This window comes from Panicum virgatum, chromosome 2N (genome assembly GCF_016808335.1).
Source record: "Panicum virgatum strain AP13 chromosome 2N, P.virgatum_v5, whole genome shotgun sequence".
Classification (NCBI taxonomy): domain Eukaryota; kingdom Viridiplantae; phylum Streptophyta; class Magnoliopsida; order Poales; family Poaceae; genus Panicum; species Panicum virgatum.
Genome location: NC_053146.1, coordinates 1,947,599 through 2,019,145, shown reverse-complemented (window position 1 = coordinate 2,019,145; position 71,547 = coordinate 1,947,599). Strand labels below are relative to the sequence as shown.

Here is a 71,547-nt window from a genome sequence, read left to right as displayed (position 1 = left end):
CAAACAGCTTATTATATTCTGTGCCTAAGGAAATTGACGATTATTTTGAGGCCTTTGCGTATAGGTAGTTGGCTGAACGCATGTGGAAGCACCTTATTATCCTTGTTTAAAGGGTAAAGTCTATTTTTCAGTCCTGAACTATCAGGATTATCTGATTTTAGCCTCTTGTGTACGAAACCCGACATTCTACACCTGCCAACTGACAAAACCGTGCAAATTACCCCTAACCTGAACCACCCAATTTCGGGCCACAACAGCCGTCCGTTGTAGCACCACCTGCCCAGTCACAAAGCCTCACTCTCCTCCTCCAAGAGATTGTTTGTGCTAGCTACTACTCCGAGCGAGCCTCCTGGCGCCGCTCAACCGCAGGGAGGTCTTAGTAGCATCAATGCGTGCTCCAGTTCAACCCTTCACTTCAAGCGCCACTGGCAGCAGTAGGGCCCACGAGCTCAAGTGCCGCACTGCTGGTAATATGAGTAATATGCATGTGTGCGGTCCATAGGACTCGAACTCACGACCGCCAGCCTCCCGCGAACCTTCCCTACCATCCCACCAACACGGCACTTGTGATTGGATCACTTCACGGGGTGTTCGTATCGGACCAGTCTGAACTACATTGTTCCAGAACAGTCTTCACAAAAATGGCCATAGCTCTCTCCATACAGCTTCAATTGATGTGCCGTTTATGGCATATAAGAGTATACTTGATAAGCTTTTAATCCATGTATAATACTTCCCAACAGACTGATACAAAATTCACCGTGAAATTGGAATCAGATCGGACCGGTCCGAACTACGCGGTTCTGGAACAGTCTTCACCAAATTCTGCATAACTCTCTGTAAACAGCCTTAATAGATGTTCCATTTGTTCCATATGAAAGTAAACTTCAAGATGCTTCCAACGGTATAGGATACTCATGGTGAAACCTTCTGGACTAAAATAGTTCTTGCCTTGAACTTCTGTTAGAGAATCTGGTGCCATCACAGGGACTGCAACTTGCTCTCTATCACTTGGACATATTTTTCTTGGCCTCCTCTTGAAACCTAAGGACAAGAAATGCACTTCCATTAGTTAGTAAACAATTCTTAGTAGATGCATGTTCATATTCATTAAGTACTAGATTCACCTCATCTTGTTGTAGTTGTGCTCTTGCTCGAGTCAACGACCCCTTGTAGACATCATTGCCTTGTACATCATGTGGGCTGTCTTATACATCGTTTGGGATGTCCTCATCACTATAATACTGACTGGTGTCATTGATCGGTACTAAATGACTGCCAAATTTTCGTACTGGGCAAAACACCAACTGGGACTAAAAGTTGATATTCAGTATCGGTCGGTGTTTTGCCCTGGTACTAAAATGGCTCCAAGGGCTTTTAAATTTTGACTCAGTACTAAAATGGCCTCCTAGCCCATTTAGAACCTGTTTTAAATGTGACTGGTACTAATTTCCACCGACGAATGCCCAGTTTTCTAGTAGTGCCCTGTTGCACTTGGTCTATATTTTGAGCAATGTTTGGTCGTGACACTACTATTTAATTAAGTAGTACATTAGTTATTTTGGGTATCGAAATGGATCTATGGTACTGTTTGGATCCCAGGGATATTTTTTATCCCTCCCTCAAGTAGCCCAAATAGCCTAATAGCGAGCCAAACAGGTGGGATCTGTTGATTCATGACGAATTTTTGATGACGTTTATGAATAGCGTCATAAACAGACATGATCTATGACGATTTATAATTTTTTGTCACAGATTTGCAAATAGCCCATACGGGCCCTAATTAGGGCCCAGTTTTTGTGACAAACGTCTAAAAACGTCATAGAATGAAAATAAAAATCGTCATAAATTTAATATTATGCTTAAACCACAATGGTGATAAAGAAAAATGCGTCATAGTTAACATGAGCCCACAAATCAATATAACAAACCGAGTTCATGTATGCATCTATGTTGCTACATAATATTTTGTACAAGCTTAAATTCAATTTTTTTAGTTTTTTAAATATCTATAGCATAAGAAAATTGCTCATTATTTTATCCTAAAAAGACCATTCTAGCCCAACTCAACATTTTCTTAGCTGTAGTGAAAATTTTGGAACAAAACAAGGGCCGAGCTCGTTTTTGCCCTTCAGGCCTCCTCTCTCTCTCTCTCCCTTCTGTTTTTTGACGGGTCGGGTTCGCTATAAGAAATGTGGTGATCTATGACGAAAATTTTATGACATTTTTAAACAGCGTCACAATTGCACAGAATCCATGACAATTTTCAGATTTTCGTCATGAATTTAAAAATATGGGCCCTAGGCCCGAAACTTAGTGACGTTTTATTGAATTCGTCATAATTGAGCCCACAAAACATGACGTTTTAACATTACTGTCATAGAAATTGTCATAATTATTTTGACATTCATCATTTTTTTTCAAGTTTTTGCTTCTCTTATTTGATGCTTATTCAAGCTGTGTTCTCATTCATGGTATGCTACGTGTTATTTTTTTAGTTAAATTATCAGTATGGCTAAAAAAGAAAATAAATAAGCTATGCTCTTATTCATGGGATGCTAGGCGTTATTTTTTTAGTTAGTATTGCTTGAAAAAGAGTTAAATTATCTGTATGGCTTAAAAAATAAATGAGCTATGCTCTCATTCATGAGATGCTAGGCGTTATTTTTTTAGCTAGTATGGCTTAAAAAAGAAAAAAAAAAGAAGCACAAGGGGTGGAGGGGTTCGAACCCTGGTCATCAGGATAAGAGGCACCCACCTTTCCATTACGCTACAACAATGTTTGCATTTACATGTTAGGTATTAAGTATTTATACACATGTATCTCATGTTTTAATTCGAAGGCGCAATTGGGGATTCGAACCATAGACTGCAAATGCGTTTGACCATAGACGGCATTTTATTTACTTATTAACATTTGCAGCTCACACGAGCTCCACGTGTATCACGGACCCACCTATCAGGAGGTTGTTTTAAATCGAGAAAAAAACAACGTCCCTAGCGGGAGTGGGAATCGAAGGTTCAATGAATCATATTTCCTTAGTTCTTTGTATTAATTCTGAAAAAATAGAGATGAGAATCGAACCTAGAACCTCGCCAAACGAAGAGCTAGCCTCACCAATACACTACTCTTCAAGTTGTGACTCTTATTGCTTTGACACTAAACTGAACTCTCATGACCAACATATATTTTGAAATATATTATATAAACAGTTTGTAAATTGAAAAAAAAATGGTGAGCCGAGAATTGTGAGCCATGAAGGTCTTATAAAAAACTGAAAAAAAAAATAAAAAACGAACCTTACATGGGCAACGAATTGTGAGCTACAGGCACAAGAGCCTTACCACTGCATCATGCGTGGCTTTGTGATTGTCTACAGATTAAAATATTATATAAAGGAAATAAAAAAGTGACAAAACAGTAAAAATAGCAAGAGTCGGAACTCGAACGTGAGAGCTTGACCCATCGGCTTGAGGGTGTCTCAACACTGGACTACTAGCCCTACTTCAATAAATTTTGGCTATCAATGTTTATTCCCTACCTACACAGGCAGCACGTAACCGGCTGTAGCTATCCACGTCATGCGGCAACTCTCGGCCACAAAAACAACCGAAAAATTAGGTGGTGACAGAGCTTCGAACCCTGCCCTTGAGAATCAGAGCGAGCATACCTACCACTACCTAGTACCTACCACTAGGCCACCAATTGATTTGCGTCGAGGGCTGTTAGTTAGTTTTAATAATAATCATCCGCACTTCCCAACTTCTCATCGACTCCTTGCAGTCTGCTATTGAAGAGCGCGGTATCCGCCCACATGGATAGTCCATTTTTTCTTTTTAATCCATAGTCAAAATTTTTAACTAGTATTTCTCCCTCACACGAACTCCAAATTTGATAGTTCTTTTTTCTATATTTTTATAAAATTATAATATTTTATTTGGTAGATTTTTTTATATGTTAATTGATATGTCTTGATTTTTTCCTTATGACATGTTTTATACAAACTTAATAAAGAACATAAAAATATATTTTTGAATAATAATTGCTAATATAACTTGATATTTTCCAATGTTATGGTCAACATAAGGTGATGGTCAAAATTGAGCTGCATATGAATTCGATCATGTTATGAGGTGTTCAAATCTTAAAGTTTGACTTCAATTACAAGAAACTATTTGAGAGATGTACCATTTTATGAATAATGTATTATCTCACTTTATGGAAACCATTTAAGTTTTTTATTGCAAGATTATGGGCCAAAACTATATCGCCATGTCAATTTGTAGAATTTTTTGACCAAATTTGGATGTTTTTATAATTATTATGTTGTCATTTGGAGATAGAAGTTTGAATTGTCACTAGAAGACCATTGAATTTTTCATCCATCTCCAAAGACATGGGATATAATGGAACATGCGAGTTTAAATATAATTTTTCTATGATTTTTTGAATCTTTTTGGAGGTACACATAGTTCAACATGAAATTACTTCGAAAAGCACATAGAAATTCATTTAACTAACAATATATATATCAAATCTGTTCAAAAATTCTTGAAACTCCTACGTGACAACTTATATGTGGTCTATTATATGTAAAAAAATATATTTGGATATATAAGATAATTATTTTAATATTTATTTTACAATAGTGCTATAAAATGAAAAAAAAAAGTTAAGCAGATAAGGAATGAAAGAAGGCCCGTCTCAGCCTCCTATTACTTCAGACTGTCCATCGCCGATCCAATGGCTCCAATCACACTCCAATGATATAAAATTGTGCTCGGCACAAACCCTAGCTCCTTCCTTCCCCCACACCCCCGCCTGGCCGCCTCCTTTCGTCCACCGCTCGAGCCGCGGCTCAGATCCCCTCCCCTCCGATCCCCCCCTGGTGGTTCCTTCTCCTCCACCGCTAGTGCCCAACGCCGGCCTGTGGAGGCATCCGCGAATGGAGGATGGGTCAGGCGACAGCCTCCTCTCCCTCCTCTCCCTCACAGACTCGCGTCAGGGCACCCTCGTCGCCTCCCTCTCCTTCCCCTCCCCGAAGCCACAGCAGCGGCAGGCGCTGGCCATAGGGGGCTAGCTTGCACAAGATCCGGTTGTCGCGGGCCTGTGTCTGGCCGCCGCAGACCCAGATCCATGGCCGCCGAACCACGGGCGCAGCAGCATCACCTCCATTGCCGCCAGGACAACGTCGCTGCGAATGCCCCCTCGCTCTCCTCTACCGCATTCGCCTGTCGCCGGCGGCCACGCTTAGCACCCGCTCCACCTTCTCCGCCAAGCTGGCCCGTGCCTCCCGCACCGAAGTCAACCCAGCTTGAGTTCCGTACTTAATATCCCGTAATTTTTTCAGCTGGTTTGTGCCTAAATGTGCGCGACATGCTGGGCGCACTGCGGTAGGAGGACTAGGCGCTCATGGATCCAGGCATCCAGCCACGACGTAGTCCCTGTGAGCGCCTCAGTGCCGTCATGCTGCTTCGATTCGTGCACTCTGTATCAATCTTGTCCCCAACCTTGTGCTCCTCCCGACGCTTGTGCTCCTGTGGCAGCAGCATGGTAATCCCGCGACACTAGTGGGTCCTAGCGGTGCTTATCAGGCTTCCTACATATGCCTCCTTAGCTCTAGATAACTAGATCCCCATGGTTCTGTTTGTATTTTCTCCAAATCTGAGTCAATTAAATTGACTCTGATTGATATGCATGCAAGTCATTTGTAATATTGACCCTATGGTACTCTGCTTACATGTTTAGTGCACCTTGACTGAAATTAAAGCGCAATAGACCCCCTGAACTGTTAACTCCATCTCTTAATTATATTGTGAACATGCTCCTAATTATAACTTCTCTTACATGTTTAGCTTCTCTAGCTAGTTGATAACAATGGAACTGTTTGCTTTGTTGAAAAAATACAGTCCAAACTGTTAAAATTTAAAACCCCTGTGCATATTAGATTATGGTAATGATTAAAGATATAACTAGGTGGATTTGCTCCTTAAAAAGCTACATGTTTAGTTCATGCAACTTACACAATCTTCTTCTATCCCATCAAAATCCCTGGTTATCACTAGTATCAATTGTCGAGCATAGTATTTTAGTTAAGTCTACAACATTAATTCCACTGTTATAATAGAACCAGTTCATGCTGCTGATCCATTATTTTCTTTCTTGTTTTTTTCCCAAGATGTGGATTCTGGTAGGAACAATTGGCGAAACTTGGATGAGCATGAAAAAGCCAAAGTTGTCATGTAGTCCTAGTGCTGCCACCAAGTTAGGTATTCCAATCTTTCTAGTCATTTTCTGGTCTGCTTGTAGCTCATTCACCTATGTTACTTGCCTTACTTTATTTTCAGAAGTAAACTACCTGCAACTAGCACTTCAGATGGAACTAGTTAGCAAGGCTAGCTACATAAACTTTGTCTAATTAACTGTAATGTTTTTCCTTGCGTTACTTTCAGAGACTAACTGTGATCACTTGTTGGTATTATTATTTCAGGGGCAGCTCGGCTTAGTGATGCAAAGGTGTTTGCTCCTCACCAAGTATGGGCCAAAAAGGAACTCATTTGCTGCTGGAATTTAGGGTCGTGCTTTCTTTCAAAGTCCTAGCTGTTGAAAAAATTGAATATAGATGGTAAGTGGCCATGACTATGTGAAGTGAGGCTAGTTATGCAATATTGTGAGATTTTCTACTAGATTAAAACCAAATTTAGAATGTGATTCCATGCTGAAAGATTAAGTTTGTTGCATGCTTGCAGTTTTCAGGGAGAGAAGTACAAAGATCAAGAATCAAGTGCATCGAATTTGTTTGAGTAAATGATACACCTTATGTATAGATTGCCATTGCATGTTAGCTTTCAAATACTGCTCATTGCAATTCTGGATGAAAAACTTTTAGGTGATTTGATGTTGTATGTGATGAAATGCTCAATCAAACATTTATGTGATGAAATGTTAATTTCTTGTTGCATCTTGGGTTGGGCTGAAATGATCATGCTGTTTATATGGGATGTGTAGATGAGGCCCAAATTGGCTCAATGTGCCTGCTGCCACATCGAGGTCCATGTGGCGCCATGTCACTGCCATATCATCAGCTATGTCATTGACTATGTCAAATTACATGCCATCATTGCCATCCACGTCATCTCTATGTCAACAGCCATGTCATCCTCCATGTCATTGATGTGTGACATGACAATTGAATTTGTGACGAAAATTATACTGATTGTGATGTTTATTTTCGTCATAGAAAACGGGCTTGGGTTGGGCTTCGGGGGCCCTGGGACATTTTATGACGCTTTCAAAATGTCATTGATCAAGCAATTTGTGACGAAATTTTAAGAAACGTCACGAGGTGTAATCTATGACGTTCAATACATGACGCAATTTGAGATCGTCATAAATACTATTTTAAATACTGTTTTATGACGGTTTTTTAGTGATCTGTGACGAAATTTAATCGTCATGGATCAACAGATTTTTTGTAGTACTTGCGTCAGTTTTTCATGTACACACCCATGCAAATAATTCTAATTACGTAATGCTACCACACCATCCCCGTGTATATCTTTGAGTCTGCAGCCCCTACCGATTGTTTTTGCCGATTACTCCCAATGCTCCTTCTACCGATTACTTCTCCTTTTCTTTATGGGAAAACTACATATATGTCCGTGACAAGATAAGGCATATAAACGATATCCACGAACTGTAAATATATACTAAAAATGTCATTAATGTAAAGATGGTGAGTTTAGAAAAATTTAGAAAAAAATCATCAAATTTGGACTAAGTATGACGGAGAAATACATGTTACAAAATTTGATTGCAGATTAAAAGGAGAAATGCAAACTGTTCCAATAGAACTGGGCCAATCAGATGCAGCCATGTGGTGCACCGGCAATCGTGGACCCATGGGGCCCTGATGTCAGAGACTCATTCGTCGTGGACTGGCTGTGGGCCTGTGGACTGCATCGCCCTCGTGTGCATTGAAATAGGTAACAGGCATTTAGGAAAGCCCGTTACTGAAACTTTCTGCAACGGTCTTTTAGTAATGCCCGTGACAAGATAAACAGGAAACCGTTGCTCCCAAAACTTCCCTGCTTGTTCCATAAGCTCTCATCATTTCTTTCGCTTCTTCTTCCCCCTCAATCATCATCTCACAATCTCCGGTCACCGAGAGATCACCAAGGAGAAGCATGGCATCGAGTGACCCGTCGACGAAGCGGGGACGAAGGGAGGAGGACGACGACGAAAGCCGCCGTCGGAGGAAGTTGATCAAGGAGAAAGGGAAGGAACCAGCGCCCAAGGAGGAGGAAAAGAAGGAGGCCGATGATGAACCGTTCGCCAACGACACCAGCTTCGCCGTCGAACTGCTCCAGGCCTCGTTCAAGAAGCTTCGAAATGTGGGCGCTGCGTTCAACATCAAGGCGCCTCATGTAGATCTCAAGGACCCGAGCGTCAAGGGTCTCTCCTTCAGGATCCATGGGTTGGCTCAAGAGCTTGAGAACCTCCCCATCGTCAGGGGGGCCGCCTGCTGTCGACGACGACGGCACCGACGGCGACGACGGCAGCCACGATGACGACGACTCCGATGGCTCCGACGGTGGGACTCCGACGGCGGCGACCGACTAATCGATCAACTCCTCTACCTTAGCAATAATGTGTACAGTGTGCATGTTTCTCAGTTTGTTCCTCTGCTTGTTGAACTACTTAGTTTGTTTGTCATGAATTGGATTTCGTATGTCATGAACTCGATCTAAGAGACGCAGATAACTCCATCAGCGTCTCCTATAACGCAATATGGATGATTGATGTTTATATGCTGGTGTTCTTGTGATTGATGTTCTTGTGATTGCTTGGTGGTGTTCTTGTGAATTGTTGCAGCCTCTGTTTTAATTATGCAGGTGAATGGTCATATGTAACGGGCATTACCACAATGCCCGTTACATAAGATCGTGTAACGGTCATTTTGTTACCGCCTGTTACACTTTCCTCCTTCTCTCTCCCAGCTACCTTCTCTCCCCACCGCCGCCGTCATCGCAGGGCTCCACCACCTGCACCGCCGCCGCAGGCCTCCACCACCTCCGCGCGCACCTATCCTCTCCCCACCGGTTCCTCTCCACCGTCGCCGCCGCCCCCACCCCCGGTATCTCTCTCTCTCTCTTCCTCTCTCTCTCTCTCTCCGCCTCCACCCCACGCGTGCCGCCCCGCCGCGTGCTCCCTTCTCTGCCCCTCCACCCCGTCGCTGGCTGCTCTACCGGCCTCCGATCCGAAAATGTTCAATCTGTGTAACCCTATCCAGAAAATGTTAGAAATATATTGAGTGTTAGATCGATTACAATGTGATGTATTATGTGCAAAGTGAATAATCTCAATCTGTGCACTAATACAATTTTTTGGATAGAGCTAACTATGTCAAGTGGACAATCCGCCTCTGGTGGCCGTGGCGCTGTTGGTCGCCATGCCGGTCATGCCCGAGGCCATGGTGGTGGTGCCGCAGACTTGGAGGACCCGTTGTTGCCTTGTCGTCCAGGACTTCACATTCATCGCGAGATGGCCTTGCCACTGGGTGATCGAACGCATGATCCAGCAGTCAACGTGGTAATGAAATTTCTTAACTACCATACATTTTTTAATTTGCTACACATGAAAATATCTAATTTAAGTACATACAATGTAGCGTATCAACAATATTAGATGGCTCAGAGAGGTTGTCGACGTTATGGGTGGTACTCCCATTGTAGGGCAACCTGAGCAAGTTGGGAACTATACAAGACTGCGTATATCTCTCTCCGTACCTGCTCGAGGTGTACAAAATTACCTGTCGACTCCAATAGGCACGTCACACCCAATGGTTCCAATTGTAGGAGTGGGCAGACCAGGAGTTATGCCGATAACACAAGAGAGGACCGCCGTGGATGCTTGTCTATCAGAGCTTCAGAATGTTGGGCACTTCGTGCCGGACTTTTCACATTTTAGAATGGAGCAACTTTCGGCTGATGAAACCAATGTTGTTCGTACTACTGAGAGGCTTTGCCGCAGCCTCATTCAACATGACATGGTATACGATATATCCTTTTTATTCATTCTTAACTTTGTTTATGTTACATCCTTTTAACTTTGATCTGATAAGGTTATTATCTCTCTCATCATCTTGTAGGATCTTTTTGGTTCAACCTATGCCTCAATGAGCTTTCGTGCCATTCTTAATCAAGTGGTGGAAAGAATTGGGTTGAATTACCATGGTGGAGAGCCGTTATTCACCAGAGATTGGAAGCACCAAGCCAATCTGACTTTCTACAGGCCAGAACAGCCCAATGATCCATTGTTTGATATTTACAGTGCTGTGTGTGACTTTGATTGGCAAGCGGAGGAGAGTGCACTCATACGTGCTCTAGCTTACTTTAATGAAGTTCTAGGCTGGAAGATTGGAGACATAAACTATGTTCCATATCTAGAATTGCGTGCCACCAGAATAGGATGAACTATGTTCTTAGCTATATTTGGACTTGTATGAACTTAAGTAGTGATCGATGTACGAACTTGTAGTGCTTTTGTGTTAGTAAACTGTTAACATATATATATAATGTGGATGATTGATGTTCTTGTGATTGATGTTGTTGTGAATGAAAGCTTCTTACCTAAGCTTGTGATTGCTTGTGATTGTGATTGCTGCTCGCCTAGCTACATACATTTAGTCATGGGATGATTCTTTTGTAACGTGCCTCCTTTCTTGTGGCGAACCATCTTTTCAACCGGGGAATGACGGGAAAATATCATGCCACCCTTACAGGACCCCCTCTGTTAACCTTCTTCTTGCCTCTGATCTCCACGAGCTCATTCCCGTCATCAGCATTATCATCTCCACCATCTTTTTTCCTCTTGTACCGATCACACCCACACTTGGGGCACTAGTCAAGGTCTACATAATCTCCACGGAACAATACACAACTGTTCTTGCATGCATGAATTTTTTCAACCTCTATTCCCAAAGGACAAATTATCTTCTTTGCCTCATAGACAGACTCGGCTATTTGGTTTCCCTCAGGTAGCATGTCTCTAAGCAGATCCAATAGTTGTTTGAAACTTTTGTTGCTCCAACCATGATCTGCCATAAGCTGCAGAAGTTTTAGATCACCAGAAAGGCGAGAGTACTTCTGGCAACCAGGATAGAGGGGTTTCTTTGAATCTTCAATGAACTGCTTCAGCCTCGCTAATACAGAAGTTGTGTACACTCCTTGAAACTCAACATCCCGCACCATTTGATCAACATTGTGCACATGTTGACATGTTGCAACACCTCACCATCATTGAAGCTCGTAACTTCTTGATCAGTCATATCCTCAGGCCTCATCACAAAGGGTGGGAATGGTTCATTTTCCTCAAAATCTCCTCCTTCATCAAGGGCTTCATCATGGCATCGCGCTGCCCCTTCATTAAGGCCTTGAGCATGGTGTCGCGCTTCACCTTCATTTAGGCATCCTGCTTCGACTTCATTAAAGCCTTCCTCACCATGTTTGTTCCAACACGTGTAATTTTTTGTGAAACCACGTGTGATCAAATGATGAAAAATGTTGTCCCGTTGTTTGAACTTCTTCTGGTTGAGACCATCTATACAGGGGCAATACATTGCCTGAACACCACGGTTTCTCATATCCGCGTCTACTTGAGCTAGAAAACCATTGACCCCGGTTATGAAATTATCCCAATCTCGGGGCTGTCTATACATCCAAGCCCGATCAGCAGCCGCCATCTACAAGTTCAATGAACAGGGGCAATTTCCATACATCAAATGAGCATAATTCATCACCAAAACCGATGAGTAAGAGGATTAGGACAGCGAAGTTCAATAAAAGGGGGCAATTTCCACCTTGACGAGGACTATCTACGAGGCAAGCGCGCCTGAGGAGGAGGCGGCGTCGCGGCCGCGGCGATGGCGTGGAAGAAGGGCTGCTGCTTTGGAGGACGGCGACGGCGCGGAGGACGCCGTGGTCGACGTCTGCCGGCACCTTCGGTGACGCCGGCGCGGAAGCAGCAGCAGCAGGACACATCGAGCAGCAGTGCCGCCGCGCTCCTGCTTGACAGCGGTGGAGGCGAGTGCGGCCGAGGAGGCGCCGGTTGCGGCGACGGCACGGAGGACGCCCGCTGGCTGCTGCGCCAGTGACTTCAATTATTGAGCTCCGACTCTGGTAATGGGCATCAACAGACACAAGTAACACCGATCTATGGGTAACGGGCATCAAATAGTCATCGGTAACGCGCGTTACTACCAGCGACAGCTAGGTACGATAACTGCCCTATTGGTAACGGTCCTTAAGCGACCGTTACCGATATGACAATGATCGGTAACGGACATTAAGAGACCGTTACCGATAGGTATAATTTTCATAACGGATGCACTTTAACGACCCCTTACAATGAATTAATGCGGTAACGGGCGTTGTGGTGGCCAGGTCGGGGTCAAGCCTGCCGCGCTTATGGGTAACGGGGGCCAAACAATGACCGTTACAGATGTTGGGCCTTGTAACGGGCCTCAAGTGTCCGTTACAAAAGTTTAATGCATTATAAACGACTGACAACTCGATGTATACATGTGGCTTGGTTCCAAATAAAATGACATTGGGGAAATAAAGATTACACATACATGAGCAAATAACTCGGCATTTGGACTCCTGCTTCAGAAAATACTTAAGGCAAGCAAACGACTGTGTCAACAGCTGGTATTTGTGTAGTAGAGTGGTGGTTATTCCTTAATTGAAAGTCAACCTGTAAGTAGCTCAGCGTGGCACATCCAACAACGGACCCTCTCAAGCATGTCCATTATTTTCCATTGGTCCGTGCGTGCTAGTGGTCAAATCTAGTAACCGAGGCATCGGCTTCGTATGCGGCTCTGGTTTTCGGCTTCGTCGGCTCCTCCTGTTTGTTCCCACAGATGAACCAAAAGAGAAAGATGACCAAGACCACTAAGGGGACGAGCAGGATGACCTTCCAGGATCTGCTCGACTCCCGATCACTTCCCGCAGCGTAGGCACCCAGGAGGGCGAGCATGTCAAGTACCATGGCTGTGTGCATCGGCCCAAGAGACAGTACTGGTTTCCCAAAAAATGTCGCCATCCATTGGAGCAGCAGCAAGGCGATGATGGTGATGGAAGCCACGAAGGAGGTGGAGTTGCAGTAGAAGAAAGCATTGTACCGTTGCTTGTTGATGTCGTAGAGGACCGGGTTGCCTGCAGAGTGTCCATTGTCGTCATCCCTCCACATGCCACCGGGTGGTTTCAGGCCCGTCAGGTAGGTCACGCTCGCAGCCAGTATTCCTACCAGCATCAGGTACATGGCAGTTTCCGCCAGATCCTCCTGATCAGCAGGGGGACAGTGTTTTGGATCACTAGCATTATTGGGTTTTGGATCACTGGCATTACTCGGTTTTCGATCACTGGCAGTGGGTTTTGGATCATTGGTATTATTGGGTTTTGGATCACTGGCACTGGCTTTTGGATCACTGGCATTGGGTTTTGGATCATTATTGTTGGGGGTGATGGGTTTGTTGACGCCATTGTGATTGTGTCGTTGCTGTTCAAGATCATTTGGATTTTCCTTGGCTTTTCGAGCTTCGGCGGCAGATCTTAGCTTCTCCACAAAGAGTCTGATAGCTAGAATGACTAGGATTGCGGTGACGGCAGCAAGCAATACCAGCACGATGATGGAGGTTCGCAGATGCATGGAGCTCCCAGCAGCATAGGCGCACATGAGTCCGACCATGCCGGCCACCATGCAGACAACGAGTGCATAGCACCGTATGCCTGGCTTATACATATTGGCGTTGAGCAGGAGGATGATGAGAGCCACGGACGCCATGAAGCTTGCTGCATTGCAGTAGAAGAATGCCTTGTAACGGAGAGGGTACTTGTCTTGGAGGATCGGGAAGCCGGCGCGGTGCCCAGTTTCCCACAAGCCCCCTGGAGGGGTCAAGCCGGCCTGGTAGGTGAGTGTGGCAGCCAAGATTGCGAGAAGGAGCAACACCTTACGCTTGTACTCCAGCTGTTCTTCGTTCTTGCTTGATGTGCTCTCTGGTGTGAAGAACACAATGTGGATAACCACGTAGATGAGGACACCGCCTGCCAAGGCGACCGTGTAAATGGAGGTGCTTGTGTCCCTGCAACTCCCAGCAGCATATGCACCTATGAGACCGAACAGATCTAGTATCATGGCCGCCTTCAGCGCGTGGCTTTCAGCTAGATTTTTACTCTGCAACATCACCATGATGACCAGTGACGCCACGAAAGCCGCCGAGTTGAAGTAGAAGAAGGCCTTGTAACGCCCAGGATGAGTTGTGAGGAGTATTGGGTCTCCTACATTGTAACCATCCCCTTTGGACGCCCATACACCACCAGGTGGATCTAGTCCTGCCGTGTAAGCGATGGTCGCCGCAAGAATGGCAAGCAACTGGATGTTTTCACGAGCTCTATTCAGGTCGTCACGTATGCTAGCCTCCGTAACAATCGCACTAAGAGCACTGCAAGTTAAAGAAATTGGAGTATATATATTAGGTAGTGAAAATAGGGAAATTTTAGCTATTAATTAATTGAGGATGCTATATTCCGCGGCAGCATATCATTAGGAAAGGACACCAAAAATAGTGTCAAAGTATTGTTTTATCGCTATTATTTGCGGTAGGATGATATATACCGCGACACCATATCATTAGGAATGGACACTGTTTTTACTGTTCAAAGGGTTTTTTGTGATCAATCTACTTTTTTTCTCATTGTTATACATCCTACCATTTAAATTGGGACTAGGTATTTTTTACATGTCACTAATTTAGACACATTATTAGCGGTTACTTTGACATATAGCTTGTTTTACATTATTGATAAAGCAAGAGCGACAAAATATTACTGGGATACTGTTCACCAAACCATATTGTTTCCACTATATGACATATAGCTTGTTTGTGATAAAATGTTGTGCTGTAGCAAGAAACTTATGTCATTAGTGAAAAAATATTATCTTGTCAATATTCATCATTGTACCAGCAATTAAACCATTTTCTTCTTTACTAAGTGGTGTACCAATGATGAATATAATTATACCACTAGTTCCCATATTATTTTTGACTACATTATTCAATTTCCACTATATGACATATAGCTTGTTTAATTTTTTTCACAACTATGTTAAACATCTTACTATTACTAATTGAAGACTCCTTTTGAAGCCCCCAGGTGATGCCACATAGGATCCTAGGTGAACACTTTAGAAAAAAAAGAGAAATTCTAGAAATTCTCACAAAAAAGCAAAACATCTGGCCGTCAATAAGTAGACTCAAATCATCACAACCATTGGATCTGTTACGATTTCTAAAAAATTACCCACCTATGTCATTATGAAAACAATCTAGAATAACCCCCTAAACCTATATCTAAATTACCCACCTCTGCCATTAGATAAAATAAATTAAAGTAACCTCCTAATCTTTCTCAAAATTACCCACTTCTACCATTATAAAAATAATTTAATATAATCCCTAAATTTGCAAATAAATTGTCCACCACTAATAGTTAAAATAACCTTTTAAATTTGCACCAAAATAACATGAGGTAACCTTAAATTTGAATCCAAATGACCTATATTAAAAATATAAATCAAAATATGATTCTAAAATAATCTTCTATTTCTTAAACTGTTAGCATATGATATTAATTAAGATATACACAAATGATGTGTGTTATAATTTTTAAAAAATATAGCCCGTGCGAGAGCACGGGCTGATGGACTAGTTTTCTCTAATTTTTCTGTTTTAATCCAAATTTTTGTTATTACAAACTTGAATAAGTCCTTATTTGCTTCCTCAGCTCATTCAATTCCATTTAGTTTTGGCCCTTGAGCTCAGCTAGGGCAGGCGTGGTAGTGATTATATAATTTAAATGAAGAAAAAATACTAAATGCCTGTAACAATTTCAGGGGAAATGGGTAACATTTGGAATGCAAGGAATCACACGAAAGTATCTGTAGCTCATGAAAAGATTTAATAAGCTTTACATAAAACATTTAGCAAATTCAGGAAATGAAGAGAGATTTCTAGTGCATGATATTTAGAAAATTAAGATCAACCCAAAGAGGATGACAAATAGTATGGTGTGAGTTGTGAGACTCGATCACCCTTCCCTAGTGCATTATTGATAATTTCTTGGCTTGCTCACCCACATGATATTATGTTACTTTTTTGTTTAACTTGTTCCAAAACTGTGTTAGATATTTGCTATTATAAGTCTGTATTGACCCCTCAGTAGTTTTTTTCTTCTTCTAATTTTGACCTCAACTCCAAATCTCCAAAACCATTTAGTTTGGGGCATACCAAAACTTCCAATTCCGTTTAATCAAAGCGGTTTAGGACTGATGTAGCAGGTATTTAGGGCTGGCGTGCAGTGTGTCTTTAAATTTAAATGGGAAAATATCAAATGCCTCTAACAATTTTGGAAAAAAAAAACTGAGACATTTTTAGATGAAAGGAATACCAAAAAAATATCTACAGCTCATAAAACATGTTCATGAACCTTAAATAAAAGGTTCATAATATGCGAATTGAGTGTACCTTATCTGGTAATATTCCTTATGGTGAAAAAAACCTGATAGTAGTACTTAGGGTTCGCGTCAATGAAAAGAGATCTCTGGCACATGCGCACTTCGCATATAGGTATAGCACAAATATATATCTGGACGGACTGGACGGCGGGAGGTGTAGGGGAGCTGGAGGTTGAAAAAGAGGTTGGGTTGGTAGAAGAAGCACGGTAAGAAGGGGAAAACTCGGGTGACCAGTAGACAGAATAATTATATATATCAATACTGCATACCTGATAAGGTTATATTTGTTGGGCGATTTCTTGTTTGCTTCAATCCGTCTGTCGTACCAATCCTTGATGTTCTTAATGCAAGAGCTCTTCGCAGCAACATACTGGAAATAAATGCAGACAGCGACGGGGAGAATCAGGCCGACAACATATCCGGTGTGCTTGCTGTCCCTGCAGCTCCCGGCGGCGTAGGCGCCGCCGAGGCCCAAGAGCGCCGTGACGATGAGCCCATACAGCGCGTAATCCCTCGCTCGGAACTTCATCCGCTTGAGGTCGAGCTTGGCTGTTAGCAGCAGGATAGCGGGGGAAGGATTGGAGAAGGAAATTCGAGGAAGAACAGCAAGAATTGGGGATCAAAGAGATGGATCGGGAACGGCATGAGATCCGGTTGCCTTGAGGAGGAAGAAGCTGTTTAGTTCATACACGATTGATTGATGTCTCTAATGCCAGACATCTCATGTATTCTGAAAGATACTGAAAAATATTAACCACTAGTTCCCAGATGAACCCATCAATCTGCAACTCACACTGCACAGGTGGCCAAGGTAGCATGTGCTGCACAGTAACCCAACCACAACATTCTATCAGCTTAATTGAATCAGGAGGTAGATAGCCACTAGATAGAAAACCATGATTTGATAGAAGGATTCTGATTCTTGTCATAAATAGATATGTGAAAGCACTCTCATATGCAGAATTTGACCATTGAAGCACAAGCTCACATTTGAGAGACCTCATCAGGCACCTGATCATTGAATCAGTCATTAACATTGACAGAGATGTCTGCAAGTACACAGTAGCTTGATGCACCACAACTATTTGACAGCAAAAGGATGGCCAAGGTGTTGGTCTGAACTGGACACCATCAGATTGCATCTCTAGCTGTATAGGTGGAGGCCATGGTGGTTTTTGCTGTACAGTAACCAAATCACTATTAACTGGCTGCCAAAGACTGAAGCACATCTGGAAGTTTTCAGAATGCCAAATGATGCAGTGTTGCATAGGTGGTGGCCAAGATTCTCTGCCAACTACAGTAGCCCAATCACAATTGACTAGTGGCCAAAAGCTGAAGTATAGCTCAATGGTTTCAGGAAGCAAAATGTTGCAGTCCAATAAAGGAGGTGGCCATTGTGCTTTGGCAAACACATGAGCAGATAATTGGCCTAACATAACTGTACTCAGAACTGTCATGCCCTTTAACACCTTCTGGTACTCATGACTCTTGGTGCCACTACCCAACAGAACAACTCCCAACAAAAGTTCAGGTGCTAAGGTAGTGATATACCTTTGTGGCATGTCCTCAAACACCACTTGAGCGTCCATGAAAGTGGATGAAAGCTTGGCTGAAATGGCCATCCTGATGACTGGCACGAGCTTGGCCTGGTTGGGAATGCCCTGCTTAACCAGCTCATGCGCGTCGCCATGGAGGTAATCTGACGAACACCATGTGGGCGAGATGGCAGGGGTCTCCTCCTCTGTACTCGGAGGGGCAACAGGTGCGGGAGTGGAAATTACCGCAGCACTGATGGGCTTCAACAAGTCGATGTCGTGGCAGAGGCACTCACTCGAACACCTGGTGGGCGAGGCAGTGGAAGTCCTCTCCTCTACACCTCGAGCTGCTGGTGTTGGGATTGGAGTCGAGGATGACGATGAGGATGTCTCAGACGCACTAAAAGCCGTCGGTGATGAATGCAACACAGGAACATCCGTGGTAGAACAGCTTTCCATGGTACCACGACTTGTGTCTGGAGTTGCTGCGCACTCTCGGTACAATCCCCACTTGATCTCCATCCGACAACAATCATCATAGATGTTTCGGCCATGCAACTCCCCAAAAGCATCTGCTGCGACCTCCTTGGACTCAAACACAACTCGAGCCATCACAACATCCGTTCCCCCAAACACGTGTACTTGCTCCACCACTCCAAATGAACCAAAAACTTGGAGAAGCACAAATTCAGTAATAGGGTAGCAAACCTTGTGAATGGTGACCTCGAGGATGCAACTTGGTGACCGCCACTCTTCGAAATCGCTTCTAGTCATTTCATCGAACAGGTTGGAGGCACTCATCCGACGGTTGTTTCCCTTGCTCAAACTTGACCTCCCCGTGCAGAAACTCCAGGAAGTCGACGTGAAGCGGTCGCCGAGCTTGTGCATCTCATCTAGCAGGAGCTTGGTGTCGAGAGACATGGCGCCGACAGGTGGAGGTGGTGGTCGTCCACGAGATCCAGATGAATTAGAGGAAGGAGGATAGAGGAGAAATTCAGGGATCGGTGTCTCTGATACCAATTGTTAGCAGCAGGATAGCGGGGGAAGGATTGGAGAAGGAAATTCGAGGAAGAACAGCAAGAATTGGGGATCAAAGAGATGGATCGGGAACGGCATGAGATCCGGTTGCCTTGAGGAGGAAGAAGCTGTTTAGTTCATACACGATTGATTGATGTCTCTCCTCCTCGCTCTCTAGGTATAAGTAGCTAGCTGGTTACATGGGCTTAGCCCAATGGATAATAGGCACGCAGGCCCGGTAGGAAACGTCGGTTCCTAAGCCCAAAACGAGACATAATAGGTATAGTGATCCTGACATTGGCGTAATCCACGATGATCATGATGGCGGTCAGGGACGCAGCGAAGGCGGCGGTGTTGCAGAAGAAGAAGGCCTTGTAGCGGTTGGGGTGGAGGCGCTGCAGCACCGGGTCGGCGGCGGCGTGGTGCCCTTCCTCGGCGCTCCGCCAGAAGCCTCCCGGCGGGTTCAGCCCGGCCACGTACGCGATGGTCGCCGCGAAGACGGCGAGCACCATCAGGATCTTGTGCCGGCCAAGCTCGTCCTTCTCCGTTACCGATGGCACGTCTCCCTGAGCTTGTTGGTTGGCGGCGGCGCCACCTCCGCGGTGGAGCAGGCGGCGTACGGCGAAGTTCAGGAAGGCGACGGCGACGTAGGCGAAGACGGCGGAGGCCAGGACGGAGGCGGAAGCGGTGGTGAAGCCGTCGTGGCTGCCACCGACGGCGTAGGCGCCCGTGAGGCCGAGCAGGTCGACGACCATCACCGTCCTCACGAGCGGGAGCAGCCAGCCGCTCCAGTTATTGCCGTCCCGGTGGAGGAGGAGGAGGAGGAGGCCGACCAGGAGCGACGCCGCGAAGGAGATGGCGTTGAAGTAGTAGAAGACGATGTAGCGCGTGTAGTTTGTCTCCCGGAGGATGGAGTCGCCGGCGAGCCGCCCCTCCGCCGGCGCGTCCTCCAGCCAGGAGCCCCACGGCAGGTTGAGCCCCGCCGCGTAGGTCACCGTCGCCACCAGGGTGGCAAGAAGCAGCAGGTACTCCTTCAGCTGGTACTCCGCCGGCTGGCTACTGTTCTTGTCACTTTGCGGCGGCTGTGCCGCGCCATCCTCGGCCATTGCCGTGCTGGGAGCTTGTCGTCGTCAAGCTTTGAGGGACACCCATGGGCCAATGGGCTCCATGGATTTATACAGCTGATGATATCGATCTGTCGGTCTGTCTATGCGTGTGTCCCAATCGTGGCATTACTTGAGCAGGTCACCTTATAACTTTATTCCCCTGTCGTGGTACTTTTTTTATTCATTAGTCTCATTCAAGCGACCACTCTCTTCACGCCAGGTTTCAATACCTCTCGTGTGCGTATGTTTTGTGTCTGAGCGTGGTATACACTTGTACAAGTGTTTTCTCTTTTTTTTTTTAAATGAGCAAAGAGCAATAGAAACATGGGATTTTGTATCTATATCATGTATATGGTGGTCTTTTTTTAAGGAGAAATGGCTTCTCTTTCGTCATATTATTTTGCAAAACTTCAAGTAATACTATATATGTAAGTATTTTCAAAAGACCAGCTAAATGGCTCGTCAAATCAAAATTTGGCTAAATAACATCAAAATATAGCTCTTCAAAAGACTATCCATGCAACTCGCCAAGTCATGTCTCTCCAAATTGGCCCAGCGCTAGTCAAATTTTCCGGCTAGCCAAACTGACTTTGTGGATGACGCATGAGATCCATGCGTCAGCGTGTGTAGAGGGTGATAAATGAAGAGTCTGTTGAAGTGAGCTGCTTAATGTGAAGTTGAATTTTTATGGAGAAGCAAATAGAGAGTCGAAAATGTAGATTCGGTTGGATATGATTATTTGGGATAAAAGGTTATATTATTGTTTGTTTGTTTTTTATTGTTTGCACAACGTGAATTATTGACCGCGTATGGAACGCTGGGTCATATGCATTCTGATCCTTGCAGGCGACTTCAAGAATTCTGTCGATATTGATGGTTGAACCAATCGTGCACCTCAGGTCGACTGATGTAGTATGTTTACAATGACGTGCGTGATCAAAAGTGTGCCTTTGAAACATTCTGCTAGGATCCTTCATCTGGGGAAACTGCCCATGAAAACCATTTACATAAACAGAGAATGCATAGCATCTTTAAGAAACTAAAAAAATGGTTTGTCAAGCAAAGTTTTAGCTATTCAACACCAAAATAGCTCTCCAACAGACTAGCCATCCAGCTCGACAAGCCATCTGGCTAGCCAAACTGGCTTGCCAAGTGTGGAATGGCGCGTGGGACCCATGCGTTATTGTGTAGTAGTGGCGTAGCTAGGATTTTATCATAGGGTATGCCACCATAAATTTTTCATATGGATTCGATAATTCTATAAACAGTACAAATCATATATAATTAGATAAGCAAATTTCAAAAATTAACAAAACTAACATACTAAGTCTTAAATTCAACACTTGCAAAAGTTGCATACAGTACAAGACAAATAGTCAAAAATATATCTCTGTTCCTCTTCGTAATTCAACAATTCTACAAATAAAAAATGCATGCATCAATATTTGTTTTAATTACAAGTGTGAATGGAGAAGAACCGAGGAACACTTCTTACTGCATGCATCAATATTTGTTTTAGTTGTAAGAGTATGATTGTATGAATGGAGAGAAAAAGCAATACAAAGAAGAGTACTCTACAAAGAATACTTCTAATGCACCTGCGCCGGGTCCTGCAAGGCTGCAATAGGAACCGAGGAAAAGGATGATATGAATGGCAGAATGGGGAAACCGGCGTGGCTAGCTGCTGCCTATTAGGTCTTGCGCTGTGCGTGGCGATGGTCGGGTGGGCACCTCTGGGCGGCTGGGCAGGCGGCAGCGGCAGGCGGCGGATGGCCGGAGGCATGGTCGCGGGAAGGCACTAGACGACAACGATGCGCGGCACCAAACGTCGCGAGAGGAGGCGGCGGCGTAGGTGACGGAAGGGTTTGACTTTGATGTTTTTACCTTTTACTTGTGGGCTAAAATATCAATTGCGCTACTAGGCCAAAACACAGGGTATGCCGCGCCCAACTCGGCGTACCTGTAGCTACGCCCCTGGAGTGTAGAGAGAGAGTGTTGAATGCAGTTGTTGGATTTGGAGAGTGGTAAATTCAAAGTCTATTGGAGTGGGCTACTCAGAGTGTGTTTGGTTAAGTTGTGGCTTTTAGAAAAACAGTTGTGGACTGTGGGCTGTGGGCTGTGGGAAAGTTGTTGTGAGAAAATCATAAAACGGTTTGGTGGAGCACCTGTGGCTTTTGAGAAACACATACAAGCGGACCCACCTGTCATTGTAGCCCACCCCATCCAACACTCTTCTTATCTCACTGACTAGCAGTCCCGCTCATATCTTCTTCCTGATTGCTTCTTCCAATGGGGAGCGCAGGCGGACTGGGACCTCTAGATGAGCCAACCGGTCGGGAGCGCAGGCCGAGCTCGCGCCCGAGCTCGTGCGTGGTGGAGCTTGTGCCCGACGGCCAGCTGGAGCTCCTGCCCAGCAAAGCCCGCGCTCGGTGTATCTCGCACTCGCGGCGGAGCTCCCACCCGGTGGAGCTTGCGACGGAGGGGAGCGCGCTGGAGGGGATGGCACCGGAGGGAAGGGCGGGCACCGGAGGGGAGCGCGAGCACCGACGACATAGGGATGATGGAGGGAAGAACGCCGCGGTAGGCAATAAAGAGCAACATCGAACTGGGACAACTGTTGACGCAAAAATCGAGCGGTGACCTTCACGTACTAACAAACTGACAGTCCCCGATGTGTGCAAGGCATGCATGTCAATTTGATCTGTAAATTGACAAGGATATGCAAACGTTAGATTCTGGAATGTATCAGCTAGATTGCCGAATCGTTCCCACAAACTTATCGGCTAGAGATCTGACACAAATAGATACAATCGGCTAAATCAGCCGACGTAGACGCAGAGCTATAAAGATCACTAAAACGTAATCTAAATAAAACTACGCGAAACAACACTTGGAACAAATCTAATCAGCTATATGATGATTGAAAGATAATAATGCGATAAAAGCCGACAAGAAACAGTTTCAAGCTGGATAATTGCTGATAAAAACTAGAACAAAAAGAATTGATATAAAACTTGTAGATCTAGCAGATATCAATAAATTGTGAATAAATCTAGACGAAACCACAATGATGCAGCCTTTGCCAGGTGGAGGACGGCGCAGCCTGCCGAGCAGCCGTTGAGCTGGAGCACAGTCCGACAGACGTTGGGGCGGAGGGCGAGGAGTGTGGCCAGCCCAACGTCTACGCCAGGTGAGCGGGCTTCAGAGTTGTTGCTGACGATGAGGTGGGTGATGTCGGGGGCCGGGCGGCCCCATCTCGCTATGGCCTTGGCGGCGGCTGACGCCCACGGCCCTCGAGTCGCGCGTCGAGGGCCGTGGGCGTCCCTTGGACGAAGGCCGGGTTGGCGTTGAGCAGCTGCTCCGTGTGGTGAAAGAAACGTTTCTCCAACCCCGCGATCCGACCTAATCAGTTCAAGTATTTGAGAATGATCATCATTAATATATCGCTTGATCATCATTAAAATGACCTGCAATTTGGAAAACACACACACACACACTAATAACAACAATCAGTATTGATGACATGTTTACTTACATAGTTTCTTGAATGTATCTTTGAGGTCGGTGAGGTGCTCCTTGTTTGTGACACGAAAATAGTAGTCAGGGAACTCCTCCTGAAGCACGTAGTTTGTTGGATTTGCAGTGCCAATACCGAGCATGGCTGCTGGGCCATCAGCACGCTGCGCATGCCGGATCTCACGTAGTGTGGCTAGCGTGGTTGCCATCGTCTCTAACTATGGGAGTATAGTAGTTGTAGAAGGCAACGGTATCAAGGGAGATGACTGATGATGAGCATAAGTGGAGATGGGTCGTGGACTATATATAGTGTCAGGAGCATCTTGTTGTTGTGTGCTTTCAGTTGCATTATTTCCCACATGTATTAATCATTATATTTCTGCTTGGGTACGTACCTAACCCGGTGCATTTGATAGTTGGAAATGTTAATTGATTTTGTTAAGGTTAAGACTTTATATTAGTAGTTACACGCAAACAGCTGGTGCTTTCGTTGGCCGTCTCTGTTGGTCGTTTTGTTCCACGCGTTGTCAAGCACATGCATCATGTGGATGCAGGCACTACACGTACGGACAGGTATGCATGTCCAGTGTATGAAATTTCCTGAAAGTTTTTCCTTGAGTATTATTATGCAACTAATCATTGTGACCTCCACTTCAACAACCATGAGTAGTATGATTATGGTGTAGAGTAATATTTATTAATTTAATTAAGTTAAGCTTATATATGTTTGTTACATACACGCAAACAGCTGGTCCTTTCGTTCCGTTGGCCATTTCATTCCATATGCACAGTCACGCACATGCATCACGTGTAGCCCTGCATCATGCTGATTAATCTCCAACAAATTTCATTCAAATTTGATAAAATTTTATAGTATGAATGCGAGGGTTTATTTTTAGGGTCCGACCCTCGATGTGGGGCCCACATGTAGTTCTAGTCATACTGCTTTGCACAGAGTAGCTAATAGTCGTATTGAGTAATCTCCAACAAATTTCAATCAATTTCGATAAAATTTTATAGTGTGATCGCAAGATTTTATTTCCAGGGTCCGGCTCATCATGTGGGGCCCACATGTAGTTCTAGCCACACTATTTTGCACAGAATACCTGCCAGTCATACTGAGCCGTCTTCAACAAATTTGAATCAATTTCGATGAAATTTAATAGTGTGAATGCGATATTTTATTTACAGGGTCCAACTCTTGACGTGGGGCCCACGTATAGGTCTAACTACACTGCTTTGTACAGAGTAGCTATTAGGCATGCTGAGTCATCTACAACAAAATTCAATCAATTCCAATAAAATTTTATGGTGTGAACCCGTGATTTTTAATTTTAGGGTCAGACTCTTAATGCAGGACTGATATCTATATATAGTCATAGTTTTGCATAAAGCATCTATTTCAACCACCCCACTTCAACAACCATGAGTCTGATTATGGTGTAGTTAGTAATATTCATTAATTTAGTTAAGTTAAGCCTTTATATGTCCGTTGGTCATTTCATTCCATATGCACAGTCACGCACATGGATCACGTGGATGCACCGTACATAACATTTTCTAGCTGTAGTAACAGTTTCTGTATATCATAATACATAGTTATTCCGATGCAAGAAAAAATATTTTTCAACATCAAGTGAGGCAGACGCATGGACAGATTTGGCGAGCTGGGGTGCATTGCGTGCTACAGATCAATAAAATATGATGCTCACGGATAACGCGCAGCTTCCGGCCGGGCACGTATAGTCCTAACTGCACCCCATGCTGGTCAGCTCTCATGAGGGCATGTGCATTGCATGTTGGATGCTTTTGATTGACCACGACGGGTCAACACATGGTCGATCGATCGGATCCCCTGTGAGAACGAATCAAATTAAATAATCCGTGTTCTAATTTAATCAACACATGGCACCTATACTATACTTTGTCCGATCGTCCTGTCTTCCCTAGTATCTTCATCCAATATTTGGCTAATTAATAATCAATGTACTAATCATTACTGATAGTCAGCAGGTGTAAATGATGATAGAACTACTTCTATATATCCATTAAGGTACCTAACGGACTGAACATATAGCCTATAAATGCCCAACAAGGCCACGCGCAGCTACATACCCCGACAAGCCTACAGCGTACACAACACACAACAAAGAGCTGCAAACACAGATAGACTCAACCAAAAGACCACTATGCATGCAAACAAGGATGTTGTCGCTGAAGTCGACTTCAACTTCTCCCCGTTCCTCAAACGGTACAAGGATGGCCGAATCGAGAGGTTGCTGAGGAGTCCTCTCGTGGCTGCATCGGAGAACCCGACCGCGAACAGCGGGGTGGCAACAAGAGATGTGGTCATCGACCACGACACCGGTGTGTCGGCACGGCTATTCCTCCCCTCCAGAGCCGCCACGGCCGCCGGCAACAGGAGGCTCCCCCTGGTCGTGTACATCCACGGCGGCTCCTGCACGGAGAGCGCCTTCTGCCAGACGTACCACCGCTACGCCACCTCCCTCGCCGCGAGCACCGGGGCGCTCATCGTCTCGGTGGAGTACCGCCTCGCACTAGAGCACCCCATACCCGCGCCTACGACGACGCATGGTCTGCGCTCAAATGGGTGGTGTCCCTCGCCGACTACGCAGACCGCGCGCGCACGTTCCTCGCCGGCGACAGCGCGGGCGGGAACATCGCCTACCACACAGCGGTACGGGCCAGCCAAGATGGCGGCGTGGGCGTCGACATTGAGGGGATGGTCACCGTGCACCCCTACTTTTGGGGAGCCGAGCGGCTGCCTTCCGAGGAGGTCTGAGATGGCACAGCGGTGTTTCCAGCAAACGGGGTGAACTGTCTCTGGCCATTCGTGACCGCGGGCAAGGCCAGCAACGATGACCCTCGTCTCAACCCTCCGGACGAGGAGATTGCGTCGCTAAGGTGCCGCCGTGTCCTGGTGGCCGTGGCTGAGAAGGACACCCTGCAGGAACACGGGTGCCTCCTCCTCAACTGCTTCCAGGACTACTACGCACGCACCGGCGGCGGCGAGGCGACCCTGGTAGAGTCGGAGGGTGAGGACCATGGCTTCCACCTCTACAGCCCGCTGCGCGCCAGCAGCAAGAGTCTCATGGCGAGCATCGTGCGCTTCATCAACCAGCTGCCGGCGTAGGAGCTGGACGATGGCTTGCATTGGCACGCATGTGATGGTAAGAAGATTGACCGGACATTGGCGACCACGACGGCTCCCAAGCCTATGATACTAGGCGTGCCTCGCCGGCCGTTTATGGACGTATTTGGCTTTGGGATGGAAATGAAACGTGATTCCAGTGGTTCGAGCTCTGTATGGCATATGCAACGTCAAAATTTGGAGGACATGGCAATGCTACTGCATCCAAAAACTATGGGCTGTTTTCGGCCGCGGTGTGGCCTAATAAGGCCTACAAGGGGTCATCAGCAGTACTCCCCAGAACTCATCATGTTATCAAGAACATTTGGTAACAATTAATGGCTGCCGTCACCAAATGTGGGTCTAGTTGTACTCTACTAATCTCTCATTAATTATCAAGAACATGTACTGTTGTATATATATTATATCATTAAATAATGCCTCCGTGCGTGATTAGTATCATCGGAACAAGTCAAACGTTCCCCGCTCCTGCTTACGGCCACCGTGCCACCGCCATTCCGTGCCTCCATGCGCCATCACCGTGCCCTGCTTTGTCAGGGCCGCCTCGCCATCATCCCCCATCCACTAGCCTGCGCTAGGCTACCGCGAGTCCGCGACTCGTCCGTCGTCGACTACCACCATGGCTGCGTCCTCTTCAACATCCTTGGCTATAGCGTCAGTCTTGTCATCTGGGACCCGTTGGCGGCCCTGTGCATTGAGCTTGGCACGATGCGGGGTCAATTAGCTTGGCACGTTGATCCTGGAACCATCCTGTAACCAAGCACATGTAGTTGGTGTCACTAGAAACACCAATTTATCCCGGTTGGTAACATAGAATAGTCCCGGTTTTCCAACAAGAATCACCATTGTAACAACCCAAAAATCTATCAAAAATAAATCACTCGCTAAAATATTTTTTTAAAATTATTTCCGTCGTTGGGCTCAAATCCTCCTAAAACCTGAACTCTAACTCCCGAGATCTTTTCCCTTGTCCCGACACCCGAATCCAGTCCCCATTCCATCCCTCTGTTCCGCTCGTTCCGCGCACGCCGCTGACCACCAAAGCCGCGGCACGCGCCAGTGACTGCCGCGCGTGCCCGATCGGCGTCGTGGTCGCCGCCGAAAGGTTCGGCGCGAATCTCTCTCTCCTTTTCTTTTTCTTTTTCCTTTCCCTTTTTCCATTTTCCTTTCTCCATTTTCTTCTTTCCTCCTCCTCCTCCCTTCCTTCTCTCTCTCTCTCCCTCCTTCCTCACCCGTGCGGCGCGCCCCGAGCGCCGCTCGGCCCACGTAAGCCGGCCCGCCTCCCCTGCCCTGCCCACGCGCACGCCTGCTCCCGGCCCCGCCCACGCACGCCGCCCTTGCTCCCACGTGCACCCGCCGCGCCGCTTGTCGCTGCGGCTTAATGCTGCACAGCTCGCCGCTGCCCGCGCGCATGCGCTCGCGCACCCGCTCCCCTGCTCGGGCCACGTGCGCGCGTGCCCATGCCGCAACGCGCGCGCCCCCGCCCCGCTGCTGCCCCTCTGCACGCTCGCCGTGCCCGACGCCTGAGCCGCGACGCCGCGTGCCCCGCCGTGCGCACGGGCACAACGTGGCCACGCCGCGCGCCGTGCCGCCCGCCGCTGGCGCCCCACCCTCACCGCTCGCGTCGTCGCCCCTGTGCCGCACAGCGCCGCCCCCCACGTGCCACACGCCTGCCCGTGCCATCACAACGCTGCTGTGCCGCATCACCGCTCGTGCTGCCGCGTCGCGACGCCATTAACGCGCCCCGCACCGCTCGCCGGCCTCCACCGTGTCCCGCCAAGCCTCCACCGCCTCTCCTCGGCTATAAAGGGACCCCGCGTCGCTCCTCCGCCCCACAAACACCCTGCCACCTCCAGCTCCCTCTCTCCCAGTTCGCTGCGCCGCCGCCGTGCACTTTGCTGACCGCCGCCGCCTGCTCCCGTGGCTGGCCCGCTCCATCGCCTCCTTGCTCGAGCCCAGAGCCTAGGTAGGACACCCGCCACTCTCTTGAGCTCACCCGCCGCCCCTAGCCCCTTTCCCGTGGCCGTAGCACTACCACCAGTGCCGCCGTTGGCCGCCACCGCGCGCCGCCGTGGGGACCTTCCCATGGGTCACCTCTGCACAAATTGGGAGGGGGATTGGGTCTCCTAGGGGCCCCTCTCCCTTTTCCCCCGGACCCGAGCAACCGCCGTGCCTTGGGTCGCCGGCGAGGGCCGCCACCGGCGCCCCGGGCGCGCCTCCCCTGCTCTGCGGGAAGGAGGAAGGGGAAAGAAAGGGCTTTTTGCCCAAAAGCCCCTCCCCTTCTCTTTATTCCTTTAAGAACCCCTCCACCCTTTGGCCATTTTGCTAATCAAGCCCTGTCCTTTATAATATTTACAAAACCCCCCCACTATACAAACTTATTTATAAATAAAACCCTACCCTTTTCCCGAGTAACCCGAACCTTTCCCGAAATTCTAAACAGGTCCTTCCACTAATTACAAACAAGTCCCTAAACCCTTGTTTAGGCCCTAAACACCCCATTAACTTATCATTTCATGCGCCAAAACATCTCTGATCGACCCGAAACTTTACCACACTAATCCTAGCATAACTTTGGCCATGCCATTAGGAAACCGCCCAAAAATATTACTTCTATCTCCATATCTTAACTGTTTTTGATTCGAGCTCAACAATAAAACTTTTATTTCTTTTTCTTGATTGTTTGCTTGCTTGTACGCGTCGTAGATCACGGTGTGAACGAAGGAGAGCCCGTTGATTAGCAGTACTGCGAGCAAGTGAACGAGGACCAGTTCCATGACCCCAAACTCAAAGGACAGTGCTTCGACCAGGACCTCCTGGAGGGCTTCGAAGACGGCAAGTTCAATCCCATCCTTTGATGCATGCTTTTGTCCTAGTTTTTATAAACACAACCTATTGGCCTATTTTACAAAGTTGCATATGTTTTACCTGCTGAAAACACGGTTGGATAGCCACCCCTTGATTTGTTATAACCATTCCTTGACCAACTAGATTAATGTCTGAATGAGTATTGTTTGGACGTTAATCGCTGCTAGAACGCTTAGGACTTTATACACAATTCAACTTGTTTTATAAAGAAAAGGTGTTGCGTGTGTGGGAAGGGATAAAAGTGGAATTTCGAAAGATGAGTTTAGATGGGATGGATGGCATTTCTGTGTGATTTGCCGATCGGTGTGCTCGTGCCTGTGTGGCGGAGTAAGGAAGGGAGATATCCATCATGTCGCCACTAAGGACCGAGTTGGTGTGTCATCTCACCTAACTCCACTATCGTACAAACCACTCGACCGTTGAATGGGCAACGGCTTAGCATAAACCCCACTAGTTAGTCTGATGGCCACCAGGAGAGCAGAGAGCAACGGGTGATCAAGGAGAAGGGATTAGCTCTGTGTGACTTATGCCCCGGTTAAAACCTCTGTGATAGGTCAATGATCCCTTGGTGGATCCCGTGATGGCTAGTCAGGTCTAGCTAAGGTGGGTAATGGCTTTGTTGGGATCTACACCGATACTACGGTGTTCGAGCTGTGGTACCCCGCTTGTACTAGTTTTGGAAATGCTTTCTTTCAAATGAACCCCTGCATAAAAATTAGCTTTCCGCAAAGTGAACCTTAACCGTATCCTTGAATTACCCTGTGCATTATATTCTGTTTATACCCCCTCCGTGGGTGTGGTTGGACTTGCTGAGTACATTTGTACTCACTCCATTCTTAATTTTTGCAGAGGAAGATCTAGACTTCATTCCTGACGACGCTGAGTAGGGGTACCGTCCTGCACCCAACCTTGCCTGTGGTGTCGGCCCTGTTCGAGATGCTTTCGCTGACGCAGTACTCTGAGCCCGAGCTAGATCCCATGTGGGTTGTGCTCTGGTGTATTACCGTAGCCTTTTTACTTCTTATTATCGTCTGCCTTGAGTGACCACCTCCTCGGAGGTTTGTACGGTAAGGAACCATCTGATGTAATAAATGTGTCATCAGTATCCTGGGACTGATGTTTGTATCACATTTAAGTCTTCTCTTACGAGGGGACGCTTCAACCATTCCAGGACAAAAAGTCTCCATCTTTAGTCCCGGTTGTACCAACCATGACCAATAGGAAACATTCGCTGTGTTCGCTTGACTTGTCAGCCAACCAGTCTGCAGTATTATTCTATCATACCACTACTAGAAAATAAGCCTTAGGTCCACCCCAAAAGTACCGGTATGGAGATGAACCGGTACCTAGCATAGGTACCGGTTCATCTCCATACCGGTACTTTTGGGGTGGATGGAATCTATGAATGAGTCTTAGGTACCGGTTGGTTTTATCAACCGGTACCGAAGGCTCTCCGGGTAGTAACTTTTATATTAGTACCGGGTGATACCACCAACCGGTACCTATAGATGAGCCTTAGATACCGGTTGGTGTTACCAACCGGTACCTTAGGAGCCTTAGGTTCCGGATGGTAACACCAACCGGTACCTTAGACTCATCCATTGGTTACTTTAAAAGGAAAATTTCTCCTTCTCATTCAGAACAACTGTGTCGCTGAGATGGTAAAGGAGCAACGTGCAAGGCTACAGGTCGTGAGTTCAAATCCCAACCAAAGAGAATATTTTGCGTGAATTTTGGAAGCTTAGACACCGGTTATTTTACCCGGTACAAAAGGCTCGAGCCTTTGGTACCCCTTTCGGGGTACCGGTACAAAAAAACCGGTCCCAAAGGGCACATGCAACCGGTGTCTTAAGCCGTTTTTCTAGTAGTGTACTAAATCAGCACCAGCCACCAGCTACCAGCCAGTCAGCAATATTGTTCTCTCATAACAAATCAGCACCAGCCATCAGCCATAGCCAAGCAAACACACCGTTTGAATCCCTGTCACTACTCTCAACCGGGACCGAACACTATTAAAAAATAAAATCCTATATTACACCACCACCGTGCTTCCGGCAGCTTGCCGCCGTCCAGGAGCTGCACCCTGGCTCGCCGACGGCCTGTGCACATTGCAGATGGCCGCCATCACACCACCGAACAACAACGCACAAAACTCAACCAAAAATCAAGAAATCGTACAAGTGTTGCCATTTCAGTCATCAAGAAAATACAATTACTATTTCTCGCATAAACTCAGACTCAATCTACAAAACTAGTACAACAATTCCACCCACGACCAAGAAGAGAATAAGAAAACCAAATTATTTGATGAAGAAAACATCACACGCACGGGACCTCCGCTTGCCAATGGCCGAGCTGCCGCTACTTGCCCACGCCCCTCGCCCTCAGGGTCCGCTACACGCGGTGGCCGCCGCGACCATGGGCGTCCTTCTCCGGCTCGACCCACCGCAGCTCATCTCGGGCGTGGCTTGCCGCGGGCCTGACCCACCGCTGTGAGGCCATGGCGCCGAGGGTGCAGCTTGCCACAGACCCAAGCCGTTGCCGCGAGATGCTGCTTGCCGCGGCCGGTCGCCGGGTTCTGCTTGCTGCTGTCTCGCGCCGCTGCCGCTTGCCGGGCTCGCTGCCACCTGTCTGCGTCCTGGTGGCAGCTTGATGTCCCACTGGTGCCTGGCCGGTTTCCTCACCCTGGCGGCAGCTCGCCGCCCCTGCCCGGGCCGTGCGCAGTGGCGGTTGGCTGGTCCGCGGCGGCGGTGCGTGGTTCTCACCGGCGCCTGGCCCGCTGCCATGCTGCGGCGGCTCGGCGACCCCTGCCCGCACCGAGGAGAGACCTGAGGGATGGAGGGAGATGGGAACGAAGCTGAGGGAGGGAGGGTAGCGGGAGGAAGAAGGATAAGGTAGAGAGAGAGGAGACGTGGAGAAATGAAAGGGAGAGGAGCCAACGACTTGGAAAAATCAAGGAGAGGTCGGCCACCTTTTGTCCCGGGCAATTATTTCAACTGGGACCGAAGCTTACCAAATGTTCCCGGTTGGTGGCTCCAACCGGAACCAAATCCTTTTGTCCCAGCTAGAACCGCCAACCGAGACAAATGAGCGACTTTTAGACCCGGTTGTTGTTTCCAACCTAGATCAAAAGTCCCTGCATCCCACGTCTGCCTGGCTAGTAGTTGACTCGGGATAAAAGTATCCATTGGTCACGTCTAACGCCAGCCGGGACAAATGTGCAGGACGAAAAGCATGTTCTGTAGTAGTGTGTTCTGCGGAGGGTGCTGATGTTATTTTTGAGTTGAAATCAGATCAGGACGGGTGGGGACGATAAGTAAGCCAGGGTACTCGACTTCCCCATAACGAGCTTCTACACCAAGGTAAGGCGCTATCTCTGTGCATGATTGTAAATCTTCGGTGTACAGCTCTGCTAGCTAGGTAGATAGTTGTACGTAGAGAAGTGACACAACGTTACGTCACAATCTATCTCGTTGTGGTCATTTTAGTCTTGTTGAGGACCATTCTTCATATACTCAAGATAGATGTGCCTAGCTAGGAGTTAGTAGTTGATCGAACTCTTTTATATTCATTATTTAGGTGTGGAAGTTGTATCACTTAAAAAAAGGTGTGGATCTTGTGATGTAAATATTATCATTGTCATGGGACTTATTTTGAAAATCATGCCCCCAAAAGATGATGTACTGTGAACTATTGCATTCTACCAAACCATAGGAAAACTTGTTAAAAACATGTCTCAATATGACTTGTGTATTGTGATGATAGACTAGCGATAGAGAGCATGAACCTGTCCTATTTTATTATTATAATTTGGATATTGTCTTAAATATGCCTTTAAATTTGGGTAGGTTTTGGGGGAAAATGCATAGCACAGCAGGCAGGTACTTTAGACAAAACGTATGCTACCTACATCAGGAATTTTAAGTGAACCTTCCATTAAAATCCATATTAAAATGCGCAATATGCATTTCTATAGCCTTGTTTAAAAAAAACATTTGTGGTATTGTGAATCACAAAATCCAAGGCAATTATGTACCGGCCCCACAAGTTAATTAGTTATCTGTATCCGGGTTCAATTATTTAAGCCAACAGCGATAGTTGTTATCCATGCCAGCATCGATGCTGCCACGGATAGAGAAACAGGTCTAGTATGAGTAGTTCCAAACTTCCAATCAATCAATAATGAGTAAATTAAAATCAAATGTTCACTTTGTTTATTTTTGAATTAAAGTATGCGAATTATTGATACAATTTCCAACTTCCAACGGCTAGGACTTTGTAGCGTGCAGTACCATGGTCTCGACAGTGAATCCCGGTCCAAAGCCCACCAGCATCCCCCACTCTGCAGCCTCATCTCCTTCCTCATCCATTCGCCGGCGCAGCTCTTCGAGCACGAATATCACCGTCGCGGAGAGCATGTTCCCATAGTCTCTCACCACAGTTCGGCTCGGTGCTAGCTTCCTGGGCTCCAGCCCTAGAGCCGACTCGACGCGGTCCAGAATCCCACGGCTACCCGGATGGACAGCCCAGAAGAGGTCGTTCCACTTCGACTCGATGCCATTAACAGCGAGCGCCCCAGACGCATCAAGTAGGCAGCGCTCGATATTCTGCGCAACGAACTTCGGCAGGTTGAAGGAGATATCAATGTCGACCCCGCCCTCCCCGAGCCGCACGTCCAGTTGCTTCTCCGACCCAGGTATCAGGGCCTGGGAGGCGGACACCATCTCGAATAGTGGGCGCTCGGCGGGGTGCATGGCGTCAGCTCCAACGACGACCGCGCCCGCACCATCGCCGAACAGCGCCTGCGGGATGAGGGTGCCGAAGCTATCCCCTTCGTGAGGGCCTCGGAAGGTGGTGATGGTGAGCTCGACACAGACCACGAGCACGCGCGCGCCGCGGTTGTTCTCGGCTAGGTCCTTTGCCAAGTGGAGGGCGGCGCAGCCTGCCGAGCAGCCGTTGAGCTGGAGCACAGTCCGACAGACGTTGGGGCGGAGGCCGAGGAGTGTGGCCAGCCCAACATCCACGCCTGGTGAGCGGGCTTCAGAGTTGGTGCTGACGATGAGGTGGGTGATGTCGGTGGCCGGGCGGCCCCATCTCGCTATGGCCTTGGCGGCGGCTGACGCAGCGAGCTCTGGAGCAGCCTTGGCGACGATGTCGAGCCGCGCGTCAAGGGCCGCGGGCGTCCCTTGTAGGAAGGCTGGGTTGGCGTTGAGCAACTGCTCTGTGTGGTGAAAGAAACGTTTCTCCAACCCCGCGATCCGACCTAATCAGTTCAAGTATTTCAGAATGGTCATCATTAATATATCGCTTGATCAAATTTTCTCAGTGTTCTAAATCAAACTTTGCAAATTTTGTTCAATCTCATAAGAAAAACATAGTAGCGTCTACAATGATTATCACTTGATGTATTCATACATATACGTATATATATTATATATAATTTCATGCTTATTGTTAAAGAAATTGAACTTGTGGTAAAAGTAAAATGACCTGCAATTTGGAAAAGAAATATATTGTAATAACGACAGCTAGCCAGTATTGATGACATGCTTACTTACATAGTTTCTTGAATGTATCTTTGAGGTCAGTGAGGTGCTCCTTGTTCGTGACACGAAAATAGTAGTCGGGAAACTCCTCCTGAAGCACGTAGTTTGTTGGATTTGCAGTGCCAATACCGAGCATGGCTGCTGGGCCATCAGCACGCTGCGCACGCCGCATCTCACATAGAGTGGCTAGTGTGGTTGCCATCGTCTCAAACTATGGGAGTGTAGTAGTTGTAGATCAGAAGGCAACGGCTACCAAGGTTGATGACTGAACATATAGGTGAGCATAAGTGGAGATGGGTCGTGGACTATATATAGTGTCAGGAGCATCTTGCTGTTGGCCATACTAACCTATTATTATGGTGTAGTTGGTACTATTATTATGGTGTAGTTAGTAAAATGTTAATTAATTTAATTAAGTTAAACATTTATATATATTAGTTACATACAAACAGCTGATTCTAACTGCACCACATGCAACCGAAAAATCGCAATTAACCGCTAATAGACGGCATAATAATTGTCGTTGTAGGTGGCCTAAGTTCAACGTATCGACTGCTCAGGCAGCGTCGGTTGGACTTCGATTTAACCAGTGCGTGCATGTTGCTTTTGATTGTCAACTGCTCAACATATTGTCGATCAGATCGAACGAATTAAATATGTTTCCTAATTTAACGACCACTTGGCACGTATTATATACGATATTGTCGATCGGATCGAACGAATCAAATATGTTTCCTAATTTAATGAACACTTGGCACGTATTATTTACGATCTCCGTCCATCCATATGCATGGACAGACACAATTCTTATTTAGCGCTAGTTCGCTGCTACAGCTGTTCAAGCGGACCACCACTTGGTTGTTGGGACCAAGAGCTAATAAAATGCAGTTTTTCTTATATAAGAAAATAGTATTCAAAATATTGCTCCTTACAGCTGATGGATTTAATTTTTCACCATGCAGTTTAGTTTATAGATGACAAGATTTAAAAACCATCTGATATATGCAAATTGCTACATAGATTTTGAGTATTATTAAGCAACTAAAAGGTGTAGCCTCCACTTCATCAACAACCTTGAATGTCATTATAGTGTAGTTAGTAGTATTAATTACTTTAATTAAGTTCAGCCTTTATATATTAGTTACACGCAAACAGCTAGTCCTTTCGTTCAAAGTCTCTATTGGTCATTTGTTTCATGTATCTATCGTGACGCACATGCATCATGAGGATGCACTGGCCAACTTGTCACGTGTCTGTAGGAGCTTGTCAAACTATTGTTACACCTTGTACGGAGAAGTGCATGCATCCGGTCAACTTTGTCTCCACGTACTACACATGCAACAACTATGTAATGAGGAGACCAAGCATCGATGGTCCTGTCTTCCCTAGTCTTCATCTAATGTTTGGCTAATTAATCAATATACTAATCATTATTAATGAACTCTCATCAGGACGTCATGCGTTCGAGAAGGTGAGCTCTCATCAGGACGTCATGCGTTCGAGAAGGTCAACTCTCATCAGGGCACGGGCATGTTGCTTTTGATTGACAACGGCTCTCAACACATGGTCGATTGGATCAATCCCCAGCTAGACATTAGCACAGGTACTAATTCAAATCTTGTCCTCTGTTAGGAGCCGAACTTTGTCACGTATAGGAGCTTGTCAAAGTCAAAGTCGTAACACCTTAGTAACAAAAGAAGTCGTTGCACCTTCTACGGAGAAGTGCATGCATCTGGCCAACTTTGTCTTCCATAGTCTTCCATCTAATGTTTGGCTAATTAATCAATATACTAATCAAGTCAACTAAATCGGGCAAGTCTATCTCTTGCAACGAGAAGGTGTGTAAATGATGATGGAACTACTTCTATATACATCAAAGTATTGTTACACCTTGAAAGGAGATGTGCATCCATCTTTGTTCCCTCCACGTACTACACATGCAGCAACTAATTAAAAAATGAGACCAATAAGCATCAATCGTCCTGTCTACCTTAGTCTTCATCCAATGTTTGGCTAATTAATCAATATACTAATTATTATTAGCCAACTAAATCAGTCAAGCCTCTCTCTTGCAACGAGAAGGTGTAAATGATGGTCGAACTACTTCTATATCCAATTAGGTGTGGAACTCGTGATGTAAATATTGACAGTAGGACCGATGGGAATTTGTTCTGAAAATCTTGTCCCCAAAACACTACTACAAATGATAAAATCAATGGCAGTTCAAAAATAGTTTCTGCTGGCGGTTCAACCTTTGTGACTGTAAAAATAATTTGTACTGGCGGTTCTAAATATTAGCCATCACAAATGGTATGTTATAGTAGGTTCTATATATGAACCACCAGTAAAAAACATTTTTACCCGCGAGTTTTTTCTAGTAACCGCCGCTATAATACGATCTATACATGGGAATTTGTTCTGAAAATCTTGTCCCCAAAAGATGATGCACCGTGAACTATTGCTTTCAATAAAAGCATTGTCAAACTCGTTAACATAACAAAAGAGGTTGTAAATAGGTGAATTCATTTTCCTTTGGGTGTATTTCTTGCAAAACTTTGGAAACCTCCCCTGTTCAGCGAGGCCACCATAGTGCAGGTACGTGGGTGTCTGGGTGGGTTGCTGTAACATCCCGTAAATTTATAAAATATTTTTATAGTTACAAAAATATGAAATTTCAAAAAAAAAGGTGTGGAGTGCAAATAGAATAGGATAATTTAAGGATTAACTCTATCTCTCTTCTCTTAGTGCAACTAAATCAAAATAACTATAGGAAGTAAAATGATAGTGTGAAAAATATTTGAATCTTATTTGGACTTGTGCCTCTCCATTGTTTAAATTTATTGGGAAGATTTTTATTTGAATTTGAGTGGAATTTAATTTGAATTGGGGAGCCGAGCGGCTACCTTCCGAGGATGTCTGGGATGGTGCAGTGGTATTTCCGGCATACGGGGTGGACTGGCTCTGGCCGTTCGTGACCGTGGGCCAGGCTAGCAATGATGACCCTCGGCTCAACCCCCCCCCCCCCCGATGAGGACATCGCGTCACTGACATGCCGGCGCGTCTTGCTGGCCGTGGCCGAGAAGGACACCCTGCGGGAACGTGGGTGCCGCCTCCTGAAGCGCTTCCACTACTACTACACGCGCACTGGCAGCGGTGAGGCTACGCTGGTGGAGTCGGAGGGCGAGGACCATGGCTTCCACCTCTACAGCCCGCTGCGCACCACCAGTAGGAGGCTCATGGCGAGCATCGTGCACTTCATCAACCAGCCACCGGCGCCGAAGCTAGACGACGGCTTGCATTGGCATGCATGCGAGGGTAAGAATATTGACAGGACATCAGCGACCACGAAAGCTCCAAAGCCTATGATACTAGGCGTGCCTCGCCGGCCGTTCATGGACGTATTTGGTTATGGAATGCAAATGAAACATCATTGCAGTGGCTCGAGCTCGACGACCTGCATGGTGCATGCAATGTCAAAAATTGGAGGATGTGGGAAAGCTGCTTCACCCAAGAAAAACTATGGGCTATTTTCGGGTGCACTGTGGCCTAATAAGGCCTACAAGGGGCCAGCAGCAGCACTACCCGGAACTCATCATGTAATCAAGAACATGTGGTAATAATTAGGGGCAGTCTTTACCAAACGTGGGTCTAGTTGTGTTTTAGTAATCTCTCATTAATTATATCAATAAACAAAGGTGAAGCTTTGTATTTGTATTCATATTGGGTTTGCTACAATAATACTCCAAGATGACTATGGACCCTTGATCTAGATAGATTTTAGGGAAAATTCGATTCATGCCACCACAACTCCGTGAAATTGGGTGTCACGTTCAAAATCCATAGGATTTTAGTCCTAGATTTTAACACAAATTACCTCTTAGAAGGTAGTACCAGAAATATATTTTTATACATTTTTTGCGAGTTAGGATAAATATAAAAAACACTTTTCAATTAGATTTTAATTGTAAGAGCCCTGCTATAGGATAATTAAAATGATAATCATATCATCATATGCATCATCAAGCATTAACCATTGTTAGAATGCATTTAGGGATGAAAAAGCTATAGGACTAAGCCCTATCAAAATTATAGAGGCGGACGGTCTGCCATTATAGGGCGGACTTTCCTCAGTTTATCAGCACGACCTACTTTAGTCAACCATGAGCAAGTCAATTCCTTGCCACACCATCTTGCAGCTCTAGCCAGTGTTCCCCTTGTCGCCGGTGAGCTCATCCCCTCCCCAATCTATCTCCATTGCCCTAGGTTTGGAAGCCAAGAAGCCATCTAGAGCCTATTCACCGTTGTTGACTTAGAGCTTTGAAACCTCAATGCATGTGTGTTCTAGCTACCAAAGAGGACTCCCCACACTCCCAAGAACTATTAGGAACAAACCCCATTCATAACCGTGGTTGTAATTGCCAGCGGCGAACTTGTTGGTGATCCTAGGCCGTGGTGCGGACAGTCCGTCCATCATGGCCGGACAGTCCGCTAGTCACCCAACCCGACCAACACAGCTTCTGGACATTTTTACACCTCCCAGAAATTTGTACTGCGGACAGTCCTCCCCCCCCCAATGGGGGCAGACGGTCCGCGGGTCATTTTTCAGCACTACTCAGAAGCACAAGGAAACCATTCACCCAAAATGGTCCGCTGTTGGCCGGCGGACGGTCCGCCAAATGGCCCGCTATTTAGAGCCGGACAGTCCGCTTCTTTTAAGTCAAACGCTCTACATTTACTCGTTCATTACGCTTGCACTTACCCATAAATAATCCACCTATTGCTAATGTCTAGCTTCTTTTTATCATAGTTTTGCAATATTTAAGCATGCCTTCTCATATCATTGCAATCATTCATGGCATGTCAAGCATTATTGCACTCGTGTTGAGACTGTGACCCTGGAGCAAGAGGAGGGTGAGCCGGAGATTGTGGGATATGACACTCCCTTTGAGAATCAAGGCAGACACCTATGCATTTTTATCCCTTATTTTGGATCAATGAAGTACATATGTCTTGGTTGCTCATGAATTACTATATGTATCAATGATTGCTTAGAACCTATTTGATACACTACCAACCTTACTTATAACATTACCCCATAGTTGAGTATGTTTGTTAGGTGTCACGGATTAAACGGCTAGCTATGCTTAGTTTGGTAGAAGTCGAGAGGTGGCAAGGTCACCACCACTCGTGAGTTATAGGGTGTGTGATTAATTCCACTCATGAGAAAGTTCGTGGAAGATTGAGCTTATGATTCATGATCACTTTACTTATACAATTGTATTGATGTATGATATAGATACCATATGTGCTATGTATTTTGCTTATTATAACTTCATCATAGTTAGATGCTTTTTATGCAAAATTAAATACCATGATCTTTCCTTTCTATTAACCAAATTCATTCGCCTTGAGGCCGGGCAAGTATATACCTGTATTGGATAAGACATGTGAGTACATTTTGTACTCATGGTGCTATGGTTAAGTTGTTGTATGTGATGCGCAGCTGGAGGCCGTGTTTGGGTACTTCTACCCTGCAGACGAAGGTGTGGGTGAGGAGTAGATGGCCAGTGGCTATGAGAAAGGCACTATCAACATATAATGTTAATCTTCTTATTTGTAATATGTATGGAATGAGCAAGATGTAAAACTTTCCGCTGCAAAACTCTAACACTTGTGTTATATACTTTGGACCTCTTTATATAATATGAACTCTATGTATGAATGTACCAGTGTGATGATGTTTAATTTATTGTGCTTATGGAGTGTGTTCAAATTCTGGGCATTGCTCATGACATATTTCAAGGACCACCGGGATTGATTTTCTCTAATTGAGTTGATCAATGGACGATGGCTTGATTCAATGAAATTAATTTGAGCTAGTTCCTCACATTAATTGCAAGCTCCTGGAGTGTTTTGTAAATGAAATTGTATGTCATGTCTGTTTGCTCCCTTGTCCTCCCTCGCTGGCCCCGGGCGCAGTTATGCATCGCTTTGGTGATGCTTTCGCCAACCATCACCTAAAGAGTGTGCGATTAGTTTTGGAGGCTACTGTGCGAAATATAAAATGGGCTCTTTATATATATAGAAAATATAATAATTAGAATATATTGAGATGACTTCCTATGTAGTGGTATCATGTAAAAGGAGTAAAAAACAAGTGTTTCTTATCTACATCAATTTAGAATTTTTTTTTGCACATACAAACTTTAGAATATCAAGAGAGCCCAAAAGTCATGTTCAAAGTCTCTATTGGTCATTTGTTTCATGCATCTATCGTGACGCACATGCATCATGAGGATGCACTGGCCAACTTGTCACGTGTCTGTAGGAGCTTGTCAAACTATTGTTACACCTTGTACGGAGAAGTGCATGCATCCGGTCAACTTTGTCTCCACGTACTACACATGCAACAACTATGTAATGAGGAGACCAAGCATCGATGGTCCTGTCTTCCCTAGTCTTCATCTAATGTTTGGCTAATTAATCAATATACTAATCATTATTAATGAACTCTCATCAGGACGTCATGCGTTCGAGAAGGTGAGCTCTCATCAGGACGTCATGCGTTCGAGAAGGTCAACTCTCATCAGGGCACGTGCATGTTGCTTTTGATTGACAACGGCTCTCAACACATGGTCGATTGGATCAATCCCCAGCTAGACATTAGCACAGGTACTAATTCAAATCTTGTCCTCTGTTAGGAGCCGAACTTTGTCACGTATAGGAGCTTGTCAAAGTCAAAGTCGTAACACCTTAGTAACAAAAGAAGTCGTTGCACCTTCTACGGAGAAGTGCATGCATCTGGCCAACTTTGTCTTCCATAGTCTTCCATCTAATGTTTGGCTAATTAATCAATATACTAATCAAGTCAACTAAATCGGGCAAGTCTATCTCTTGCAACGAGAAGGTGTGTAAATGATGATGGAACTACTTCTATATACATCAAAGTATTGTTACACCTTGAAAGGAGATGTGCATCCATCTTTGTTCCCTCCACGTACTACACATGCAGCAACTAATTAAAAAATGAGACCAATAAGCATCAATCGTCCTGTCTACCTTAGTCTTCATCCAATGTTTGGCTAATTAATCAATATACTAATTATTATTAGCCAACTAAATCAGTCAAGCCTCTCTCTTGCAACGAGAAGGTGTAAATGATGGTCGAACTACTTCTATATCCAATTAGGTGTGGAACTCGTGATGTAAATATTGACAGTAGGACCGATGGGAATTTGTTCTGAAAATCTTGTCCCCAAAACACTACTACAAATGATAAAATCAATGGCAGTTCAAAAATAGTTTCTGCTGGCGGTTCAACCTTTGAGACTGTAAAAATAATTTGTACTGGCGGTTCTAAATATTAGCCATCACAAATGGTATGTTATAGTAGGTTCTATATATGAACCACCAGTAAAAAACATTTTTACCCGCGAGTTTTTTCTAGTAACCGCCGCTATAATATGATCTATACATGGGAATTTGTTCTGAAAATCTTGTCCCCAAAAGATGATGCACCGTGAACTATTGCTTTCAATAAAAGCATTGTCAAACTCGTTAACATAACAAAAGAGGTTGTAAAGAGGTGAATTCATTTTCCTTTGGGTGTATTTCTGGCAAAACTTTGGAAACCTCCCCTGTTCAGCGAGGCCACCATAGTGCAGGTACGTGGGTGTCTGGGTGGGTTGCTGTAACATCCCGTAAATTTATAAAATATTTTTATAGTTGCAAAAATATGGAATTTCAAAAAAAATTGTGTGGAGTGCAAATAGAATAGGATAATTTAAGGATTAACTCTATCTCTCTTCTCTTAGTGCAACTAAATCAAAATAACTATAGGAAGTAAAATGATAGTGTGAAAAATATTTGAATCTTATTTGGACTTGTGCCTCTCCATTGTTTAAATTTATTGGGAAGATTTTTATTTGAATTTGAGTGGAATTTAATTGGAATTGGGGATTCAAATTAAATCCAAAAACCTAACCTAACCCCTATCCTATCCCGTGCCGAAACGCGCAAACACCCCAGCCCAACCAAACAAACCAGCCCGGCCCGCTAACACCCCGCCGGCCCGACTCACCCCCTCTCCGCGGCCCGCTTTGCACACGAGCGCGCCCACGCGCGCGGGCACACCACGCAGCCCAAAAGCCGGCCCGCTACCGTCGCCATGGCCTGCTACCGCCCCACACTCGCCTGCTCGCGTTACCTGGCCTACTGACATGTGGACCCCACTTGTCAAATGCACACCGCCAGGGGAACTATTCCCCTTTCTCCTTTATCTTGCCGCACCCCACATGCCGCCCGCTGCCGCTCCGTTTTCCCGCCGGTTGCGCCTACCGCCGCCTGCCACCCTGACGCCCGCCTGCACCCTTGGTCGGCCACGACCCTGAGCATAGCTTGGAGAACACGTGGATGCACGCCATGTTCCCCTCTGCATGCCCCCGTCCCATCCACGCCACTGCCTCAGCATTAGGGCCCACCGGAGCCTAAGCAGCTGCCTATAAGATCCCCCAACACCGCAGCCCTGAACCCTAGCGCCCGCCGCCGGAATTGGAGGAGGAAGGGAGGTGGAGAGGAAGGGAGCGCCGCGATGAAGGAGCCACGCCACCGCCGGACTTCGTCATGTTGGCGACCAGTACGACGACGTCGATGCTGTTGCTCTCCCTGCACGGCCTCAACTCCCTTGCAGCGCCTCGACACCGCACCGAGCCCCAGCGACCCTAGGCCCACCGGTGAGCCCCCACCTTTGCACCGAGCCTCCGCCTCCCCTGTGCTTCGGTGAGCATGGTCCGCTGTGGCCGAACCTAGACGGCCCTAGGGCAACATTCCCGGCCTCTCTTATGTGCGACCCGCGAGAAAACCGTCGAGCCCGCCGTCGCCGTGCTGAGTTCGCTCGCCATGGCCACGCCGTGACTCTGGACTGCTAGGGTCCGCACGCGTGCGTGCGTCGCCAATGCCAAGGCACAGACTTGCACGACCTCCAGTAGCTCGGACCGCGAACGCCGCCCTTTGGCGCGCTCAGGTGAGGTCCGCAACACTGTCGGCTGAACCCGCCACTGCCGCAGTCATACCATGGCCCTACCGTGTGCCGGCCGCGTGCGCATGCACGAACAGGAGCCCAAGGTCGGGCCTTTGCCTCGCCTTGGCCCCTGGCCAAGCAGACCTACGCCGTCAACACCCCCGCGCACCGTCTCCGCAACACTGTCGCCGCTGCCGCTGCAGGCTTGCCTCGTCAGGCTCGCACGCGCGTGCACGGCATGCTACGCGGCCAAATGCAAGGCTTTTCCCAGGCCTGGGCGCACAGCCATTCCTCGCCTACCTACGAGCCTATTGTCCTAAAAAAAGAGTCTATTGATGCGCTACGAGCATGTTCATTTTATCTTATCAGTTGGCCCCTATCATTGAATCCTGGCTCCGTCACTGGTTAGAGGCAATGTATAAACAAGTTGAACCATACATAATTGCAAACGACGTGCTCCATGTCCACCTCCTTGTCTAGAAGTCCCCGCACCCTGGTCTCTTTGGGGTTGCAGGTACAGTGTGTATCGGAGTGGAAAGTTGCTCGATTCTGCAGGAAGAGTGACAATTGTTAGAGGGAACATTGTAACATTAATGGAGCAAGTTTCTTTTGTAACTGCAGTTACCGTTCGCATTCGCGTGGGCCTGGATTGCCTACCGGTCGCCCGGTGGAAGAACATCAGCACGAACCCAAAGTGGCCATGCTCGAGTAGGAGCCCCCTGCACCCCCTGCATTAACTCTGCGGACGGCTATATATACAACACTAGGTATAGCATCCCTTGGAGCGAATGTACTGTTCGCCCTGATTGAGAAATCAGATCTCCTCATCTGGACGTCGCGAAGGTGACATACGCTCGCAAAGATTCTAGGTAATGCCGTGCAACACTGCATAAAAAGTTGTGGTGGCATTCCAGATATGAGAAGACCGAGTGGTACGTGATTTCCTTGTGCCTGTTGTCGTCTAGGTTGTATATAAGATTCTAGTGGTATAGACTCATCCAAGTAGGGGCAGTTGGGGGGGGGGGGTTGAGCCGCCCCTAAAAATGGACGCTGTTTTTAGGGGCAGCCAGGGGGTGAGCCGCCCCTACAAATGGTGTTTCTAAGGGCGGGTGAGTTGCTACAGTACCAAGGCCCATTTGTAGCAACGGGTTAAATTTAGGTCTGCCCCTAAAAAAAATTGGGCCGTTGCTACAAATCGTTTTTGTAGTAGTGTGCCTGAGGAGTTTGATCTTGTGTACTTCTTTGACATTCTTTAACAACAAATCTTTCAAGAGAATCCTTCTGAGTCTGAGCAAACTGATCAAGTCTTCTTTTCCTCTTGCGCTTTTTATTACCGTATTCATATTTTCTACTTCTATAAGACATGGCAAATTGATAGACATCCCTATTTCATGAATTATAAACAGAATAAAACTAAATTAGAAACAGCCTAAAATATGATGCTCATGTGTACAACGTGCAGCTTCAGGACACATATAGTGCGAACTGCACCACATGCTGCTGCACGTCATGTGTTGGGTCGTCAGCTCTCATCAGGGCATTTGCGTGTTGCTTTTGATTGTCAACGGGCAACGGCTCATCACACGGTGGATCGAATCGAACGAATAAAACCCATGTCCTAATTTAACGAACACATGGCACGATGTATTATATACGATCTCCGTCCATCCATGCATATGGACAGCCAAATTTCTTATTTAGCGCTCAATATACTAATCATTATTAGTTAACTCTCATCAGGACGTCTTGTGTTCGAGAAGGTCAGCTCTCATCAGGTCGATTGGATCTGCAGCTAGATATTGTTACACCTTGAAAGGAGAAATGCATGCCGCATCTGACCAACATTGACCCCCCACGTACTACACATGCAACAACTAATTCAACTTCTCAGAATTGAAACAATAGTTGCACGCTTCTTGTTGATGCATTAGGGTTCATCCAGGCAAATGAAAATGCATTAAGTAAACGAGCCAAAATTCCAATAATAAATTGTAAACATGATGAAAACTTATAAAGCACGTGCTATATTCTAACTTTTTCTGATATAATACCATGGAAAGCTCATACTTTCTTTGCAGAAACAATCACATATAGCACATACTTTACCATGAAAACAAGCATTTACATGCCATAGAAGCTATTTTATTTTAGAATGCATCGATCATGTTTTGCAGGTCAAACAAATGGTTAGAATTATAACATTAGATTGTAAGTTCTTTAACTTTAGGGAAAGTGAATTTCCCACTTTTTCTAGTGATAAATTTAGCTTCTAGTATATTGCAAGTAAGGCAAAGCCTCCAAGTGAAATGGTCATTTCCCATCAATTTAAGCTTTTTTTTTTGGGAAGCTCGCTCATTCTTTATTCAATCATCACCTCTGGACCAACGAGATCGAGGTCAACCCAAGTTTTTACAAAGCTTGGGAGGGGGTCAGACCAATCATCAATTTAAGTTTATTTGCTGAATTAATCACGGCATGCAACTTATTGTTAGTCTGTTGTTATTTTAAATGATATATAGGACAGGAGCAGGTCATTTTGCAGCCGGTCAAAGCTAAGAGAGTTAAAGAGACCAACACTGCAAGAGACAAGTGCAGATTTTTTTTTCTTCCCTCAAATTAAAGTGTGTCGGCATTTCAAAATGGATCCAGTTTTCTAATATCTTGGTACCTAACGGATTGAAATGAAATAATGTTGTAGCTATAAAAGCCCAACAAGGCTACGAATGCAGCTACCCCACAAGCCTACAACACAACACAACAAAGAGCTGCAAACACAGATAGACATAGACTCAATCAAAAGACCACTATGGATGCAAACAAGAACTTTGTGGATGCTGTCACTGAAGTCGACTTTGACTTCACCCCGTTTCTAAAACGGTACAAGGATGGCCGAATCGAGCGGTTGCTGAGGAGTCCTCTCGTGGCTGCGTCGGAGGACCCGACAGCCAACCGCAGGGTGGCAACGAGAGATGTGGTCATTGACCACGGCACCGGTGTGTCGGCACGGCTATTCCTCCCCTCCCGAGCTGCCATGGCCGCCGGCAGCAGGAGGCTCCCTCTCGTCATGTACATCCATGGCGGCTCCTTCTGCACGGAGAGCGCCTTCTGCCAGACGTACCACCGCTACGCCACCTCCCTTGCTACGAGTGCCGGGGCACTCGTCGTCTCAGTGGAGTACCGCCTCGCACCGGAGCACCCCATACCTGCAGCCTACAATGACGCATGGTCTGCGCTCAAATGGGTGGCAACCTTCGCCGACCCATGGCTTGCCGACTATGCAGACCCTGCACGCATGTTCATCGCCGGTGACAGCGCGGGCGGCAACATTGCCTACCACACAGCGGTACAGGCTAGCCGAGATGGTGGCTTGGGCGTCGACATCGAGGGGATGGTCATCGTGCAGCCCTTCTTCTGGGGAGCCGAGCGGCTACCTTCCGAGGAGGTCTGGGATGGCGCAGCGGTATTTCCGGCATACGGGGTGGACTGGCTCTGGCCGTTCGTGACTGCAGGCCAGGCTAGCAATGATGACCCTCGGCTCAACCCCCCCGATGAGGACATCGCGTCACTGACATGCCGACGTGTCTTGCTGGCCGTGGCCGAGAAGGACACCCTGCGGGAACGTGGGTGCCGCCTCCTGAAGCGCTTCCACGACTACTACACGCGCACTGGCAGCGGTGAGGCTACGCTGGTGGAGTCGGAGGGCGAGGACCATGGCTTCCACCTCTACAGCCCGCTGCGCACCACCAGTAGGAGGCTCATGGCGAGCATCGTGCACTTCATCAACCAGCCGCCGGCACCGAAGCTGGACGACGGCTTGCATAGCGAGGGTAAGAATATTGACAGGACATCAGCGACCACGAAAGCTCCAAAGCCTATGATACTAGGCGTGCCTCGCCGGCCATTCATGGACGTATTTGGTTATGGAATGGAAATGAAACATCATTGCAGTGGCTCGAGCTCGACGACCTGCATGGCGCATGCAATGTCAAAAATTGGAGGATGTGGCAAAGCTGCTTCACCCAAGAAAAACTATGGGCTATTTTCGGGTGCACTGTGGCCTAATAAGGCCTACAAGGGGCCAGCAGCAGCACTACCCGGAACTCATCATGTAATCAAGAACATGTGGTAATAATTAGGGGCAGTCTTTACCAAACGTGGGTCTAGTTGTGTTTTAGTAATCTCTCATTAATTATATCAATAAACAAAGGTGAAGCTTTGTATTTGTATTCATATTGGGTTTGCTACAATAATACTCCAAGATGACTATGGACCCTTGATCTAGATAGATTTTAACACAAATTACCTCTTAGAAGGTAGTACCAGAAATATATTTTTATACATTTTTTGCGAGTTAGGATAAATATAAAAAACACTTTTCAATTAGATTTTAATTGTAAGAGCCCTGCTATAGGATAATTAAAATGATAATCATATCATCATATGCATCATCAAGCATTAACCATTGTTAGAATGCATTTAGGGATGAAAAAGCTATAGGACTAAGCCCTATCAAAATTATAGAGGCGGACGGTCTGCCCCTATAGGGCGGACTTTCCTCAGTTTATCAGCAAAACCTACTTTAGTCAACCATGAGCAAGTCAATTCCTTGCCACACCATCTTGCAGCTCTAGCCGGTGTTCCCCTTGTCGCCGGTGAGCTCATCCCCTCCCCGATCTATCTCCATTGCCCTAGGTTTGGAAGCCAAGAAGCCATCTAGAGCCTATTCACCACTGTTGACTTAGAGCTTTGAAACCTCAATGCATGTGTGTTCTAGCTACCAAAGAGGACTCCCCACACTCCCAAGAACCATTAGGAACAAACCCCATCCGTAACCGTGGTTGTAATTGCCAGCGGCGAACTTGCTGGTGATCCTAGGCCGTGGTGCGGACAGTCCGTCCATCATGGCCGGACAGTCCGCTAGTCACCCAACCCGACCAACACAGCTTCTGGACATTTTTACACCTCCCAGAAATTTGTACTGCGGAAAGTCCCCCCCCCCAATGGGGGCGGACGGTCCGCGGGTCATTTTTCAGCACTACTCAGAAGCACAAGGAAACCATTCACCCAAAATGGTCCGCTGTTGGCCGGCGGACGGTCCGCCAAATGGTCCGCTATTTAGAGCCGGACAGTCCGCTTCTTTGAAGTCAAACGCTCTACATTTACTCGTTCATTATGCTTGCACTTACCCATAAATAATCCACCTATTGCTAATGTCTAGCTTCTTTTTATCATAGTTTTGCAATATTTAAGCATGCCTTCTCATATCATTGCAATCATTCATGGCATGTCAAGCATTATTGCACTCGTGTTGAGACTGTGACCCTGGAGCAAGAGGAGGGTGAGCCGGAGATTGAGGGATATGACACTCCCTTTGAGAATCAAGGCAGACACCTATGCATTTTTATCCCTTATTTTGGATCAATGAAGTACAGATGTCTTGGTTGCTCATGAATTACTATATGTATCAATGATTGCTTAGAACCTATTTGATACACTACCAACCTTACTTATAACATTACCCCATAGTTGAGTATGTTTATTAGGTGTCACGAATTAAACAGCTAGCTATGCTTAGTTTGGTAGAAGTCGAGAGGTGGCAAGGTCACCACCACTCGTGAGTTATAGGGTGTGTGATTAATTCCACTCATGAGAAAGTTCGTGGAAGATTGAGCTTATGATTCATGATCACTTTACTTATACAATTGTATTGATGTATGATATAGATACCGTATGTGCTATGTATTTTGCTTATTATAACTTCATCATAGTTAGATGCTTTTTATGCAAAACTAAATACCATGATCTTTCCTTGCTATTAACCAAATTCATTCGCCTTGAGGCCGGGCAAGTATATACCTGTATTGGATAAGACCTGCGAGTACATTTTGTCTCATGGTGCTATGGTTAAGTTGTTGTATGTGATCCGCAGCTGGAGGCCGTGTTTGGGTACTTCTACCCTGCAGACGAAGGTGTGGGTGGGGAGTAGATGGCCGGTGGCTATGAGAAGCGCATGATCAACATATAATGTTAATCTTCTTATTTGTAATATGTATGGAATGAGCAAGATGTAAAATTTTCCGCTGCAAAACTCTAATACTTGTGTTATATACTTTGGACCTCTTTATATAATATGAACTCTACGTATGAATGTACCAGTGTGACGATGTTTAATTTATTGTGCTTATGGAGTGTGTTCAAATTCTGGGCATTGCTCTTGACATATTTCAAGGACTACCGGGATTGATTTTCTCTAATTGAGTTGATCAATGGACGATGGCTTGATTCAATGAAATTAATTTGAGCTAGTTCCTCACATTAATTGCAAGCTCCTGGAGTGTTTTGTAAATGAAATTGTATGTCATGTCTGTTTGCTCCCTTGTCCTCCCTCGCTGGCCCCCGGCGCAGTTATGCATCGCTTTGGTGATGCTTTCGCCAACCATCACCTAAAGAGTGTGCGATTAATTTCCTCCGAGTACAAATGGCTTATTGGGCCGTATATTAGATCTGCTAGTGTTGTTCCACAAGTTAATTTTTCTGTTGACTGTGTCCGCACGTAAGTTGCCAGTTAATGGAAAGAGAATCTACTCATGCTTGCAGATGTACAAAATGCTGACATTATCCACATAGATGCAAATACAAACCTAAAAAAGCTATAACTATTAAAACAACCATTCAAATTAAATTTGGATTATACCATTATCTTTGTTATGATAAGACCTTTCAAAACAAGACCACACTTGTCTATATTTGCACGATATTTTCTAAAAATATTTTTAATATTAACTAACTAATTTTAAAGAATATGAATAAATATTTTAAAAACACGAACAAATTATTATTATTATGAACAAAAAATTAAACATCATGAACAAATAATAATATACAATCAATAAAAATATTAAACAGTGCGAACATTTGACTGTATAGGATATATAATGGAATGTAAATAATTAGAATATATGGCTGCTCAGCCTGTATGGCCCAGGGCGTGCGACCCGTACGTCACGTGTTTTTTTATTTTTGTATTTTTCAAAAAAAAAATTTACAGAAATATATTTTTGGTTTCAGGTTTTACAGTTCTATACCCCTACCGCCCGGCAGGGAGGCGGTAGGGACCTATATGTAAATAAAAATAAATTTATTTTGCACAGAGGTCCTTGGAGGGAGCCTACCGCCCCCCTGCCGGGCGGCAGGCCCCCTGCCACCCCACCAGTTGGCGGCAGGGGGCCTGCCGCCCGGCAGGGGGGCGGCAGGCTCGCTCCTCAAATATAAAACTCCGCTCCTTCCCTCTGCGCCCTCATTTTCTGCCCACGAGATCCAGAGAGGGGAGAGGGAGAGAGGAGGGGTGAGAGAGGTAAAAAAACCGGCGAAGCCCTGCAGGATTTTGGATCCGAACCGCAGTTAACCAATATTTCTCAACTTTGTCATTTCAGATTTTTTTTGTATGTTTAATTTTATAATTAGTATTTTTTATTATTGTAAGCACTTAGGGTTCGGATTAGTGGTTATAATTGAAGGCATAGTATATTTGTAGATATTAGATTAATTAAAATGAAGTCTTTGCATGGCCAGATATGTCGAGCAAAGTGGCATTTCAAGTTTATTACGGTAACTTCTATAGAATTACTCATGATTCCTATGGAGTAAATCTATCAGCATTGGAAAGAAAACAGTACTGTCTAGATAAACCCCTAGAGAGGAGTTTTGAGTCCATACGGAAATGTCTTCACAAGATGTTCAATGTGAATCCAAAGACCCATTTGCTTACGGTTCATACCTTGACTTCCTGGGAAGCTAATGGGGATTTCTGGGAGTTGACGCATATAAGTAGTACGGAAGAATGGCAACATTACATGCACGCAGCTCTTGAAAGTGGGTGGCCTCTCGCAATGGTAATTCAGATTCACCAGAAGACCGCTGATTTAGGTGAAGGGTCAACACACACAACATCTGACTGCAATGAAGAGATGGAAGAGGATAAAGAAGAAGAGAACATGCAAGCTCCAGAACCAGAACCAGAACCACAAGGTTTAGCAGATGAATATGAGCGGATACATGGAATTGTGGAGGACATGGAGAAAGAAGACCAGGATGCACAAATAATAGAGCAATGTGGGGACTCATCGGACGATGAGGACGATGAGCGCTTCCCAGTGTTAGGTGAATGGCGTAAAGAGGGTTTTGGTAATCCAGTGGTACAAGATATTAGATGTCCGAAGTTTGAATACAGAGTGAATGAGGTCGTACAAGGGGCAAAGTATCGTACCATTGAGGATGTGAAGGATGCTGTGAAGCTCTGGGCTGTATCTCTGAGGAAGGAATTCAGAGTACTGAAGTCTAGCAGCAAAGAATACGAGGTGAGGTGTGCAGATAGAGACTGTACATGGCGAGTGCATGCATACAAGGGAAAGTTCAAGACACACTGAGAATGTTCAATTGTTACACCACATACTTGTAGATTGACAGGTGTTGTGGGACATCATCGTAATATCACATAAACTTTCGTGGCTAAGAAGATGTATGGGGTGATTCTTGATAAAATGGATTATGAGCCTGCATTGGTAATTAGGGACATTGAACAGAATTTCCAGTATGTGATCAGCTATGCAAAGGCTTGGCGGGCTAAACAAAAAGTATTTGAGATGAGGTTTGGCACTTATGAAGCATCATACGACAACCTACCTCGTATGCTTGAAGCTATTATGCACAGAAATCCTGGAAGTGCTTTTGATACATATAGTGTACCGAGCTTGTCAGGGGGGCCAAGCATTCTGCTACGAGCTTTCTTCTGCATTGGAGCATGTGTGAGGGCATTCATTTACTGCCTTCCTGTTCTATGTATTGACGGCACTTTCCTGACAGGGAAATATAAGGGAACAATATTGACGGCAATCGGAATTGATTGCAACAAGCAGATAGTTCCCATCGCCTTTGCCTTTGTTGAGAATGAGAACACAGAAAGCTGGTACTGGTTTCTTGAACGTCTGAAGATTCACGTTGTTGCTGGTCTACTTGCAGCTGTAAGGCAGCTCCAAGAAGGTAGTCAATCTTCACCTCCTATATGGCCAGATGTTGTCAATAGGTGGTGTGTGAGGCATATGGCTGCTAACTTTTATGAGCGGTTCAAGAATAAGGATATGATGAATTTGTTCAAGCAATTGTGCACTCAGAATCAGCAGAGGAAGTTTGATGCTTTGTGGGGTATAATTGATGACATGAGCGCTGAATTGCTTAAGAGTCAGGCCTCATCATCCAGCAGGAGACGTTCTACATATTCATTAGTTGGATATGCTAAGCCATTTTCACAGTGGATTGATGGTGCGCCTAAAGAGAAGTGGTCACTTCTGTATGACATAGATGGGAGACGTTATGGGATCGAGACGACCAACCATGCTGAATGTTACAATATGGTAATGTGTCGTGTTCGTGGATTTCCTCTTATTGGCATTGTTGAGTTCATCATGTATGGATGTATAAGGTATTTTCGGGAGCGATACGCATCAGCCGCTCCCTTTCTTAATTATCCAGGAGTGCATTTTTGCAGAAGGGTCAATGAGTACATGGAGAAAAAAATTGAAAAGGCTCGATTTCACTCAGTCATATCGATGGGCACAAAGGAGCAAAGATTTGAGGTATCATGCAGGGACAGGACCGGACAGGGTGTCCGCAGACAAAGGGTAATTCAAGAAGTTTTGATAACCATTGACGGGAGGGTATTCTGCCGATGTCAGAAGCCAAATGTGCATCACTTACCATGCTCCCATGTCATCGCGGCTTGTTCTGTATCTGGGTTAGATGCTGCGTCCTATGTTTCTCAATATTTCACAAAAGAAGCCGCAACACAGACTTGGTGTCATGAGATATACGACATCGGTATTCTAGGCCCATTCACTCAAAAAAATCCCCATCCAATGCTCATCCCTGATGCAGCTACGAAGCGGGGCATAGGCCGACGGCAGACACGTCGGATCCGGAACGGAATGGACGAGTCCGAGGCTGGAAAGAAGAAAAAATGTTGCAACTTGTGTGGAGCGGACGGTCACACTTACAAGAAGTGCCCACAGCTTTCAGTACCCACTGCTGCTGCCGAGGCTGGACCTTCCGGAATCCGATGGATGGATCGGCTCCACCTACAAGAATTCGCCGCATCTAGTTGTGCACGTAACAGCTTGCAATGTATTTGTGTGTACGAAACTAAGTATATTATGTATTTGTCTCGAATTTGGTTGTAACGAATGAAACCTTCAATGTAATATGTTATGTGGTTTAATGAAGGACAAGTTAGGTGCGGTAGGAGTTAGCGGCCGAGATCCTGCCGATGATGATGATGACTACACGCTCGAATAGCTCAAAATAGGAACCATAGTGTATCTAGCTGCGAGTACGAGATCACAAGTTCCACTGCTCAGCACGGCGATCACGGGTTTCCCAAATGTCGCATTCTTTGCCCAAACATACGTGACAAAAGACGACAACCCAATAGCAGTGCCCTTCCACCATTTCAAAAAGATGTGACAACACGGCAACCACACCAGCTCACCTTCAAAGCAGTCTCTCTGGTGAGGACGACGGACCTGTCATTCTACAGCGAAGGTCTGTGGCGTGTAGTGGGGAAGGCGGCATCTAGGCGCGATCGACCGAGCGGCAGCAATGCAGTGCTGTGAGTCAGCATGCACAGAGATGCATCGAGTAGTCATTTCGAGAATCGAATCTAGCCTTTTCAGTGTTAGGTCATCTAGCCTCTTCACTGTGTTGTCATGTAGGCTTTTTAGGTGTATTTACACTCCACACTCCGGGTATCAGACCATTGTGCGCCTATAAATACTCCGAAGTTTGTGAACTCCCAGAAGCACTCAAACACCAAAGCTCATTGTATACCCAATGTCTGGAGGTGGGTCTAGCGGAAAGAATTACTACGGTTTTGGGAAAGGAAAAGGGGGAAGAAAGGGAGACCCCATAATATGGGAGGGGCCTCTTGGACCTGATTCCTTTCCGGAACCAGTGTTTGAGTTTCCGCCACAGCAAAAGAGTGAATTTACCAATGAAACTCCTCTTCGACAATACGATAACCGTAGAGAACTGTGGCCAAAATGCAGACATGGTGAGGACTGCTTATTGCAGATGTGCACCGACGGGATGGATGGCGGTCGGCGTTTCTTTAAATGTCCACACGCATGGGTAATACTCGGTTGTTTCATTTCTTTTTCTTCAATGAGACACCTTACATGAAATTTGTTTTGCAGTCTTCCGATGCTCCAGAAAACTGTGGTTTTACTAGGTGGGTCGATCCTGCACCAATTGATTCTGTTCAGGAGTTAATCGAGTACCTCCAGATAAAGATCTTTGATCTGGAATGCAAGGTGAACCATTATGAGGAAGTGATCGAGGGTAACAAAGACGACGAAGTTGATGATACCAGCAATGCTGCCGGCTCACAGGAGGAACCATGCACTATTCCTTACTGCAACTGCCCTTGTCACAAGAAGAAGGGCCATGCGTCTCCGGCACCACCGCCTGCACTACCTGCAATGGGTGGATACTGCAGAGAAGGCTCAACGCAGTTTGCTACGTGGGGGTACGGCTACTAGGACTACCCTAGTGCTAGTGACATGCTGCATCGTTGTGTTTGTTCTGTTTTTTTTTAAATTACCTAAGGCATGTTAGGTTAATCCGGAATCTATTTACCGTAGTTTGCAACGGGTTCTGCCATGCCACTGCATGTGTGATGTGTGTTTCATTATCGTTGTATTATGATGTTTGTATCTGATGTTTGTATCTCTGATGTTTATTTGTAATGAGATAGCTGTGGACCGCTTATTTATACACTTCAACGTTCGCCTCTTATCACTCTCGTATTTTCCATTACATACAATAGATGGTATGTTTATACTTCGATGCTCCATTACAACTAAGTACGATTCAAACTCGACATTATGTACATGTCCAGTGAATGCAAAGTTAGGTACGAGACATACATACAAGCATAATACAACATTAACAATACTAAATGCGAATACATCTTAAACCGATGAACATCATATGTTATAGATCATGACATGAAATCATCTAGGTCGTCATCTCAGTTGACAGATGGTGGTGCTGCAGGTGGTGTAGTATGGCTCGACGAATCTTTTGCCTTTCCCTTTCTCTCTTTTCTGGATTTACGTTCATGTACACGGGGAGGAACATCATGTGTTGAAGGCCATGATTTGGGGGGCATGAAGTCATCCATGTCGTCATCCCAGTTAACACAAGTTTGTGCTGCAGGTGGTGCAACATGACTTGATGAACCTCTTGTTTTTCCCTTTGTCTCTTTTCTGATTCTAGGTTCATGTAAAGGGGGAGGAACATCATGTGTTGGAGGCCATGGTTTCGGAGGCATGAAGTCATCCATGTCGTCATCCCAGTTAACACAAGTTGGTGGTTGAGGTGCTGCATCATGACTCGACGAACCTCCGGACATCTGTTCTTGCGCAGGCCAAGTACTATCACCCGAAGATCTTATCCACCTCCTTCGTCTAGTTTGCGGCATAAGTCCACCAAAGATACATACCAATTTACGGAAATTTGGTATCGATTTGTTAATCAACTCCGTGTCCTCGGGGTAATCCTAGCATATAATTACACAATAATTTTACTATTTCGTAAATATGGATTACAAATAACGGACGTGATTAGAACTAAATAAGAGTTACCTTAATGTGCATCTCATACACTTCTGGCCGCATCCATATCTTACAATTAGTTTGTAAGAATCCAATAACATAAGGATGATTCGCTAGTTCACATACCATCATGTATATCTTCCGACGTTCTAGCAGGTGTTTCTTTAAATCTTGCATTGTAATACCTCGAAACAATGTCAAATCTTTAAACTCAACTAATATGGACAACACCATCTCTATCGTACCATCCGCTAATGGATTCAACTTCTTACTGATTACAAGATGTGTCATGATGTCAAGAAATATACTAGATTTTTCTTCGGTCCATGAAAATCCAACAGAATTGGAGGCAACCATTGCCTTATGCTGCAATAATAATAAGGTACTGTCATTCTAAGTTTACTATTCTATATTTCACTATCCAAAAACTAAATCTATTCTAATTCATAATTATTTTAGAATAAAGTCTATAATAGTTGAGAAATATTGGTTACCTGCGGTTCGGATCCAAAATCCTGCAGGGCTTCGCCGGTTTTTTTACCTCCCTCACCCCTCCTCTCTCCCTCTCCCCTCTCTGGATCTCGTGGGTAGAAAATGAGGGCGCAGAGGGAAGGGGCGGAGTTTTATATTTGAGGGAGCCTGCCGCCCCCCTGCCGGGCGGCAGGCCCCCTGCCGCCAACTGGTGGGGCGGCAGGGGGGCGGCAGGCTCCCTCCAAGGACCTCTGCGCAAAATAAATTTATTTTTATTTATATATAGGTCCCTACCGCCTCCCTGCCGGGCGGTAGGGATATAGAACTGTAAAACCTAAAACCAAAAATATATTTCTGTAATTTTTTTTTGAAAAATATAAAAATAAAAAAAACGCCGTACGTCACGGCGAGTGCGTCCGGCCCAGCCGGCTTCGCGGCTCCTCGCATATGGCTGGCAGGCCCGTACCTAAGTTTCGGAGGCTACTGTGCGAAATATAAAACGGGCTCTTTATATATATAGAAAATATAATAATTAGAATATATTGAGATGACTTCCTATGTAGTGGTATCATGTAAAAGGAGTAAAAAACAAGTGTTTCTTATCTACATCAATTTAGAATTTTTTTTGCACATACAAACTTTAGAATATCAAGAGAGCCCAAAAGTCATGTTTAGGAAAACAGCCCATCCGTATTACTGTCTGCCCGAGGAGTTTGATCTCGTGTACTTATTTGATATTCTTTAAAAACAAATCTATCAAGAGAACCCTTGTGAGTCTGAGCATACTGATCAAGTCTTGTTTTCCTCTTGCGCTTTTTCTTACCGTATATTTTCTACTTCTATAAGACATGACAAATTGATAGACATCCCTATGTCATGAATTATAAACAGAATACAACTAAATTAGAAACAGCCTAAACGGCTAAACCCTCCTATCGGATGATTTTATCAGTAGAAAAAAATGACGACACAATCATGAAGCAGTTATAGGCCCTAAACTATAATCATATTGACGTTTACTGCTAGGTGCTAGCCAGAGCCAAGCCAATCATGGAGCAACCCACCCACACACCCACGTCCCTGCACTATTGTACTCTAGCGTCCGGCGTCCGGCTCTACCTTCTTCTCCCTGCCAGGCGTGGAGGTGCCCAAGCCTGCTTGGCTGCTCCCGAGTCCTTAGGATATTGCGGCAGCCGGCGTGTCGGCACGGCAAGTCGGCGTGCTCCGAGGTAGGCGGCATAAGAGCATGTACAATGATGCAGGTAGCTTCTGTCTACAAATATATTGAACAGCGCACAGAGATAGTAAATGGATAATTTGTACAATAATAGATTGTCTATTCAGCCGTCTATAAACTATTTAATGAATATATGTATTCATGATCTAGTCTAAATAAGATCTTTGTATGAACTTTTGTTGTTTCTTTGAAACAATTAAGATCAATCAAAACAAGATGATTATGAAAAAAAATTATAGAAAACAAAATAAATAAAAGATGTACCAAATTTTGTACTGCACACACGAGTCCCATAGCTTGCCAAATTCACTCAGACACTGAGGCCCTTACACTGACACCCTTGGCCCACCTCAGCCTTCCATCCTGACCACAAGCACCGTCCCAATGTGATCCCCAATTCCCCCGCACCACGCCCAAGCAGGGAGATAACGCCGCTCCTCGGCCGCCCGTTGGCGCCTCCGCTAGCAGCGGAGCTGGAGGAGATCCTCGTCCGCTTCCTGCCTGGCGACCCCACGAGCCTCCTCCGCGCCGCGCTCGTCTGCAAGCCGTCGTGCCGCATGGTCTCTGGCGAGCTTTTCTGCCGCTGGTTTTGCATCGTCTCCGGTGAGGCCATCACAGGCGCGGGCGCGGCACCCCAACTCCTGGTCCAGCCACGGCTCCACGGCAAGACATAGCGGGCGCGTGCGAAGGTACATGCCTCAAGAACTTGCAGGGATCCATCGATGTCGTCTTCTCGCAACTGCTGCTACAGCAGACATTTCGAGCCGTTGATTTTGTCGAGCAACAGGCCGAGGCCGTTGCCTCGCTAGAGGACGGCAGGGGTGTCGCTTGCTGGTTTTACCCAATAAAAATCGCAATTAACCAATAATAGACGGCATAGGTGGCCTAAGTTCAACGTATCGACTGCTCAGGCAGCGTCGGTTGGACTTCGATTTAACTCGAGAGAAACTCAAGCGCACGGCCGGACGCTAGAGTACAATAGTTTTTAACCATTTGGGTCTGTAGTAGGCCTAATATTTGGGGACCCCAAAAAATTGGAGGCCCAGTGCGGTCAGCTCACTTGTACAGGGCCATATGCAGATATACAGGCCTGATGTATCTAAAAAAATATACAGGCCTGATGGCCGGCCGGTCCGCCATAGAGATGGCAGCGGATCGGGTTCGGTGCGGGTATCTGCGGGTTTCGGTTTTTCGGGTTTTGGGTTTGGTGTTGGTTTTTCGCCCACGGTTTTCAGGTTCGGGTTTGGTTTCGGGTTCGGTTTCGGGTTTTGGTTTCCACCCGTGGATATCCGAAATAAATTATTTGGAATTAAAACTCATGTTTTATAATATGTTAATGATAATTTGTTTACTTAGACTATTAAATTTATTGAAAGTTGAGTCATGAAAATATTTATTATTTGTTGCCTCTTGTGTATACATGTGAATATATGTATATTTATCTGCGGGTTTCGGGTATCCATTCGGGTTTCGGGTATCCGCGGGTTTGGTTTTGGTGATGGATTTCCATCCGAATCGGTTTCGAGTTCGGGTTTCGGTTTTGGGTGCACGGAGACTCTACCCGATCCGAACCCGACCCGTTACCATTCTTAGTCCGCCGGTCGCCGCTCCTCCTCACCCACTACCGGCCAGCTGGCTCCGCCTGTTCTCCACCGGCGGTCAGCTATGCGCGCCTCGGCTCCTCCCCCATTGCCGGCCCTGCGCTGCGTGTGCGGCACGCCACTGCCGCGCACGGTCGGCCTGGCGCGTGGCGTACAGAGGACGGAAACGAATCCAACACTCAATATTGTTTTTTACAAAAAAAACTAATAGGGGTATAGAAGCAAGGGCGGACCCACCTCAATTCAAGGGTATTCAGTTGAATACCCATTATTTTGAGCAAAAAATTTTGTATATATACATGTATATGCTATGTATACACTGTAAAATGATAAATAACAGCAAAATACAACGATTCAGTGTATTGTGGCCCAAACTCGTCTCCCTCTCCGCCTCAACCAGCCAGCCCAACGGCCAAATGACCCAGGCAGCCCAATAGCAGGCCCAATCCCCCTATCGCCTACCCCAAACTCCCAAATGGGCAGAGCAGCCCACCATGCACGCTCCTCCTGCTCCCTGCCTGCCTCACACGCACGCTCGCTCTCCTGCTCGTGCTCCCTCACACCCGCGCGCTAACCCTAGATCGGCCGTCGGCGCCGGCACTCCGGCAGGCGGCGGGCGCCGGGCGGCGGCAGCAAGGCGCAAAGCGGCGCGGCAGGGGGGGCGGCGCGTGGCTGGCGGCCGGCTGCGGCGACCGGCGCACGGAGCGGCGGCACCGCGGCAGCCAGGGCGCGGCGCGGCGGCTGCCAGCGCGCGGCAGATAACCGGGCGGCCAGGGCGCGGCGCGGCGGCTGACAAGCGCCAGCGTGCGGCAGACAGCCGGTCACCGCAGCGGGCATCGTCCTCAAACCGAGCCAGTGAAGTGAACCAAGGTGAGGATTGACGAATTTATCCATATTTCGTGAAAATGTGTCATTGCAATTTGTGATTACTTATAATTTTGTGAAAAATTAGCTCCAATGCAGGGACGGCCAGAGACAGTGAACCAAGGCGATTTGAAATTTATGTATAATTTGTGATTACTTATAGTTATGGATTTGGGAAAAAAGTAGCAGTAATGTATACATGTAGTCATAATTTTCTAAATCTTTAATCCTTCTAATTTGTAGTTTTAAACTATGAAAAGGAAGAGGGATGGTAGTGCCGCCATTGATTTGAAATCTTTCTTGCAAAGAGCTGCGGCAAAGAAAAAACCTCTTGAGTCAGAGGTTGTTGCTCCACCTACTAATGAAAATCAAAGGCAGATAGTGGTATTTCAAGGGTAGAGTAGCAGTGGGACAAACACCATACCTCTTGAAGCAGAGAGAGATGAGCAGCAGCAGCAGCCACCAGCTAATCCCTCAATAATTGAAGATGATGAATCCATGCCTATAGATGAATCTAACTCCGGCGATGAAGATGATAGTAATTATAATATAGAGCATGATCCGGGATTGAGGCCTCCTATCTCAAGCTATCCCTTCAATGACAAAGATTCAGTTAGAAGGTCATACATTGCATTGGGACCTTGTCAACCAAGAATGAAGAGAGAATTATTTCCCTAACATGAATGTGGAGGTATGCGCCGATTCCAACCTAAATGGTTTGATGAATTCAAGTGGCTAGAGTATAGTATGCATACAGGTGCTCCATATTGCTTTGTTTGCTACTTGTTCAAGGATAGTAGCAAATATCCTGGTGGAGATGCTTTTGTTAATGAAGGTTTTCGAAATTGGAATATGAAGTGCAGAATTCGTAGGCATGTTGGTGCTATCAATAGTGCTCACAATGAAGATGAGGAGAAATATAATTTGTTCATGAAACCTAGGACTTCAATTCGTGAGTCTATAGGCTCAAACAGTGCAGATTTCAAGGCTAAGTATCTAGCTCGTTTGACATGGTCACTAAAGTGCGTAAGGTATCTTTTGCGTCAAGGGTTAGCTTTTCGTGGTCATAATGAGGGAAAGGATTCAAACAATCAAGGGAATTTCAGGGAACTTTTGGCTTGGCTGGCAAGGAATTTTGAAGAAGTTAATATGGTGGTTCTTGAAAATGCTCCACACAATTGCCAGATGATTGACCACAAGATTCAGAAACAACTTATTGCTACTTATGCTCATGAAACAACCAAATTTATTATAGAGGAACTTGGTGATGAATGATTTGCCATTCTTGCTGATGAGTCTTGTGATGCCTACCAACAGGAACAATTGGCCCTTTGCTTGCGTTATGTCAATAAAAATGGAGAACCTGTTGAGAGGTTTCTTAGTCTTGTGCATGTTGAAGATACTACATCATTGACTCTTAAACAAACAATTCAGTCCTTACTTATCAAATATCAGTTGCCTTTATCCAAGATACGTGGTCAAGGGTATGATGGAGCTAGTAATATGAAAGGTCATGTCAATGGTTTGAAGAAATTAATTATGGAAGAGTCCCCTTCTGCATATTATGTTCATTGCTTCGCCCATTAAACTTCAGCTAACCCTTGTAGCTGTAGCTAAAGAGAATATTGATTGTCTATGGTTTTTTGGGCAACTTGCATATTTGTTGAATGTTCTAGACATGTCTTGCAAGAAAATCCGCATGCTTCGCATAGCTCAAGCTGAATACATGATTGAAGCACTGAAATTGGGTGAAATTGAAACTGGCCAAGGATTGAATCAAGAGATGGGCTTAGCAAGACCAGGTGATACACGATGGGGATCTCATTATAGAACTGTTATGCATGTGATTCATTTGTATCCTTCAATCAAGAAAGTGCTTTTTAGACTTGGGAAAGAAGGTAAAGGGGCTGAGGCATTAGGAGCTCAAACTATGCTCAGAGTATTTACCTCATTTGAGTCTGTTTTTCTGCTCCACATGATGAATGAAATATTTGGATACACAAATGACTTATGCAATGCTTTGCAAAAGAGGGAGCAAGATATTGTAAATGCAATGGATCTTCTTGAGCTCACAAAGGTGGAATTGGATGTTTTGAGAAGAGATGCTGGATGGGAAGAATTTCTTAAGAATGTCACTTCTTTCTGTGAGAAGCACAAAGTTAAAGTTGTTGATATGGATGGAAAGTATATTCCTATTCAAAGATCAGCTAAGTTCTACAGAGGTGCCACAAATTACCACAGGTTTCATGCTGATATGTTTTTGGGTGTCATTGATAGGCAACTTCAGGAGCTGAATAACAGGTTTGATGAGGTAAACACAGAGCTACTTAGATGTATGGCAGCATTCAATCCAGCTAATTCTTTTTCTGCCTTTGATAATGAGAAGTTGGTTAATCTTGCTGGGTTCTATCCTCATTACTTTGATTTTCAAGAGAGGAACCAACTTCGTTTTCAACTACGCAACTATATTAATGATGTGAGGAATGATGAGAACTTTAAAAATTTGAGAAGTCTAGCAGACTTGTCTATGATGCTAGTTAAAAGAGATATGGTTTCTCGGTATGACATTGTGTACAAACTTCTCAAATTGGTTCTAGTTCTTCCTGTTGCAACTGCTGGTGTTGAGAGAATTTTTTCTGCAATGAACACTATCAAAAACAAGTTAAGAAGCAAGATGGGACAGGATTTTTTGAATAATTGTTTGGCCACATTCATTGAAAGGGACTTCTTCTTGCAAGCGAAGGATGAGGACATCATCAATTATTTTCAAGCTATGAAGGACAGAAAAGTTATCTTGTAATTTGTAAGCATCCTTATCAATGTCATTTATTGTTTTAGTACCTCTATTTTCTATATGTTGAACAATTTCAGAATTCAGATTATGAACAATTTATGTTGTTAGTAGTAAATCATGTGCTACTAATATGTATGCTGGGCTGTTAAATTTTTTTCCATTTCTAACAATTTTGAATACCAAGGTCCCAAATCCTGGGCCCGTCCCTGTATAGAAGGGGATACATGCATCAAAATCCGCAAATTCAACCACTGAAATCCTGATATATATCCAAGACCACCACCTAGATTTTATCCTAAATCTAGATTTTCAGAATCCAGCAAAATCTAGCTTTCTCAAAATCTAAAATCTTATCTAAACGGGCCCCCTAGTAATGACTCTTGACACATGTTTTGTGTAAACATTTTTTATAGTTAACGTGATGTGTTTTAGCAATCTGAGTTTTGTGTAACTTTTTTCCATAGTTAACATGTTAATTGTGTATTTGTAAGCGTTACACCTGTACTATGTTCCGAAAAAAAAAGTTCCGACCATGAATTTTGCTTTCCAAGGGTCGATGCCATTGGGAATTTTTTAATTTTAATACAAATTTTTAATGTAATTATAGAATAATACTTCAGATCACAAAAATTTCAAAAATATATCATTATCCTCTACCCAGTGGACGAAATTTAAATTTCGTCTACCCACTGGACGATCTAGTCATTTCGTCTGTTCAGTAGACGATATCTAATTTTCGTAATAGACGAAATCTAATTTTCGTCTACCGGATAGACGGACTCTATAATTGCATGACGAAATTTATATATTTCTGGATGAAATATAATCAATATTTCGTCCCATGACGGGACGAAATTTAGCCGACAAAATTGCATGCCGGGCAGTGGAGCGCCTGTGTGGGCGGGCATGATGAGCCGTATGATTCGCTTGGTTTTGCCTTGCACGTAATGATTTCCCTGCTGGTCTACTAGGCACTTGAGCTCGCTGCATGCCTTCTGTGGTGCTCTCCCAGCGCTGCTGCCTATTCCGTTATCTGAACACGTGCACAACTACTCATCGCAACGATGACTCATAGGCTGTCTGTTCCTTTATCTGAACACGTGCACAGATACTCATCTCTTAAGCGCTGCTGCCTGTTCCTTTATCTGAACACGTGCACAGCTACTCAGAGCTTGTTTAGTTTGTGAAAATTTTGGATTTGGCTACTGTAGCACTTTTATTTTTATTTGGTATTTAGTGTTCAATCATGAACTAATTAGGTTCAAAAATTCATCTCATCATTTACAACTAAACTGTGCAATTAATTATTTTTTTAAACTACATTTAATGCTCCATGCATGTGTCTAAAAATTCGATGTAACAGAAAATCTTGAAAATTTTTGGGAACTAACATGGCCTCATCTCTCCTCCAACGAGGTGGCTTAGAGCCAGCAGGTGGACTATTTACATACAAGGCAAAAACAAGCGAATCATACGGCCCATCATGCCCGCCCACACATGCGCTCCACTGTCCCGTATGCAATTTCGTCCAGTCATGGACGAAATCTGTATTTCGTCCAGAAATATATAGATTTCGTCATACAAATATATATTTCGTCTATCTGGTAGACAAAAATTAGATTTCGTTTACCGAACAGACGAAATTAGTAGATTTCGTCCAGTGGGTAGACGAAATTTAAATTTCGTCCACTGGGTAGACGATAGGGATATATTTTTAAAATTTCTGTGATCTGATGTATTATTTTGTAATTATGTTAAAATTTTGTATTAAAATTAAAAAAAATCGATGCCTTTGTGCACAACAGTGTGTAAAATTTTTCTATTTATCCAAACATGATCTGAAGCCGCGAATGCTAAGAGCAACTCCAACAATAGTTTAGGTAAATCTATTTGACTAGATAAATTTGGATTAGGGACGGTAAAAACTCTATGCAACAGACTCTTCCTCTTCCTACCCCCGCTATCTCGCTCGGCATCTACACGCCTCCGTCAACTTTTTTAATTTGCGAGCGGCCTCCCCTCGCCATCTCCTCCTCCCCTCGCGCACCTATTCCCGTGCCCTCCCGCCCCCTCACGTCGGCAACGCTGGCGCTGTTCTCGCCGGCGGCAGAGGGGCAGACCTTCAAGTTGCGCTCCTTGGCGGAATTAGGGTGCTCGCTGGACTCCTCTTCACCCCCTGCTCAACAGGTGCGCACCCACGAACCTCCTAGCCTTATAGCCCACAACTCCTCAGCCAGGGTAGGCGCGTCGCCGTCGAGATGCGCAGGGGGTAGCGGCGGCGCGGTGTAGTGGTAGCGCCGGTGGAGCTTCCCGACACTGCAGACCACCCTCTCTGATCGTATTAGGGTTTTATGGTGAGGAACAGTGGCGGCGGTGAACCTTGTTAATCGTGCCTCAAAATCCCCACCTCCTTCTTATAGGTTGCGCGACGGAGGCCCGCCAACCTCATCTTGGACTGGGCGTTCCCGACCAGAATGCGAGAAAAGGGTCTGTCCAGTCGTTGGACTGGACCAGATGGAGATCAACACCAACAGGAGCTACCTGATGCAACTGACAAAAATGTGACGTTTTGACCTACTTCATTAGGTGACCTATGACATACGCTGTACTCTAGCTCTGGAACATAGTGTCGAATATTCTGCAGCATAACTTAAACAAACCGCAAGCATCAGTTCTGCAATATGCTAATAGGAAGAAGAAATCTCACTTTAATCGAATCAACAGATTACTGATGGAATCAGCAGAAAGCGGAAACGTATTACTGAAACCAAACCATAAAGACTAGTATTTTTCAATTCCAAGATGATGCTCGCAGAAAGCTGAAAACCTGAAACTTATGCTCCTTTCTCACAAGCCAAACTTGTTTTGACGCTCAGAAAGCTGAAAACCTGAAACTTATGCTCCTTGCTCACAAGCCAAACTTGAACATAAACCTGCAGGCTATTTCTTTCAGAATTGAAAAAACCAGTTCCAATTTCGGTGCCAAACAGAACTGAACATGTAGCTCAACCAAGTAGAAATATATTAAAAAAAGAAACAGTTCTTAAATCATAATCATGATGATAAACGAACCAGATCAGACATGATGAACTGATATTTTGGAACCTTGTCCAAATTGAACAGCAGTAATTCAGTTTTCAAGCAAAGCATTGCATATTTAGTTCCTAGTGGTTGCACCACACACGGACCGAAAAAAGACTCATGACTGCAATAAACTGAATCATAGTTTTTGATTCATACAAACAAAAAAAATTGATTTGAAGAATGCTAGTCGACCAAGATAACTGATACTATTCTTCACTGAAACTTTCTCAATAAGTATCAAAGTACTGGAAACTGGAAAGCCTCAGCTCTGCAGGATGGTAGATTTGTTCAAATGCTCAGTAGGAAATAAAACACTGGACAGCATCAGCACTGCACAGTGATGGATTTGCCTGGTTATGTCCTCAAATGACTCACGGAAGATCACTCAGTCTCCATTAGCCACAGATGCTGGAAGTACTCCACTAGCACATGCTGAAAATAAACCGAGCATAAATCTTATTATCATGTTAAAGATCAGCAATCAAACTTGCAGTAGCATGAAGAGCAACGTACTAAGTAATTATAAAAAAAACTCCTAGGTATATTCAAACTCAATTTCTGGATCACAAATACACTGTTTGCTATGCTCCTTATTGTGTCTTGGAATAAATCCTGACAAAATACAATGTCACTTGTACCCGGCCTGTGTACTAAACTTAATTTCTATTATTATGCATGCATTCTTGCTTGAACGGCAAAGTTGTTAATTATGAACTGGTAATGAAATACTAGCATATCAAATCAGAATTAACCAAACACGGAGAAGCATGAGAAATCGTACTTGGAATGTAGAAACTAGTGTAGAGACAGCAACAGTAGGGCTTCTCCGTCTTGCACACCTTCCTTGTCAGTAATGACTCGAGCTCAATGGTGTAAACTGCATCATCTGTTGTCATAACAATGCAGTTGATTGCATCCACAAAACCAGTCAAATATGGTGAGAGGTTGAACACTGGGAACAGCGTCTCCAGATCGATGACCCTGCGCTTTTCCCATCGGCCGAATCCATCAGGGCCTGTCTCCATCAGCCACAGATGGAGGCTGTTGGCTTTCACGAAGGCGAATCCCAGCCTGCCGTTCTCCTCCGGCATGACAACGACGCCGTCGTAGCAGGTCTCCACGTCCGGCGGGTCGACCACGCCGAGGTTTTCCCCGACCAGGTCGTACCGCAGGATCTCATTGCCGAAGTCGCCGATGAAGTAGAGAGCGTCCCCCACGAGCGCGGCGGGCACATTGTCGACGGTGATGCAGGTGGTGTTGGAGTGATCCGGCGGGAGGTAAATGTACTCGATCAGGGCGAAGGTGAGAGCGCTCCACGCACCGGTCTCCGACGAGTAGTGGCAAGCATGCACTACCCCGTCGATGCCGGCGCCCACTAAGGCCACGAGGAAGGCATCCCCGTGGCAGGCGAGGTGGTCGCAGCGGGCGCCCGCGGCGCAGAGCACCGCGCCATTGCAGACGAGAGAGAAGATGTCGGGCACCGGCGGGAGGCGGCGCAGGTCGCCAGTGATAGGGTCCCAGACGAAGAGGCCCCCGGATGGATTCTCGAGGAGCACGCGGCCGTGGCGGCAGTCAAGCACGTTGCAGTCGCTGTGGTCGGCGGCGGGCGGGCGGAACGACGTGGTGGGGACCAAGACCGCGTCCCCCCAGAAGATGCCAAGCACGGGAGGCGTCCGGTGGAACGCGCGGTAGCGGGCAGGGAAGGTGGGGTCGGCGAGGGCGCGGCGCCAGGTCTTGCAGACGGCGGAGGCGCGGACGAGGCTCGCGGGGTCGTTGGGCGGGAGGCGGAGTAGGATCTCGCCGACGGTGTCTTCCACAAGCTGCGCTGGGGAGCGGGGGATGCGCCTGGGCCTGGGCCTGGGACTGCGCCTCCGCCGGCGCCGGTGCGCAGTGGTGGGTGGCATCGCCGTGCACGCAAGGTGCTCGACAGCGAGGGGCGGGCGGGTGGACGCGACGGCTTGCACGCGAGGTGCTCGACAGCGAGGTTTATGCTTTTTTTTTTTTTTATCGCAGCGAGGTGCTCTTCAGCAGGAAGCCTAGTGGAGAGGGAGCTGAAATCCTGCACAAGAAGGAACTGATTTCAACATCTGAATCCTGGGGAAATGGCAAGAGAGGAGCATAAGTCGAAATTCTGACAAGAAAAAAGTTAACTTTTTTATCTTAAAAACAACCAAGCAACTCAAATCACTTGACCAATTAAGTTCAGTTGGACTATATTGATGAGCCTCTAAGGTGAGAGTCTGCCAATGTATCACTGATCGAGGATACCATGCTCAGATCCACATGAATATATCGAATTAAGAGAGGGATTTGTGTTTTTTTTTTACCACAATAGAAGCAGCAGGATGCTAGGGGAGGAGATGGAGGAACGGCGAATCTCCAATCCTAAACAAGGAAGATTTGATTTTAACCATCAATATCTCAAGAAAATGACAAGAAAGAAGCATAAATAAGAATCCATAATAAAAAACTTACCTTTTTTACCTTCAAAAACAACCAAGCAACTCGGATCTAGTAGGAACTGCACGGTTGAGATGAGAAGCAATGGATTCCATAACTTTTCAGACCTTCTAAGACAATTCGAGTGAAATCAACGAAAAGAGAGAAATTGCTTGCGTGCGTGCTCGAGGTGGATCCAACAGCCCGATGACCAAGCGGGTGGCCCGGTGGGTGCCACTTCGTTGGGTACTTGGATTGGACCAGCTTCACGATGCTGAGGAACTGCCCAAGCCTATGAGGTGAGAGTCTACCATGCGGGACCGGTCGATGATGTCATGCTCAGATCCACATGAATAAATCGGAGTAGGAAATAACTAGGAGATAATTTGTGTTTTTTTACCACAATAGGAGCAGCAGTGAACCAGGGGGAAGAGATGGAGGAGAGGCAGATCTCCAATCCTAAACAATTAACCAGTACGATCTTGAGAAACTGACAAGAAGGAAGCATAAATTGAAATTCATCACAAAGAAAACTTGCCTTTTTTATCTTCTAGTGACCAAGCAATCACTGTACCACAACCCCATGATAGTGAATCCAGATCCAATTTGGGGGCTACACACAGTCGAGATAAGAAATGATGGCTTCCATAAATTTTTCAGTGTTCTAGGGTTAAACAATGGGGAAATCGAGGGAAAACAAAGGGGGAGAGAGAAATTATTTACCTGCACGCACGGATATCTTGAGAAATTTCCACTCATAGAAATCACTTGCCTACGCGCACAGATTCCTCGACAAATCTCCACTGCAAAATAGAAAAAACAGGACAGATGAGAGGTTATGGCCTTTACAAATTCATCAAGATAATTAAGGAGAAAGAAGAGAGGAGACGAAATGAATCAGAGAGGAAAGAAGAGGAGAGATTCACCTGGTCGAGGCAAAGAGTGGTGAGTGAGCCACTAGGAGCGGCGGCGACATGGATATATAGGTAGATTTTTTGCATCTTAGGAGCCAGACTGGAGAAGACCTTTTGCACCCATCGGCCCAAGTCCAAACGCTACTCGAGGCAACCAACCAAATCAAGGTTCGGTTACGCGGGGGGGTCGGCGGGGAAAGGGGGGGGGGGTTGGGTTGAATTGAATGAACCATTTTGGCTCCGAGTCATTTTTTAGACAATATTTGGTGCAACCACTACCAACTAAATATATCCCTGACTAAATTCACCGTGAACAAGGATTTGAGAACTCTCTTTAATGTTTGTGTTTATGCTTGGTTGAACTGTTGTTTATTCATGTTTCATAAAACCACACCTACTTTTCCCTCTTCCTGTAAAAAAAACTACGCATTGTACGTGCTTCAATTTTAATTTGACTTTCCTAGAATATAAGCCCTTGGGACAATCTACGAACTGGGTTGAAGAAGTTATGTTTTAGATTTTTTAGCAAACCTTAGATCTCTTAGGGATCTGAGCTATAGTTTGCCAACTCTAGAGGTCAATATAAGCCATTTTGCAGAGGTCCCTATGGCTTCCACTAGAACACAAGTGGGATTGTCCTCAAGAGTACAAATAATGACATTTAGGGGGGTTTCCATGAATAACAACCTATTTATGGGCTCACAGACAGATCCGCTCGCATCCTGTCAATATATGTTGGCGAATCTCCAATCCAACCATCAAATCAACTTGGCAGCAGCTCCAAAACCACTAGGATCTAGGATGCATAATGGGTGTTCTAAGGATATATTGCCGGATGAGATGCAGAAACACGTGGTTTAGCACGATATTTTTACCAAAACAGGGGGTTCAATTATCACTCTCATGATAAACCTTAAGGAACAAGGGCTTCAAATGAGTATGAGTACGAGACCGTAACCAGTAGCCTTAATACAACTCACAGTAATCTATATACATGATGTCGTGAACCAAAAATATTACCAATTCCCTGCTGTGGCCAAAAAAAAGGAAAACAACTGTACACAATTCACAGTTCCATACTAATCAGGACATTAGCTATCCCTATGGTTATTAGTCAACTAGT

At 45.6% G+C, this 71,547-nt stretch overlaps 5 protein-coding genes and 2 pseudogenes across 6 annotated transcripts; 3 read left to right on the top strand and 4 right to left on the bottom strand.

The window, feature by feature from the left end:
* Positions 1-12,505: 12,505 nt before the first annotated feature.
* LOC120659289 lies at positions 12,506-20,249 on the bottom strand. Its single transcript, XM_039937366.1, has 3 exons — positions 19,425-20,249; positions 16,846-17,120; positions 12,506-14,504 (listed from the first exon to the last, which is right to left on the bottom strand). The coding sequence occupies exons 1-3, from the start codon at positions 20,232-20,234 to the stop codon at positions 12,836-12,838; spliced, it is 2,754 nt and encodes a 917-aa protein (XP_039793300.1). The 5' UTR covers positions 20,235-20,249; the 3' UTR covers positions 12,506-12,835.
* Positions 20,250-22,955: 2,706 nt separating this feature from the next.
* Positions 22,956-24,003, bottom strand: LOC120658675 (annotated as a pseudogene).
* A 1,873-nt stretch (positions 24,004-25,876) lies between these two features.
* Positions 25,877-27,363, top strand: LOC120659288 (annotated as a pseudogene).
* Positions 27,364-33,981: 6,618 nt separating this feature from the next.
* On the bottom strand, positions 33,982-35,598 carry LOC120659286 (bisdemethoxycurcumin synthase-like). Its single transcript, XM_039937365.1, has 2 exons — positions 35,349-35,598; positions 33,982-35,053 (listed from the first exon to the last, which is right to left on the bottom strand). Exons 1-2 carry the CDS (start codon positions 35,536-35,538, stop codon positions 34,059-34,061), a joined length of 1,185 nt encoding a protein of 394 aa, XP_039793299.1. The 5' UTR covers positions 35,539-35,598; the 3' UTR covers positions 33,982-34,058.
* An 11,517-nt stretch (positions 35,599-47,115) lies between these two features.
* Positions 47,116-48,484, top strand: LOC120659095 (probable carboxylesterase 5). The gene has a single exon (XM_039937156.1). It carries the CDS (start codon positions 47,162-47,164, stop codon positions 48,482-48,484), a length of 1,323 nt encoding a protein of 440 aa, XP_039793090.1. The 5' UTR covers positions 47,116-47,161.
* Positions 48,485-62,871: 14,387 nt separating this feature from the next.
* Positions 62,872-63,993, top strand: LOC120659094. Its single transcript, XM_039937155.1, has one exon. The coding sequence runs from the start codon at positions 62,872-62,874 to the stop codon at positions 63,991-63,993; it is 1,122 nt and encodes a 373-aa protein (XP_039793089.1).
* Positions 63,994-67,070: 3,077 nt separating this feature from the next.
* LOC120659285 lies at positions 67,071-70,593 on the bottom strand. 2 transcript variants are annotated; one of them, XM_039937363.1, is made up of 7 exons: positions 70,437-70,593; positions 70,234-70,313; positions 69,911-70,123; positions 69,547-69,817; positions 69,399-69,456; positions 67,853-69,130; positions 67,071-67,503 (listed from the first exon to the last, which is right to left on the bottom strand). In XM_039937363.1, exons 6-7 carry the CDS (start codon positions 68,973-68,975, stop codon positions 67,457-67,459), a joined length of 1,170 nt encoding a protein of 389 aa, XP_039793297.1. In that variant the 5' UTR covers positions 68,976-69,130; positions 69,399-69,456; positions 69,547-69,817; positions 69,911-70,123; positions 70,234-70,313; positions 70,437-70,593; the 3' UTR covers positions 67,071-67,456. The 2 variants fall into 2 exon arrangements, with proteins under 2 accessions (XP_039793297.1, XP_039793298.1); XM_039937364.1 differs by lacking the exon at positions 70,437-70,593 and having other exon boundaries at positions 70,234-70,334.
* Positions 70,594-71,547: the final 954 nt, after the last annotated feature.

Coding starts and splice junctions, on each gene's coding strand:
- LOC120659289 (XM_039937366.1), bottom strand. CDS start 20,234: ATGGCCGAGGATGGCGCGGCACAGCCGCCGCAAAGTGACAAGAACAGT. Junction 17,121..19,424: donor TCATCGTGGATTACGCCAAT/GTCAGGATCACT, acceptor CTAACAGCCAAG/CTCGACCTCAAGCGGATGAA. Junction 14,505..16,845: donor AACAAATATAACCTTATCAG/GTATGCAGTATT, acceptor TTTAACTTGCAG/TGCTCTTAGTGCGATTGTTA.
- LOC120659094 (XM_039937155.1), top strand. CDS start 62,872: ATGTCTTGCAAGAAAATCCGCATGCTTCGCATAGCTCAAGCTGAATAC.
- LOC120659095 (XM_039937156.1), top strand. CDS start 47,162: ATGGATGCAAACAAGAACTTTGTGGATGCTGTCACTGAAGTCGACTTT.
- LOC120659285 (XM_039937363.1), bottom strand. CDS start 68,975: ATGCCACCCACCACTGCGCACCGGCGCCGGCGGAGGCGCAGTCCCAGG. Junction 67,504..67,852: donor CACTAGTTTCTACATTCCAA/GTACGATTTCTC, acceptor GTTTATTTTCAG/CATGTGCTAGTGGAGTACTT.
- LOC120659286 (XM_039937365.1), bottom strand. CDS start 35,538: ATGGCAACCACACTAGCCACTCTATGTGAGATGCGGCGTGCGCAGCGT. Junction 35,054..35,348: donor AGATACATTCAAGAAACTAT/GTAAGTAAGCAT, acceptor TGAACTGATTAG/GTCGGATCGCGGGGTTGGAG.